The following is a 72089-nucleotide window of genomic DNA, read 5'->3' as shown; positions in this document are numbered from 1 at the left end:
AACCCTAAATTAAGCATAACTTCTACTGTTATATCTCCGCCTAATGAACGTCGCGTCCCCCTTGGACCCCCCTGCAGTGTAAATATTATGAACATCATTGCCGCCACATTATGAACATGGGTCCAATGCGGTGATACCTCTGAATAAAGAAGATAATCAGGCTCCACAAACAACAAATGATTTTGCAAGTAGCATGGATGTTAGGTTGAGTACTTTATAATACATTTTTTATATTAGTTTAGGTGTGATTTCATAGGCATCCAATAAGCATTTCGTTATAAAAATTGCACGAGCTCAAGTAGAGTATGTAGAATAAACAACAACAGCTTGTTAGGAAATTTTGATATTTAAAATATTAAGTCATATACAATAAGACAAGGACATAGTATAGTTTATTCTAACAATAACTCAAAAATAGTTTTGTTGAAGAACTATTTTCTTCATAAAAGAAAACTAAGAACATTTCCAAAATGGCATCCACTTTTACCCACATTTCCATCATTTTACCCTCATTCCGTATCTCTATAACCCCATAACCTTACATTAATAATATTTTTCATGATAATATGTGTTTATCATTATTATTTTCTAAGTAATTTATTTTAAGTATTTTAAGATAATTTATGTTTAAATATTAGGAAATTAACACGTTTTCATATATATCTAAAAGTGGAATGTGTTTTGTGATATTGTAGGCCTACGTGGAAATTCTAGAAGGGTCTTATTTGGCCACCCAACCACAAATTCGAATTTCACATTCCAACTCATGAAGACTTATGGAATATTTATGGAAGATATGGATCATAAACTAAGCACATTCAAAGGAGAAGAATCATGGATGTTTTCATATGTGTCTCTTATCAATACTAAGAGATAATTTTCAAAGGATTTGTATCTTATATTTTTAGGTGATCTGTTTAACCACAAGAGATAAAAGTGGATTTAGGAGAGATTTAGGATCTATATTTATTGCATAGTTATCTTTAATTTTTTTATAAATAGGAGTGCATCCTTCATACAAAAGGTTTCTAGTTGATAGTTAGAAGTTGGAGGTTAGAGGTTCCATGTTCCAAGTTTGAGGTTCTAGATTTCGGAGTTCCATCCAAGATGTAATTTGTAAAGTGAGTATAGAGAATTCTTGTAATATATTGTAACATAATTTTATGAAATACATGTTGTCGCTTTGATCTCCAAGATGTGATAGTTATTCAATGTAATTTCTAAGGAATGGAGGCCCCCCATCAACCATAATTTGCAAATCTCTTTTTCATTTGTTGTAGATATCGGTAACATTTAGTAATTATGTTAATACATTTATTTTCATTTTATGCAAGGGTGATTTTCCTTTCAGCAAGTGTGATTTTCAATTCAACAAGTGTGAAGTGTGATTTTCATTTCAGTAAGTGTGATTTCCTTTATGCAAGGGTGATTTCAATTTCATTATGATTGGATTTGAATTGGATTGGATTGATTTAATTTTCTTTGTAATTAGTTTTAATTTCATTGCATTAATCTATTCTGATAAATAAACACCTAGTACATATAGTACATGTATACCTTATTAGTTAATGAACATCAGGTTGACAATTAATGACAGGGATTTAACTCACAATTAAATCACCCAACAATTTATATGATATGTCACTTCATTAGAGATATCATGAATTAAGGAAAAATCCACTTAGAATCATGTAAATAGAATGGAAAATTAGATGGCATATTTAAAAATCCATTTAAAAGTGATGTATTTGAGTTTCCTAGATAAAATTTAACTATAGTAATCCTAGTCAAGACTTAACGAACAATAAATAGTTGTTGTAATTAAGAATGAGTGTAAGAATATGTAATTATTCATCATTATCATACAATTTTTAGTATTTTCTACAAAAGCCTAATTTTAAGAACAAATAGTCATCAATTTGTAAGATAAAATTAACATAGCCATAATTAGCAATCTAAATATCTTTCTAGAAGATTCCTGATGATATTTTTAGAGAATTCCTCATAACATTTTTGGATATATTTAATTATGTATTATCAAGCAATTCAATGAATTCAAAATAAAAAATTGTGGCTCAATTATGTTTTATAGTATTATAATGTGTGGTAATATTATGAGTTATTTTATGAGAGTTTAAGTATTTTTCCTCCTCTATCCATCGTCTTTCATATAAGATTAAAAAGTCATTATTTAAAATTCATAATTGTTGACTTTGGTGCAGATTATTAACGATATGGCCTTTCATCTGCTATTTCAATACTACTATCCCATATTCCATTAACATTTATTGACATTAATTTTTACTAGAAAAATTGAGGTAGTGGCCAAAAAAGAAAAAGAACCAATTTTTGTCAATATTATTTTTTCTTATGAAAACCCAAGTAGTATTCGGAAGAAAAAATCAAAAAGTGCCTATTCAACCAAATTTCATTTTCTTTAGTAGAAGCATGGCATGTGACAATAAGGTCCTATCATTATATATCATGAAACAAAAACGAAAACATAAGTAAGGTATGTTATAGCTCACATATTCTCAAAGATTCAAAACTTTCTTCTATGGAATGGTAAACAAGGAAGAAAGCTAAGCAAATTTTGAAGCTTCATGAAAGCATATATATTTACAAATACATTTGACATAAAATTTTCATCTATGAGATGGTAAACGAGAACTAAACATAAGGAATATTGGTAAGCTTCATGTCAACAAATGGCTTGTTAAATACATTTAAGCATAAAAATATTTATCATTTAAAAGCCTAATCCAATGAAATCTTAATGTAACCATACTATTTATTTAACATCCCCCAATAACCTCACAAAAAAATGCATGGATTTAGGATCTTTTTACAACATTTACCAATGTGCAAAATGCTAAATTATTTGGTATGTTCCCTCAATGATCATTAGATAAACCATCATAATTACATAGAGAAATATTTAGTAAATGAACGGTGAGTTACATGACCATTAATTTCCATTGTTATAGCATATTAGATTAAACTTCTTGTTGTAAACTTGCATCAATTCCATGATTATTTTAACTTAGTTAGTAAATCACATACTTGATAATATAAATATAACATCATGCAAGGAATCAACATCATAAAAATGGCACAAAAAGAAATCACATCATTAGACACCAATATACCCTAGAAACCCCATAGAGTGAAAACTGACAAGTGTTTAATTTTATTATTAAATGTTAATGAGGCTTTTCACCCCTCACTCAATGAATTGTAAGGGAGTCCATACCTTAACCATTGTCATAAAATATTACAAATAATTATCATATTAAATGCAACATATCTAGACATAAGTTAGTACAATCATTATGATATCATTTACCCACAAATCCATGAACATGAAGTCCTTTCAGCTTGGTTCTTCCTATCAGTAGATTATCATGTAGCTTAAATTCCTTCAACCTTCATACACCACCAGTTTATTTCCTACCACAATGTTAAATACAATTTTGTATATCTTGCAGTCTTTTCTGCAACCGCTACTGTATGAAAACTTTGATATCATGATTAGATCAAATAATAATCAAGCCAATAATAATTCTTTATCAGTGATGCTTCAACATGTAATCATGTGCCTACATAAACAATAAATTAAGGTCATTCCATACCTTGTTTAGCATCGCTATACATGCATTAATAAAAAGAATATAACTATCAAACGCCACATTAATTTTTATTCCCGACAACCATAATTCCACATTATTTTCCAAATAACTACAACTATCCTTATTCTATTAAAGGAAACTAGAACATTAGCTATGGTTTTTCATGTGAATACATAAATGTTTTATAATAGTTTTTATTCCTACATCAAGATACTTTTCTCGAAAGGAGGCTAACATCATTTTGCATCCAAATGCACATTATTTCCAAAAGAACGATAGCATAATCTTATATTACTTAACTAATATTTCGAGAGGATGGCTAACATAATATTGCATGAGAACTCATAATACTTCCAAAGGAAATCTAACATAATTGATATTGTTATTGTGCATGCAAATATATATTTTTCTAGCTCAATAGTTATGATATTTATGCATGTAATTACATAAACTTTATCAAAAGAACTAGTCCCCTTAGCTATTACTTTTGGTGCATGAAAATACGTAAAAGAAAGCTAACACAACGAAGAATTTTCATATCCACGCAAATGCATGTCCTTACCAACAACATATTTTCCAAACGAGAGCTATTCACATTAACTATTGTAAATGAAAATACATGCCCTATTCCAAGTAAAGCTAACAAGATAATTATTATTTATTGTATGCAAATACATGTACTTATCCAAAGGAAAGCTAAAATATTTATTTCATGCATTTACATATGTATTTTCCAAAAGTATAACACAATTATTATATTCTCCTATCATAATGACATTATTTTCATGTAAGATTGGTATAAATAAGTATGCACAAAACAAATCCTTATTTTCCAAGAATGATAACACATTAGATATCTAGATATCTACATAAACAACCATTTTTATTGCATTGAAAAATAAATGGAAATACTTTGTTTTACTTTGTTTTTCTTCTTTTAGACATCAAATTTGGATGAGGTTTATGAACATATGGAAATGAATTTTTGAAAACTAAAAGAGATTTTTGTTGGGAAAGGGTTAATTTAAAAAAATCCTCTGTCAAGTTTTACATAGGTGTCATGGTTTGGAAGATTCAAATGAATCTTTGTAGCCCATTTTTCAAATTTAAATATTACATAATTTTACATTTTAGCCATCAACTTTGGGCATGGTTTTTGAGAGGTTGAAAATGAGTTTTCCAAATCTTAAAGAGGCTTTCGTCGAGAATGAGCCAATTTAGATAAACCTCTTTCATGTTTTACATAGCTATTGCATTTTTGGAGATGCAAAGGCTTATTTGGACCCTTGTTGTCAATAACTCATGCAAACCACTTCCAAGACTAGTCTCATTCAATTATTTTCATTTTTCAATAATTTGTGCAATATTTTCCAATAAATTGAACTTATATATGGATGGAAGATATTTTTTTTCATGCACACATATACTTATGTGCATGATAGCTTTTTGTCTTACATGTGACGATACACTTCTTTGCACAATGGGTATTTTCTTGCATCCAAAAAATTACTTCTTTTCTAAAAGAAATCTAGCATAATATATATTAATCTCATGCATATGAAATTTATTTTCTAAGAGAAATATAATATAATAGATATTGATCTCACACATATGCAAATTATTTTAATAAATTGATGCATAGATTGTTGGAATCCCTCAGCCGAACCAAACTCCTGTTGGATTTTTCTATGTCAAATCAATAATTTCTACCACACTACTATAGCCAACATTGGCCTGGTAAGATATGAAGCAATATTGCGCTGAATTCCCCACATGATCATCTTTCAATCAACATATTTTATACATATAAGTATTCAAAAACATGCATTCCTCTCTATTGGTCTATGCATTTGACCAATAGTTCTGATTGTCCATAGGCTTACAATAAGTAGAATTAAGAAATGAAATATTTTTTCTAAATCCTAAAAGCATTCCATAAATTAGATTTTTCCTAAATCGTAAAATGACTCCATAAATCATGTTTTTCTAAATTATAAAATCACTCAATAAATCAGCCATAAATCACATTTTTCTAAATTCTAAAATCATTCAATAAATCATCCATAAGTCACTCCATAAACAATATTTTTCTTAGATAAACCATCCATAAGTATTTCATGTTTTTTCAAAGTAGATTTGATTTTTATTTATGTACAAAATATCACCTATCCATAGTTTTTATAAAACTACGACTCATTAGTTTTAAAGCTCCTAAAATATACCAAATTGGAAAATACAATGGAAAATACAATTTATTTACATAGAAGAATATAAATTATTGTCAATATAAAAATTAAGAATTAGTTCTTGTAGTATCAATATAAGAAATAATCGTATTTAATTATTCAACAACATTAATTTTATGAGATTTTTTATGGTAGCTTATGCCAAGGTTATTACATACTCCCCCCTTTAAAAAAAACATCGTCCTAGATCTTCTTCTGTCATTAGAACTTTAGCTTTTACTCATAATACAACAATATAAATAACAAAAAAAGAATCTTTTCCCTTCAAAATGAATATGTTTTATGTTCAATAAGTAAAATCAATAACGTTTACCAACAATCATAATCACTTACAACTACCAAAATAAGCAATTTCTTCTTTCCTTCACTTAGCCATTATTCATTTTTTTGAGATAAAAGGAAAATATATTACCGACATACCATTAGTTGCCAATTACTCTTGGAATTCATGGTCACTTCATGAAATTTTTTTAACTATAGGTGCTTCCACAGCCTCCATGGCAAGCACCTTGTAATTTCTAATCAACAAATTCAATCACATTAATCAAAACATTTTCAATTAAATGAAATACGTTTAATTATCAATCACTTATGAATTTTCAAGTGATATTTTAATCGAAATAATTATATAAGAACTTAGAGAGGACCTAACTCTGTAATCATAAAAGTGATAAATCATTGTACCAAGTGCACACTATCTTAGCCTCTGCTAAAGACATCCACACAATACCTCTTACAAGTACTCAGAGAGCATCTAGCTCTTTAATCATAAAAATGATCAATAACTACATCAAGTGCATACTACCTTAGCCCCTACTAAAAACATTCACAATATTGCTAATACAATAGAGGAACTTATATTTCTAGTAATTCCTTTCTGATAACTAGGCTCCTTTCTTGTCAAGATATACATAAAAGCATTGTATAAATATATAGAAAATTCATCTTTAACACATCATTCATATGATTAACTAACATTTTCTACTATGAGAACCAAATCAAGAAAAATACTGAGCAATTGAGCACATTCCCACCAATCAAAAGCTTCCTCTACAAGTTCCTCCCAAGTTAAGTTTTACTTGCCACTAGAATCAACATCCTCATTGATTATGACCAACCCATTTTCCTATGCCTTTCATTTTTTTATTTTTCTCGAAAAAGGTTCCTTCCTTTTACTTTAAAGTTTGTATTTTTCACCCGCGATGCTTTATTTCACCCCGACTCAGTATCTTTCTCCAACTAATTGATTTAATATGATCTTTCTCTCCCATAATTTTAAATACATTTATTTCTAATTATTTTCTCCTAAGGATTTTTTGGATATGTTTAGGAAAGATTCATCTTAGAATAACCCACCAACAAGTGTTTCCAAAATAACAAGAAATCTTCTAACTCTAGTGCTCTTTCCTGAGTATTTTTCCAAAATTTTTATTTATTAATAATAATTAATCGATTACATTACAATAATTAAATAGATTAATATATCACAAAAGTTTAGACATGGCTTCCATATCCATCTAGTCCAGTCTATGTCTAAAATAGTCAATATTAACACAGAAAACAAGTGATACCTATTAATTCCTTGCTCACCTTCCATGTATATATGTACATACATGTGCTATTCGTTTCAAATTTTCACATAGTTATCAACATGCAGTTTTAAGAAAAACAATACCAATCCTGCTTATTGTAATGTTAAACATTATAACTTCTCATATGCATTTGCAATTCACATTGCAACATTTTACCTTTCACAGGTTCTTATGATGCCATTAGGCCACCTCTGCTTAATAACAACAACAATATTAGTCACAGTAGTTTTTAATAAAACCTTACCTTCTACCAAAATACTATTACGAACAAAAACTTTGTCAAATACCTTAAAGATGCATTTCACTTTCACATATATCTATGGTTTCAATCCTTTAACATGTAGAAAGGTATTGATCCTATTACGTTCACTAAAGAACATTCTACAATATAAATCTATAACAATTTTTTGTAACATTCTTCCATACATTGAAAGAAATATAACAAGTAAGGATACATCCTCCAAATGTTAAAACAAAGTTTCCATCACCTTTTTTTCCAACCAACAGTTAAGGGAACAATACTTTAATCATTTTCATTCCCATAGTTTCTAACTCATACAACATGTCATTTCATTTCTGCATATGAATCTAACCAACAATCATTAAGTAGTACAACTATATTAAAGTCGTACACATAGACTTCTCTTGGTTAATCAAACAAGTAATGCCAATAGATTCAAACACCATATTTTTTTTTTTTTTTTTTTTTTTTGCGATAAGAACTGAAAACACCATGTTTCCACAAAATGATGGAATTTTATAACTAGATTTACTTTTTTTCTAACTGTAGTATTCACACAGACTAGATGTATTTCTAAACTATGTAATTAACATATTTGTTAAATATAAGATGTAACCCAACTACCATCATCATATAATCATCAATTTGTAAAGTTGTGAGGTTTAAACAAACAAGGAAATCAACATCATTTGATTACTACTAATTCTAACATTAAGCTAGTGCAACTACCAGATCATTCACTTTAATAACACTATTATATCATGATTTGTTGGGTGTGTTTTATATTCTTTCCACAATTAGCTACACACAATGTATGTTGCACTTGATGTAATGTGGGGGTCACAGGGAGGGGGGTTTTCACCCCTGTCACGAGGTTTTCAGGCGTGGTACCACCCCCCTACAAAGGGTCTAGGGCAGTGTCCAGGGAATTTTTATTTTATTTTATTTATTTTTTTTTTTTTTTATGTGAATCCAATAATAGTTAGGCAGACCCAACAATGGCGGGAAGACCCATAGGTGGTGGGAAAACCTACCCATGGTTTTGTGCATGGGTTTTTCACATTGTTTTGGGCATGATGGTTTTCTTCCCATGGTATTTTTGTATATCCTATCAAGGAAACTAAAATTATGTTCTAATTGAGGGTTATGGACTAAGGTTTATGAATGCTTTGACATGTATATAACTTTATTGTAACATTGATAGGATTATAATGGAAAATCAATTTGGCAGTCTTGATTTTGGGATCCAGGGAAAAATACATGTGTGTATTCTTTTAATGTTCATGCCGTTGTTTATTTTTCTGTTATAAGAATTCATTTGTTGGTAATTTTTATACTGGGTTATTGCATGATTCAAGTTCTTTCTCACCTTCAAGAACTTGCAATCATAGGTAGGCATGGTTAAACCAATATTAACTTATGCAATCATTGTAGTTTTCTTACATGTTCGTAAAGGCTTATACATAACTTTAATCATTCAAAGAAAATGATTTATCATCAATGTGTAAGTGCAATAACAATCATGGTAACAATCTAAGAATTCTCGATTCCGCATCATATTGTTAATAGACGACAAACAATATAATGTAAAATGCCATAGTCACTTGTTTACAAGTTGCAATAGGCTTTAATGAAAACCGATTCATGCAATATTTACTAATCAATGATACCAACCATCTTAAATTTAGTCATGACCAGACTCAATCGTCAATTATCAATTATAGTCAACTTTTTCCACATGACTCATTGATAATTTTTAATATCTAAAGGGGTTATTTCAATTTCCTTTAACATTCGATTGTCCTCTTCAAGAAAAACCCCACCTTCTATATTCTTTAGTTGTCATAAAAAATGATACATACATTCATTCTCCGTAAGAAGTGCAATGTAGATTTAGTCATGTGTTTTTAGATGCACCATAATCATTATTGTAATAGTATGCATGCAAAGGTTCGTAACTAATACTCACTATAAATAATGAGAGCTTGGTTTGTTCATAAATTAAATAAATATTTTACTATATTTTATCTGCATAAATATTCAAATATCAGGAGCACAATTTTAAGGTAGACATTATCACTTAATATTCTTTAATGATGTCATTAATCGCGCATCTCATGTCAAATTTAGTCTATTGAAATTTAACTACAACCATACCTAAGATGATTTTCACTAGCATCATATCTCTATTTTTATTTCCACTTAACTATTCCTAAAAAGTGCCAATGCTACAACTTCTTGCTTTTATAGCACTTGTAACATCCCCCGGAAACCTCACAGGAAAATGCATGGAGTTAGGAGATTCTCAAAACATTAACCAATGTGTAACATTATAAATTGATTTTTATATTCCTTTAAATACCATTAGATAAACCATTTGATGAGTTCCAATATTGCAACAAGAATGCTACAACTCCCAAGGCTACCAACTTAAATTATCAACCCGTGGTTTATAGAAACTTAAGAGGTTTTGACACTATATGTGCAACATAAAATGTTTCCTAATTTGGTTGATATGATTTAATGGAGTGAATTTCATGAAATCAAATCCTAAACTAACTGTAGAAATGGAAATGTTACTTTATTTGCAAGAAATAGAGATGTTACTTGCTCAAATGTAAACACTAGTCCTAATTGCAAGAGGGTAAAGGTTATGCCATTTGTAGGATTGAAAAGTACTTTTATATTTCAATAATGTAAACCTTATGATAATTTATACAATGTGAATCATTATTCTAGTTGTAGAATGTGAAAAATTTCTTTGAAAAGAAACTAATTCTATGCAAGAACAACAATTTGTAATTGAAATCCTAACAATATGAATTCAAAGAAATAGGCCTAATATAGGTTGTAAAAGTGAAAATCCTAACTGGTGTTTATTCTTACCCAATCATGGATTTATATCGTAGGGGAAATTATTCAATCCTAAGATACAAAAACCAAGATTTTGGAGTCAATATGGTCCATGTTTACATGTGCTACATGAGTGCTATAGGAGGTTCTACACGAGGCCCTGCTTTGCTAGAGGAAAAAGAAAAAATTGTTGAATGCCCAAGAATTAAAATTAAAATGGGATGATAATTTTTTTTATTAATTATGATATCTTAGCACTCCATTCCAAGTGGAATCAGTTGAAAATTCCCTTGCTAACACGTGCTAAAAAGTAGCAGAAAATTACTACTCTTAAAACTGCAAATTCAAGAACTAATGAGTTAGTTATCCTACCAAATTACTAACATAATCAAGTGAAAATGCTATGGGGTAATTTTGTTATTAGCTTGAATGCTTTTATGGCCCAATAGATGTCGAACCAACTAAAATTGAGCTCATTAACATGATCTAACAAATAGCAGAAAATTACTATTATTTTGCTACAAGAGATTTCAAGAAATTCTAGTTTTGTGAACTAATAGACCAATCCAAGTAGCTCAATGATGAATATGAATTTTCAAATATTTTATAAGGATGCATCATTCTTTCTAATTTGTAAATAACTTTAAAAACAAATCGCTTAAATCATTTAACCAATATGACCTACAACAAAAGAAACATGAATAGTAAACGCAAAAATAAGAGATGAAAGTGAAAAAAATAATTCAAAGCAAATAAAGGAATTGAATAATAGGGATATGAGGCTCCTGGGATGGCCAATACCAAGGAAAATCAGAGTCCAATGGAGAAAAACAAGCTTTAGAGGCTAAAAATGATACCAAACTTCATTATTTGAATCAATCCACATACATCCCTACTAGAATTAAAGTGAAGCTACTACGTAACATGTTTTCTCCACAAGAAGACTAAGAAATACATGCCTCTAGGGGAAAATTTGAATTGGTACTTATTAAAAGTTATTAGGAAGAATTATCATTGAAAGGAGGAAGTTTTCCCCTCCAAAATCCCTCAAATAGTGGATCTGGTTCTCAACACTAAGAATATGCGTTAAATGACAGGTATTAAATGACAGAGAGCACATTCCTAAATTTTCTTAATCATTGGAGCTCCAAAATTTGTGCAATAATTTCATAATATATTGTTAATTTATTATCCAGTCTTTTTCCTGTACAATAGGGTGAAATCCCCTATATTATCTCATTAAGAATTCATACCATATTCTCTCAATATTCTGCAAAAATAAATAATATTAGGCACATAATATGCAATTATCTCTCAACCCCCCTAAGGACATATTAAGGCTAAAGAAACATTATTAAATGTAGAAAGAGATATTTAATATAGACTTTATGTGCCTAGGAAAGGTTATATGGGCCTTAATTTATTTCTAATTTGGAGGCTCATAATACGCCCTACTGAAACTAGTGCTCATCCTCTGAGAAACCTATCCAACTTCTTGCCATGTTGTTCTTCTCTTATGCTTCATATGCCTTTTCACACAATTCTCTTCCTGAACTCAATGGAATATGATTTGGATGGTTTCCTGCATTAGATCACCTTCATGGAAAAACTTGCCATGGTGGAATGTTGTCCCTCCTTTTCCTATAGTTTCTCTCTAAGCCTTTGCAGTTGCTCCTTCATGATTAATTCTTTTAGACCCAAGTCAGATAATTCCTTACCCATTTGTTGCATTTTTTCCTTCATGGGGCCAACATCCTCTACCTTATTTGGTTTTGTAATTTGTACTGATATGTGATTTTTTCCTCTTTCCCTTTCTAACTCAAAGAAGAGTGGTATTGCAAATTTGGTGCGTATAATTCTCCCACCCTTGAATAATTTGTAGTAGAATCCAAGGTCAAGTTGTGGATCAAGATACTGGAATTATTTGAGGTATTTTTATTCCGATTTTGATGTGGCTTCGCCTTACTATAACATTCCTTGTTTCTCCTGTAGCAGTCCCTATTGCTCATGTAACAATTCTTTTTCTTCCTATAGAAGTTTTGTTCCTCCCAATACCACACAGCCTAAATCGTGTAGCAACTAATATTTGCATGCCAAGAGGTGGTGGGTCCACCTTTCATATTTATTTTATATATATATATATATATATTCTCTTTTTTTCATTGCATGAAAAATAAACACCGAGTGTTTTTTGTTAACTGAGTTGGCCCTCACTTACCCCTTTGCACTCTTTGTCTTCCATCATGAATAAATTATTAAAACACGCCTTCTCAAGTCCTCTTCATTTTTGTCTTTTCCCTCTCCCACATGTGCATGTGTCTTGGTGGAAAAGTGAAGCTAACTGCTAGATAAAGTCGAGGTTGCCCTGCTACTAATTTTTGCTACAAAAGATATTTTCCTTCAGATACTTGCAATATTTTTCAAGCTAAAATAATTTTGTAGGAAATTTATAGGGGATCACATACCTAAGCCTTAGCCTTGATGTGTTTTTGTAGGTGATATTGAGGCTACTGATATGAACGTTGAAGTTTCCTTTGGTGGTTCTGAAGATGCTAGTAATGATCCTTTAATGGTTACATGGACGATTTGGACATGGGTGAGTTTGTTTTTTAGTGTATTCTAAGAGGCCATTACTTTGTCTTCCTTGCCTTTTGCAGTTTCTTGAGAAGAATATAAACATTTTATGTTATTTGTCGGTTGAAACTTGATGATGCATGCCATTTGTATGTTGTGAAGGTGCTTTGGGAATCAAATGGTGTTGCTTCCTAGGTGATCAAGAATCCTGTAATAGCAGATCAAGAATTTTAAAGGATTAAAATTCCAATCCTCAAGTCCTCATGGTGACTAAATTCTAAATTGTATTCTCTGGTTGTGGTTTGATAAGGGATATGCAAAATTCTATAGGACTATGTGCCTTCCTCTAGCATTCACATAGACCCTCCTAGGATCATTATTTACTTCATGTGATAGCTTTAAAAAATACTGATAATTCATAAGTAATATATTGACAAGCATCAAAGGCCTTTTTTGTGGTGGAAGGGATGGAGGAAGGGGTGAAAATGTTCTTTTGATGGACAAATATGAAAATGAGAGTCGAGAAGAGGTCAAGTGGTCTGTAAAATGAATGATGAGGATATGATGGATCCATCCCCTTGTTCCTACATGAAAAACTTAAGATTTGAACCATTTTTTGATGCCAATCACGCTCATGTAGAAATTCTAGAATGCTCCTACAATATCATTTATTTATCCATATATCTCACATAGTAGATTGGATTGATTTGAAATTTGATGAGCGAATTTCCACCATCCTTATGAATATCACCATAAAAAATGTTGGCAAACACATGTATGAATCGTGAGAAAATTTAACCATCGTCGTAGGTGATGGAGGCCAATTTCTTGAAAAGTGTGCATTAGAATTTGCTGAAATTCCTTGAGCATGTTACCATCATCCATATTCATTTCCCCGTGACCCCATGAAACAAATCGAAAAATGGATGCATGGTTTTCGAGATGGTAAAAATAATTTTTTTCCTATGTACTTTGTCCTCCTGTAACAAAACAAAACCTTCCTGTATAATTTTAGGACAACAAGGGAAATGAATGGGAAAGGCTTGGGAATTATGGGTGGATGTTGGAAATGGATGAAGGTGACGGATTAACATTTCCTTGGTCGTTCTTGAGGAGTTTTCATAGATGGTAAGAAGCCCAAGGTTGATATTTTTTTTACTTTTTGTTTGCCTTATTTCTCATTTCTTTCTTTTTCCTCCTTTTGTGTTGTTATCATATTTATTTTCCTTATGCAGGTGGAAGAGTATCTGAATGCAAACACATATATCCCACTGGAAAAATAAATATATATATTTTTTAATTTTTTTCTATTTTTGCTCTTTTCTTTCATTTCTTTCTTTAAGCATACTAACTTCCTCAATCAGGATTTCAACGAGTCGGTCTGCCTAGATGTCTCAGAGGAGGTTTTCACCTAGGATATTTTCCATTTTTTCTTTTTCCCTTCCAACCAATTGACCGCCTCGAGGAGGTATTCAATTAGTGAGTCAATATGAGGTGCCTCAGAGCAGGCTTTCACATGACATTTTATTTTTCTTTATTTTTCTCTTTTTTTTTTTTTTTCTATCCTACTCTACGAGAAAGAAAAAATCTTTGAAGTGTAGGAATACTTCCTATAGATCTACATTCATAACAAGATGATAGATAAACTCATGTGTAGGCTTGAAACATATGCTTTGACATGTACCTAAATATGAGATACCAAATGCTTTAATTGGGATGATATCAAGAAATGTTGAAGAAGAGTGTGTTGCTACAACTTAATGATTGTCTGGAAACATAGTTTAATATAATTATGATGCCCGTAGACCACTTGCACATTTGGATATATTTTTTGGTCCTCTTCTACCTTAACATTTAAATCTTTCTTTTTTTATTGATTTTTCTCTTGAACACATAAGGATATAATTGTAAACATGAGGGAACTTCCTCAATCCCTTATTCTGATGTCTGTGTTTCATCAAGTGGAGCCCATGATTCTTTGGTATCCTCATTTTAATCTTCTTCTTCTAAATATCTTCCTTCAATTAAATCAAGAGAATCTCTTTTTTCCAATACTCTTCCTGAGCTAAGATGAATACCATTTAGGTCAAGAGGAGTAGTTTGAAATTATTGTACCTCAACATTGTAAGTGGACTGAGCTACTTCCTTGTGTGGGTTTAGAAATGGTGGTACAAGTAGTTAAGTGGGATTGGATCTTTGATATGTATGTGGCTCAGGTTATGGTTGTGGTGGAGGTGGATGGTAGGGATAGCATGGAGTTGGAGGGTATTGAGGATATTGTGGATTTATCCCATAAGGCTCATTCCAAGATTAGTTTTTGGGTTGAGACGACCAAAGTTGCCAAGGAAAGGGTGTGTTCCAATTATTTTTAGATGTATGTGAATAGCCTTGAAATTGTGAATTACCTTCTTACATCATATCAGGTTGACTAGGATGCCATAGTGTTATTTGAGCTACATAACCGAGTTTCTTTGGTGATTGACATGCTTCATTGTCCTCTTGGTAAACTTCCTTGAACCTCGGTAATGATGGGAAATATTTAGTACCATATGATTATGCATGGATACTGAAAATATCAACATATTCTTTTTTCTCATTTTGCATTCTTAACATTTCTACTTGTTCACTTAGATTGATAAGAATTTATGTTTTAAGGTTATTATGAAAATTTCCAAGTTTATCTTGACTTATCGATCTTGATGCTAATTTACTTACTCTTTCCCTTCCTCTTGATATGTCCTTGCATGTTTCACAAATTTATTCAAATTATAATTGGTATAAATCACCTCTACTCATGAGATCAAGGAGATAAATCCACTAGTTTATAATTCTTCTAAGAAAGAGGTTTTTTAGTGTGTCGAATCCTAAATTATATTTTTTCCCTCTTAACATTATACATGAACCTCTTTATTAGATCCTCAAGGATATATATTATTTTTGAGTCATTCTAAAGACTTCCTATTTAATATCACAATCTTTATATTTTTCTAGAAATATCTTTTTCATATCATTTCATGATCTTATTGAATTAGTCCCTAAAATTATGAACCATTAAATAGCTCTACCATTCAATGTTGCCAGAAACAATCTCATTTTTTGATATTTTATTAAGTAACCCTAACATCTACTAAGGATTTAAAATTCAAAGAGAAAGGTTTCCAAATCCTTTGACCTCATATGATGGAAGTTGTGGAGGAAATATGGATGGATTTTCTTCATATGAACACTAATATTAGTATCTTGAATGAGAAATCTAAGAGGATCTTATTCATTGTCATCATCTCCATCCATTTCTTTTACCTTCTCTTCCAACCCTTCATATTCTACTTGAAAAAGTGGATGGTGATGTGGTTCTTACTACACCACATGATGAAATGGGGGGGGGGGGGGTGGTTTTGGTGTCGGAGAGGTTTTTTTTTATGTTTTACACAAAAAATTGAATAAGAATGCTAACTTAACGAAATTTTCTAAAATAAAATATGCTTAATGCATATTTTTTGCAGAAATGGATCAACTAGGGAAGAAAACAATTCATACTTTGACACCTCCCTGGAAACGACATCAAAAAGTGACGAGCCCCAATATTGCAATAAAAATGTTGGAACTAATAATGTTACCAACTAAAATTATCAACCTCGGGTTCATACAAACTTAAGAGGTGTCAGCACATATGTGCAACATACAATGTGACCTTCTATCGTTGATCTGATGTAATGGATTGAATATCTTGAAATCAAAGCCCAAACTAATTGTATAAATAAAAATATTTCTCTATTTGCAAGAAATGGAGATACTACTTGCTCAAAATATAAACAATAATGCTAATTTCAAGAAGGTAAAGGTTATTCCATTTTCATGAATGAGAAGTACTTATCTATATGAATAATTTAAACCTTGTGCTACTTGTAACAATGCTGATCTTTAGTCTAATTGTAGAATGTGAATATTTTTCTTGAAAAGAAGCTAATCCTATGCAAGAACAACAATTTGTAATTGAAATATTAAGAGCACAAATTCAAACAAATAGGCCTAATATACTTTGTAAAAAGGAAAGTCCTAAGTGGTGTTCATTCTTCCCTAATCATTGGTTTGGAACCTAGTGGTGATTATTCTAGCCCAAGAGACAAAAACCAAAATTTTGGAGAAAATATGGTCAAGTTTACTTGTGATGCATGATGCGCTACGAGAGGCCTTGTTTTGCTAGAGGAGCGAGATAACTTGTTGAATGCCTAAGTAAATAAAATGAAAATGGGATGGGATTTTTTTATTATTAAGAAGGATGTATCAGGACTCTGTTCCAACTATAATCACTCAAAAATATCCCTATTAACACATGCGAAAAAATAACATAAAAATACTACTCTAAAAATTGAAAATTCAAGAACTAGTGAGCTTGTTAACCACTGAAATTCATAGCCTAATAAAGAGCAAATGATATGGGGTAATTTGTTTTATTAAATTTAATTTTTTGTATGATTGAATACAAGTGGAATCAACTCAAATTAATCTCATGAACGTGTTCTAAAATTTAGCGTAATATTACTACTATTTTGCTACAAAGGATTTCCAAAAATTCTAGATTTGTCAACTAGTAGACCAATCCAAGTAGATCAATGATGAATACGAATTTTAGAAGCTATTATAAGGATGAATAATTCTTGTGAATTTGTAATTAACCCATAATGAAACTCACTTCAATCATTTAACCAATATGACCTACAATGAAATAAACATGAATAGTAAATGCAGAAATAAGAGATGCAAGTGAAAAAAACATTCAAAGGAAATAAATAAATTTTACAAGAGGGATATGAGGCTCCTAGGATGGCCAAGCCTAAGTAAAATTAGATTCATATAAAGGAAATGAAGCTTTGTAGACTAAAGATGACAGCAAACTTCATTATTTGAAACAATCCAAGTACATTCCTACTTGAAATGAAAGTGGAGCTACTACATAATAATTTTTCTCCACAAGAAGATGAAGAAATGTTGGCATTATGGCTAATGAATTGTCCTTCATGGAAACCTACTTGATGAAAATGTAAACATGATGGTTATACATATTCTACAAGTGATATGAAAAAATGAATATCAGTTCATAGACAAATGTATGGGAAAGGTAAAGTATGAGAAAGCATATGTGTGTCCTATGAAGCAAGATCATGTACATATGCACCTATAGTGATGAGAAGTCACATATAAAATATGCACCATGGTATTATGAATACTAGTGGTATTTACCATGTTATTGGCCCATATTATTTTGATGCATTAAGGGTTTCTTGATCCCGTCAAAGAATTCTAATGAAAATACTAAGGGATTGGCCCAATGTATTGGCTAAGGCTCAAACTATATAAGGAGATGGAGATAAAAGTGTTAAGTGTGAAAGTTAAGGGTTATTAATGTGTAATATAATCTGGAACAGGTGTGCACCAAGGAGCATGGAAGAGGCTTATATTTGATAGATATGAAATAATAGTATAAATATACTTTCTTGACCTACTTGTGGTTACAGCTAACAATGATATATATTTGTGTGATAATGATACTCAGATATGAATATGTGACAATAAATTTTGGAAAGTATGTTTTTTGGTTACAACGAAGGTATGATTGGCTGATTTCAAATATGTATGTTAGTTTTCCTCTAAACAATTGCGTACAAATGTGGATAATCCTATAGGTAGTCACATATATATTTTAGAACTTTTTTCAATACTTACATATCTGTACATGGATATTGTGAATGGAAAGTGCATACATACATTGATACACTTTATGAAAGTCACATATACATACTAAGGTTTTGTAGTATGACTTGTTGATGACATTTGATCAGTTATGTTTTGCTTGTTGTTATCTATCAATGATGTCTCTAATGTGATGATCTGTATCTGACAATATTGAATGGGTTAAATGGTGTATTTATTGCTAATGTTGCCACAATATGAAGATCTATGTTTGGTTCAATATTCTATGTTTATATGTGTCTGATGGAGTGATCTAAGTATGGTTCAGTGACTGATGATTTAGTGTTTAATGTTTTATGATCTGTACACAAGTATAGTACAGAGGAAAATCATACATACATGGGTGTTCTTCATAGAAGTAGAATATACATTTTGACATTTGTGTTGTTAGGGTTTACAGTGACAATAATTTATTTCTATAATGAACAAGGTGTGGATTGATATATTGATAACAACTTATGCATTGATATGGTATGTTATGGATTTTTTTGATCTACTTGCTTTCGTTGATTGAGATTTGGTGATTGATTTGCCAAGGTTGATTGGATGAGTTGTTTTAGTATTTGGTTTAGCGGTCATTTGAACATTACATTGATTTATATGCAGAAGTCAGCGATTTGAGATCCATACACAGATTTTCCTTGGGGGAAGTGTGTACATAGATGGGTATGATTTAGAACAATAACATATACATTCTTTTGTATGGCTGATCATGGTTTTTTGTGACATCAATGTGTTTATGTGATGAACAGAGTATGACTTGGTATATTGGTATGATATGGTTATTATTGGTTTGATATAAGTGGTTGTGAATTGATATAATCTGATATGAATTGATTTGATCTAGTTTCAATAGATGTTTGAGATTCAGTGATTAGTTTGTTGATGGTACAATGTTTTAGTTGGTTCAATGATTGGATGAGTTATTCAGTGTTTGGTTTCAAAATTGTTACTTGATTTGAGCTTAATAATGGAAGTGGGTCAAGTCTAAAAATATGATGAAAGGTGGCCTACAAGTGTTGATGTTTTGAGTCAAGTGGATCCAATATGAAACATTATAAAACGTGGTCAACAAGAGGTATATAGGTTTGGAGCCTTTAGTAAGGAATTTGAAGCTTCCTTCGAGTACTAGTAGGTGAGTTTGTGCAAGGGGTGGGAGCTCCCTTCTGGTAGGAGGTAGTAAATGAGATGAGAGGATCAAATCTCCCTTCGAGTAGGTATAGGAGAATTACAGAAGGTTTTATCCCTATGTAGGTGGGTTTTTGTGTACTGGTATGATTCTATGACAATACAAGATTGTATTATTTTCGTTATATAATAAGAAAGAAGACAGAGATAATGAAAGCATTGGTTTTCTCCCACATTGGGTTTCCACCAAAAATATTGGTGTTCATGTGTGCTGGTATGTTTATTTTTTGTTGATTATTTATCTACTACTTACTGTTAACAATTATTGTTTAATTAATGAATAATGAAGTAATGGTGCACTGGTTAGAAGATGAAATAATGATTAAATATAAGAAAAATACCTCATTGGGTATACACTGGTTGTATTCATCACAGTCACGTACATATGTTAGTTTCCTTAATGATATTAGTGTACATAAATTAGAATAGTAAATTGAAAATTTTAAGTGAGTTAAAAATACTGATTCACACCCCCCCGCTCTCAGTAATTTTTCCAACAATTGGTATAATGGAAGGTAACTTTAGTTGAAGCTTAACCACTGAAGTGGATCGGGAACAATGGGAAAGAAGCAAAATAAGAAGGAAACTCAAAGTAATAAGTCAATTCAAGATAAGAGTGATATTCACACATATGATGCAATAACAATAACTACATTTATGGGTCAATAAAAATCTGCAACAAAAGAACAAGGCAAGTCAGAATCCATGGATAATAAAGGTATGTTTATGCTAAGTGATGATAACTATCATGAATGGAAAGAAAAGATGAAGTCTCAATTAATAAATCTAGTATTTGATGTTTGGAATTTAGTATGTAATGGTTGTACTAACACTCCTCCATTAAGTGAAGAGTTACAAAAGAATAATGTTGCATTAAATGAAATCATGGGTAGCATACTTGATTCAAAATTAGGAGGAGTTATCCGCTATGAAGCTACAAAGGAAGTATGGGATAATTTGCAGGTCATTCATGAAAGAAATCAAAGAAATATTGTCCATCAAAAAAACCATCAAGTGATCTTATTTCTAAAGATGTGTCAAAGGATGAGTATGATGATAAAACAACCTTTGGGAAGTGAGATGGAGTTACTGATTCAAAAGATGACAAGTTAAAGGAAGTTGTTAATCTTAGAAGAAAACTTGATTTTACTTTTAAAAGGATTATCAATTTTAAGGATAAGTTGTAGGGATCATGTTGCATTAGAATATAAACAATTTGTGAAGGACTTGGAGAAGAGATCATCTCTCTAAGAGAATAACTTGAAAAGTCAAACAAAATAAATGAAGATCCTATTCAAGTATTTGAAGAAAAAGAGAATGAGTTGAAGGAAGAGATTATCAAATTAAAACAACAATTGGAATAGGAAATAAAGGTTGAAGAATGAATTAGGAAACAATATTGGGGAGAGGAAGAAGAATACCAAAGAAGGGAGTTTGAGGTAAAAATTCTAAAAGGTGAAATAGAAGAAAAGGATGAGCATTTTATATTTTAGGATAGTTCTAAGATTTTCGATAACATTATTAGTAATAAAATGCCTCCTTCTATTAAATCAAGTCTTGGTTTACATGAAATTTTAAAAGGAGAATCTAGTACAAGGATATTGAAAAATAATAATATGAAATCTGAAATTCCTGTAAAAGAGATAAGAAGTCAACAAAATCAACATCCAAGGTAGATGAATTTTCAAAAGAAATAATTTGCTCCCAATAATAGAGACATTGATTGATTCTCTCCTCCAATGAATAATGTTGAATACTTTATACATCATAATTATGAACATGTTGTGGCCAATTATAGAAGTATATTGTTTCAATCTCAAGAAAATAGCCACTTCAGAAGAAGATCATCAACTCCCATGTACTTAAGTTTCTTTAAGGGATATTGTTTTTCTTGCAAGACATTTAGCCATAATGGCATTGATTGTAATAGAAGGAATATGAAACAAACATATAATGATTCATCAACTCCATTTTCTGGTCATATATGATGTTATGCTTGTAATATGTTTGGGCATGTAGAAAAAGAATGTAGGAAAAAGTCAATGAACCTCCACAGACAACATGGAAAACAATCTAATAAGAATATTGTTACCAAAATACATGAGAAAGATGGATCCACCAACACTTCTCATAATAATCAGAAAGAAGAAGAACAAGCAAGGTGTTCCCTTGCTCTTTGCTCATTTGAAGATGAAAAAGAATGATACATAGATAGCAGATGCTCTTGTCACATGACTAGAGATAAGGATAAGTTTGAGTTTCTCAAGAGAAACAAAGATGGTAAGGTGATTCTTTGAAATAGTTCTCCAAAAAAAGTTTTGGGAAAAGGTAGAATCAAACTTGAGAAGTATGCAAAAAAAGTTGATGCATTATTAGTTCAAGGGCTAAAGAATAATATTCCAAGTGTAGATAAAATGGATGACAAAGGATGTATAATTATGTTGACATAAACTAAATGTAAAATTATAGATGAAGAAACTGGAAAAGTTGTAGCAAGAAGATACATAAATCCAGAAAAATTATATGTGGTAATGGAGAAGAATCCAGGTAGAAATAAGAGGTATAGTTCATCTTCTTCAGACTCAGAATAAAAGAACATAATTCCCACTACAGTCTATTTTTTTTAAAGTATACTTCTAAAAGTTACTATAGAAGTAATGTGAGGTACATGAACTCATGAAGAGAAGGTGATTATTATCAAGTCCACAGGATCAATAGTGTATGATATCAGGGAGAATTATGCATAACTATATTTGTGATAGTTATCTATTTTGGTTTGATATTTGGAGATGATTATAATACTAAACATTACATTGATGACCTAACAGTGAACATGAATATGTATGGTATATTCAGGGGGAGATGCAGTTCAACATTTTACTTTATGTACACAGATTATATGAAAGACAAATCATGTATACACACGAGTTTTTATCTAAACAATCACATATGTTTCTCTCACATGAAGAAACCATGGGAAAGACTCACAAGCATTTTTTGATATGATTTAATTATCTTTCTAGTTCTAAAATTTATTTGTTGCAGTCTATTGATGATTCTCAGATGTCACTTAGATATGATGATGGTACATAAATGTGTCATTACTTATTTGGTCCTTTTGATGGATGTACTAATTGATGAGTTGGATGTAATCATATTTGATAATGGTAAGATGGAATAGGTTCAAGGGGAGCATCTCCTCTGCTTCTATTAGTGCATTGTTGCCATTATGATGTCTAGAACATTTCTTATTCATTTATGATGAGTATATATCATTGGTGATGTATATTTGATACTTCTAGTGAATTACTAGATGATGACTAAATATTTCTTAAATTGCACTTAGTGAAGATGATCATATGTGATGAAAACCATGCGAACGCACTGGTTGATGACTCACTCACTACTTGTTGACATTTATATTTTGTTGTGATTATTTCTTCTATGATGCATATGGTGAAGCTATGGATGCTTCCTATATATTTCTTGAGCTACATGTGAAAATTTGTTTTGATGTTGTTGCACAATTCTATGTGATATTCTTGGTTCTCACATACGTTTTTGATGCTTTGAAAGATATGTTGTTATGTTTCCCTTAATATTCATGGATTGTGGATCTTCCTACAAATACCATGTTGACTTTGATGATATGAGATCAAGTAGATGAGTTACTAATAGAGCTTTATTGCACAATCGTATGCTACGATTTTTTGATGATGATGAGTCCTTGATTTACTCATTATTATTGGCATCTCTCATTGATGAGAACATATATACAAATTGTTATCACTAGGTTATGGATTACTACTTGAGTTTCTTTTTGGTAAATATGTTTATGATTTGATAATTCTACTTCATACGCTTAATGAAGTATATGTTATGATCATCACTAATGCTGAAGGTTCTACTTGTCTTTGATGGATTCTTGAAGAAACGAATTGATATTGTTGCCTATGGATTATAACTCTTCTTATATGTTGAAAAATCATGTTACATGAAGTGAAGTGGATGTTTATTGATATGTTGTTTCTTTATCTAATTGGCAATGCTTGGAGACACTGCATTATTGGTCAGAAGTTAATGATATTGGAGCTACATTATCGTATATTACATATTGATGATGAGGATGTTCATGTTGTTATCAATGTTGTGACGATCATATGCTCATGTTGCGGGTTCCTATATGGTGTATGATGGGTACTGATGACTAACATGGTCTTGCTACCTCATTATAAAGTTTCTTGATTTTGGTTAAAAATGTCATATTGTCAAACATTTTAAAATTCAGTCCAAGTATGGACTATTGGGGTCAAGTCATTTATGTATGTAATCCCATTATCTTGGGCATTTAAAATAATGTTGAGTCAAATAAGTAACCCCACTATGTTGGGTGATTTATTTAAGCATGAGTCCTTGGTGATAGGAAATTTCATATTTAGTTAAGTCATAGATTCGAGTACTTCACTGATTATCTTCCAGAAGATTCAACATATGCTCAGGGGGAGCATGGTCAATATACAATCTTCATCTTGAACATATCATCCCTATAGTGATCCTCTGTACACAGGGGAAGAGATGTCTTTTTTCAACATTGCTTAACCCTTTTCCCTTGATTTAAAAGGGGGAGAGAAGCTTGGTGTTTGGAGAGATGTCTTGAGAGAGAATCTTGGTGTTTATCTTGATATGTGCATTAATGTTTTTGCAGGTATTTACAGGTGGTAGTGTCCTAACACAAAAGTTGTTGCCATCATGTCCAAAGGGGGAGATTGTTGGAATTATGGCTAATGTGTGGTCCTTGGTGGAAGAATACTTGATATAAATGTCAACATGATCGTTATACAAGTGCTACTACTGATATGAACAAAATAATATAAGTTTAGAGATAGATGGATGGCAAAGATAAAGTATGAGAAACTATACACGGGTCCTATGAAGCAATATCACATACATCGAAGATATGGTGATGATAAGTCGCATACATAATCTGCACTATGGTATTTCCCCATAATATTTAGATGCCTCAATGGTTATTTGATATCGTCAAAGAATACCAATGGCATTACTAAGCGATTGGCCTATGGTATTGAGTAAGGCTAAATATATATAAAGAGATGGAGATCAATGTGTTAAGTGTTCAAGTTATGGGTTATTAATTTGTAATTTGATTTGAAATATGTGTGCACCAAGGATCATGGAAGAGGGTCATATTTGATAGATTTGAAATAATCATATTGAATATTCTTGCTCAATCTATTTTTGATTACATCTAGCAATGATAGATCTGTGGTGATAATGATACTTCGATATGAATGTGTGACGATAAAGTTTAAAAAGTATGTTATGTGGTTGCAACAAAGGTATGATTCCATTATTTCAAATATGTACGATGGTTTTCCTGTGAAAGGTCGTGTACATATGCAAATAACCCTCTAGGTAGTCACATATATATTTTGGAAAGTGTTTTTTAGTATTTACATATATGTACGCGGGTATTGTGAATGGAAAGAATGTACATACATTTATGTGCTTTGTGAAAGTCACACATACATAATAGGGTTTTGCAGTATGACTTGTTGATGAAATTTGATTAGTTATGTTCTGATTGCTACTATTTGTCAATGATATCTCTCATGTCATGATCTGTATCTAACAATATTGAATGTGTTAAATAGTGTATTTATTGCTATTGTTGCTACAATATGATGATCTATGTTTGGTTCAGTGATTGGTGCTAATATGTGACTGATGGCATGATCTAAGTATGGTTCAGTGATTGATGATTTATTTTTCAGTCCTTTTTTATTTTTCATGCAAGTTTAGTACAAATGAAATGCATATATACAATGATGTTCTTGATAGAAGTAGTGTATACATTTTTACATGTGTTGGATAAGGGTTTATAGTGACATCAATTGGTTTATATAATGAATAGAGTATAGATTGATATACTGATGACTGATTATGCATTGATATGATCTATTATGGATTGGTTTGATCTAGTTTCTTTGGTTCATTTAAATTTAGTGATTGATCTGCCGATGTTGATTGGATGATTTGTTTTAGTATTTGATTTAGTGGTTGTTTCAGTATTACAGTGATTGAGATGCATAAGTCAATTATTTGAGATGTGTATGAATATCTTCCTCAAGGGAAGCACATATATATGTAGGTATGATTTGGAACAATATCATGTACATTTTGATGGATCGTTGATCATGGTTTACAGTGAGAACATTGTGTTTCTATGATGATCAGAGTATGACTAGGTATATTGGTATTATCTAGTTATGATTGATTTGATATATTTGGTTGTGCATTGATATTATATGATATGAACTGGTTTGATTTGTTTGCAATAAATGTTTTAGATTCGGTGATTGGTTTGCTGATGGTATAATGTTTCAGTTGGTTCAATGATTGGATGAGTTATTTAGTGAATGGTTTCATAATTGTTACTTGAATTGAGCTTAATGATGGAAGTGGGTCCATTATAAAAATATGATGAAAGGTTTTGTACAAGTGTTGATGTTTTGAGTCTGATGGATCTAGTATGAAACATTATGCAATGTGGTCCACAAGAGGTGCTAAGGGTTGGAGCATTTAGTAAGGAAGTCAAAACTTCCTTCGAGTAGTAGCAAGTGAATCTGTGGAGGGGGTAGGAGCTCGCTCTCGGTAGGATCGATCAAACTAGAACAAGGGGTTGGAGCTCCCTTCCAATAGGTGCTGAAGAACAGGAGAAGTTTGTAGCCTTCTGCAAGTGGGTGACTCTGTACTGGTATGAATCTTCTCCAGTACAATATTGTAATATTATATTTATATAATAAGAAAGAATACACAAACAATGACAACAATTTTTTTCTCCCATATTGGGTTTCCACCTAAAATTATGGTTTTCATGTGTGTTGATATGTTTCTTGTGTGTTTATGATCTATCTTCTTCTTGTTTCTCATGGTTATTATTTAATTAATGAATAACGAAGTAATGATGCACTGGTTAGAAGATGAACTGATGATGAAATATAAGAAAATTAACTAACTGCATACAACACAGTCGTGTACATATGTCAGTTTCTTAAATGATAGTAGCAAGCATAAATTAGAATAATAAATTTAGAAGTTGAAGTTAGTTAGAATAATGATTCACCCCCTCCCCCCCGGTATTTTTCCTAACAAGAAATAAATGCCCCTAGAGGTTAATTGGAATTAGTACTTATACAAAGTGATGAGGAAGGATTCTCCTTGAATGGAGGAAGTTTTCCCCTCCTAGTCCCTCAAATAGTGTATCTGGTTCTCAACACTATGAATCTGTATTAAATGACAAGGAGCATATTCCTAGATTTTCTCAATCACTAGAGCTCCAAAATTTGTGAAATAATTTACTAATATCTTGTTCATTTATTATCCAATCTTGATCCTTCTATAGTGGGGAAAAATTCCTTGTATTATCTCATTCAAAATTTACTCCATATTCACTCAATATTCTACAAAAATAAATATTATTAGGCATATAATATGTAATTATCCCTAAACCTTCCTCGGAGCATATTAAAGCTAAAAAACATTATTAGGTGTAGAAGGAGAGATTTAAAATATGGTTTATGTGCCTAGGAAAGGTTATATGGGCATTAATTTATGTCTAATTTGGAGGCCCATCACCATCATCATTACATATAGAAATATTTAGTAAAATAATAGTGAGTTAGACAACCATTAACTATCATTGTTGTAATGTATTAACTTAAACTTAATAATGTAACCTTGCATCAATTTCATGATTCTTTTAACTTAGCTAGTAGATTAGATACTTGATAATATAAAAATTATGTCATGAAAAGAATCAACATCATAAAAATGGAACAACTAGCAATCATATCATTAGACACCGATATACCTTGGAATCCTCGTAGGGTGAAAACTCGTAAACATTCAATTTTATTATTAATCACTAGTGAAGGTGTTCACCCCTGACTCAATGGCTTGTAAGGGAGTCCACCCTTAACCATTGTCATAAAATATTCCAAGCAATTATCATATTAAATCCAACATAACTAGCTATAAGCTATTACAATCATCATGATATCATTTACCCAGAAATCCATGAACATTAAGTGTTTGCAACTTGCTTCTTCCTATCAGTGGATTATCCTGCAGCTAACATTCCTTCAAATTACATATACCACTAGTTTCTTACCCGCCAAAATGTTAAATACAATTCGTATTTCACATATGTTAGAGTATTTTCTACAACTGCTACAAACTGTAGAATTTGATATCAGTATTAGATCAAATAATAATCAAGCCAATAATAATTCTTTATCATTGATGCTTCAACATCTAATCATGTGCATACATAAAATATAAACATAATATCATGCCATGCCTTCTCTAACATCACTATACATGCATTAATAAAAAGCATATAACTATCAAACACCACATTAGTTTTTATTCCCCACACCCATAAGTACACATTCTTTTCTAAATGACTACAACTATCCTTATCCCCTTAAAGGAAATTAGAACATTAGCTATGGTTTTTCATGTGAATAGATAAACGTTTCACAATAGTTTTTATTCTTTCATGCATATACATAATATTTTCTAAAAATGAGGCTAACACCCTCTTTCATGCAAATGCACAATCTTTCCAAAAGAATGATGGCATAATCTTATATGTACTTGCCTAATATTTGGAGAGGATAGCTAACGTAATATTGTATGTAAATTCACAATCTTTCCTAAGAAAATCTAACATAATATATATTGTTATTGTGCATACAAATAAACTTCCAATAGTTAATATAATCTTTCAATAGTTAATATGATATTTATGCATGCAATTACATAAAATTTAACAATTGAACTAGCCCCCTTAGCTATTACTTTTCACGTATGTTATTACGTAAAAGGAAGCTAACATAATGGACAATGTTCCTATGCATGAAAATGTATGTTCTTTCCAACAACATATTTTCCAAATGAGAGCTATTCACAATAACTATTGTAAATGAAAATGCATACACTATTCCATGCAAAGATACCAAGATAATTATTATTTTGTGTGTGAAAATACATGTACTTATCCAAAGGAAAGCTAACATATTTATTGCATGCATTTACATACTTATTTTCAAAAATTACAGCAAAATAATTATATTCTCCTCTGCATGCATATATATATATATATATATATATATATATATATATATATATATATATATATATATATATATATAGATAGATAGATAGATAGATAGATAGATAGATAGATACACACACGAAAACTATCATAATGACTTACTATTTTCATGCAAGATCAATATAAATAACTGAGCACAAAAAAATCCCTTCTTTTCTAAAACACTAACATATTAGCTATCTTTATATCTACATAAACAACTATTTTTATCGCATTGACAAATCAATGACAACACTCTATCTTACTCTGTTTTTCTTGTTGTATCCATTAAATTTGGCCGTGGTTTATGAACATTTGGAAATACATTTTTGAAAACAAAAAGAGGTTTTTGTTGGTAACACATTCATTCAACAAAAACCTCTCTAGTTTTTACGTAGGTGTCATGGTTTCGAAGATTCAAATGAATCTTTGTAGCCCATTTTTCCAAATTTGAAAATTAAATAATTTTATTCTTTAGTCATCAAATTTTGGCATGTTTTTCAATAATTTTAAAATGAATTTTCCAAATATTAAAGATGTTTTTTTAGAATGGGCTCATTTAGAAAAACATCTTTCAGGTTTTACACAACTATCACGATTTGGGAGATATGAAGGAATATTTGGACCCTATTGTTCAATAACTCATGAAAATATTTTCCAAGATCACTCTCATAAAATTACCTTCATTTTTCAATAATTCATGGAATATTTTCCAAGAAATCAAACTTCTAGATGCGTGGAAATTATTGTTTTTCATATACACATATACGTCTTTACACAATAATTAATTTTCTGCATGCAAACATTGTCTTATTTTCTAAATGAAAATCTCATGCATACGCAATTTATTTTCTAAGATAAATCTAATATAATAGATATTGATCTCACACATATGAAAATTCTCTTAAAAAAATAATGCACAGATAACTTATCTTTTAAATTCTTGGAATCCCTCAGCCCAACAAGACTCCTGATGTGGTATTCAATATGGAATCAGTAATTTATACCATACTACCATAGCAAACATTGCCTTGGTAAGAGATGAAGCAATACTGCATTGAGTTTCCCACATGATCATCATTTAACCAACTAGATATGATTTTTAAAACACACTCATTGTTCTCTATTGGACTGTTTCTACATGCATTTAGCCATTAGTTCTCATTGTCCATAGGCTTACAATAAGTGGAATTAAGAAATTCAATAGCTTTTCTAAATCTTAAAAGCATTCCATAAATCCCCGTAAACCACTCCATAAATCATCCATAAATCACTTCATAAGTCATATTTTTCTAAATTCTCACATCACTCAATAAATCATCCTTAAATCATAATTTTCCAAATTCTATAATCACTCAATAAATCATCCACAAATCTCTCAGGTTTTTTCAAACTTGATTTTCTTTTTCTTTATGTACAAAATATCACCCATCCATAGTTTTTCTCAAACTATGACTCATTAGTTCTAAGACTCATAAAATATACCAATTTGGAAAATAAAATGGAAAATGCAATTTATTTACATTGAAGAATATAAATCATTCTCAATTTAAGAATTAAGAATTAATTCTTGCAATATTCCTCTAATCTAGAATTAGAAGAATATTCTTCTTGTAATATCAATATAAGAAATAATAGTATTTAATTATTCAATGACACTCACTTTATGACAGTTTTTACATTGGTTTACACCAAGGACATTACAATTTATTCATTAAGAATTCCAACAAATATTCATCTTATCTTTTGATTTATGATGCGTTGAGAGGGATCAATTCTCTCATGGTGAAAATTGCCTTTTTGAGTATAAATCTTGAGAAAAGTTTTTCAACTTGAAGGATTTGATTGATCTTATTATATGATAGATACAAAGTTAAAGTGGGTCTATGTTATTTCCAATTGTTAGAAACATCATGATACTTTTAGATGATTGTTATTATGTATATGTTAGAGATGAACATAATCCTTTGAAATTTACAACATTGTGAATCCAAATAATAACAAATTAACAATATTTAATGATGAATATGTTGAAGCATAAAAAATTAAATGATTAAGATGTTGAGAATTTCTCATTCTACTAAAATAGTATCAATGTCAATCTATCTTCTTTATATTTTCATATAGTGACACAACTTGTAAATGATAAAAAATATGGTTATCTATACATCAATTGAATATGATCGTTTTAAATTTAACTAGTTTCCTTAGTTTACTGAAAATATAAAGAGTATTATTTAGAAGTATGTTACAAGAATTAAGAGAGTAATGAGTTGAATAGAAATAAAATAACAATGTTGAATAATGGAAAATGTACATTGAAATAAATGCATGCACACATAAATCATTGCATTGACTATACATCTCAATTACAAAATGTGTTGGTTTTAATTAGATAGCAATATACAATACATTGATTTTAGTGTACCTGCCAACTTCCTTTTCCAATTCAACAAATGGATACATAATTGTGTATTTATGTATACATGTCAATACCAATTTCTATTCAATTTATTTTTATATTTTAATTTTTATGTCAACTTCATTATATATATATATATATATATATATATATATATATATATATCTATATATATATATATATATATATATATATATATATATATATATATATATATATATATATATATGATTGATCCCAATATATATGTCAATTTAAATATGATTTGATATAGAAATGAGGAAAAACATATACTAAGACCAACGCACTAATTTTAGTATACATGTCAATTTCGAATTCTGTTTGAACCTCAATTTCTATTCAATGTCGATATTTATTTCTATTTCAATTTGTGTTCAACTTGTAATACATTGATTTTAGTGTACATGTCAAATTTTAGATGGGTCGATCTAAAATTGAAAAGAAATGCAGACTAAAATAAAGATTTCCTAGAATTATAAAGATTTCCAACTTGTATGTCCATGTTTACTTTTGATTGTGAAAGAGACAAATAATATTTTTAAATGTTAATAGACTAATTTGTATTCAAGTCATTTGATAGGATAGTTCTTGCAAATAACGTTCATCTTCCTTTTCACTCTCTCTATGTGTAGTTGTGTTGTTCATTTCTATAGCCATATGAATCACATTGACACATTATTTTTTTCAATGCTATAATTTTATTATGAGGATAAACTTACATTATTATATGCATGAATATTCCTTTGGAAATATTTTTTCGTGAAGCGAGAACTAACCAAAAAAAATTAGCTTTTTTCAATATAATCTAATATAATACTCATGGTAGATCTATAATATTATATCAAATAACATTTAGAAAACTATAGTGATGACATTTCTTGTTACACACTTGTGAATTAAATCTAGCGCACATGAAAAAATCCAAGTTGTGGAGCCTACCTCAAAGCCTCCCTGTTGTAGGGAAAAGTATCCGATTCGGATGACCCTATCCCACTCTAAGGGTGATAGTACCTCAGCAACAACTGTAAAGAAAACTACTTAAGGTTTACTTCTTTATGAAAGCAAGAGAGAATGAAGAAATGCACTAACCGTTGCCTTGCGCTTAATGTCGAATCCAAACTCTTCTCTTTGCTGCTTGCTCCCAGCTCCTTGCTCTTTTGCTGGCCCAGCTACAATGAGATCCTGCAAAATAACAAAGAAGGAAACTACAAAAAACATGCAATCATAACTGATTCAAGGATTAGCATAAATCAAATATACAATTATCACAATACATCATTGAAACAAGTGCATATAGAAGAACCTCAATAGCTTTTATTAATGGAAGAAATAAAGTTCTGAGAGTGTTACAACCATTGAAGGCCCCAATCCAGCAACACCTCCCAGCAGAAAGAATTTCTCCTCTTCACCTCCTTCAAGCAATCACCCAATAGTTCTATAGTGAAACCAACAGCATATCATTACTTTGCACAAAATTCCAGCCTCCTGAGCTCATAGGAGAGAGCTCAATATATAGATGAATTGAGAAAGGATGAGTCATCTTGCAACTGATGTGTAGCTGCCTTGTGTCCTCTCTCTCTTCAGTTGATCTTCAGTTCTTGAGTCCACTTGGAGAACCTTGCTTCCACTTGGAGAAACAGAGCCTCTGGCTCATCACAAGGCGAAATCCTTGATCCAAGTGTCATTTTTGGAAGATTCCAGAGTAATGACTCAGTGTGCCACTTGTCCCATCTCGCTCAGCGCAGGTGGCCTTTGTTCTGCCTGCTTTGCAACGTAGGTACACCATGGAGGAGTTGAGTTTCAGCGCAGAAGCCTAGTGGAGCACCTGCTTTGATTTCAGGATAGCTTGTTTTTTAGTGTTTTCAGGTGGAGAACTGATCTGAGAGCTGTTGGTTTGCTGACCTTGTTCCTCTAGGGGTAGGAACATCATGTTTAGGGACTTTGGATCCCTTGGATTATTGACAATTCATGCCTAATGCTGCAAGGCACAAAATTGTCTATAACAGATGCCCCCTAAAGTATGAGGTCGTTTATCGAGTGAAATGCTTTATTAGGAGGATCCAAAGTTCATTCAATCTGCCGAGAAGTGTCCTGTAATAAGATACAATACAATACATTATTTTTCATACTTTTTCATGATCTAGCTGAGGCGGGCATTCCCATGCTCAGCTTTATAAATTCATTTTGGTACATAGAACAGATGATTGTCTGATGGTAGACTGATAATTCTCTGCTGAAATTATCATCCTTTGAGAAGGATGATCATCTGCTGCAATGATGTACACATCAAATGTCTTTATATCCTGAATACATATCGCAGCCCGGATGGATGAAACTAGATCCGGGGTCTTCAATCTCTTCCGATCTTCACTCGATGTACAAGTCGATCCATGTGAGAATTTCTTGAAGTCGAACATGGAAAGACATCGCTTGATTACCGGTCAATGATGTAAACCGTTAACAAGCGCGAGAGGAATCACCGATAAGGATGATGACCCTCAAGGTACGGCAGTACAATTCACATGGTGGGAATAAAGGACTTGGCGTCGACCACCATGCAAAATCTTCTGGTCGAAGGTCATTGATGTATACCTGTCGCCGGAAGTGAGAAACTTGCCATTGAGGCATGCAAGTTTCAAAGTACTGAAGGGGTTGTTCCTAGATCAACTCCTTGGATAATGAGCTGATGTCGACAAGGAGCGATCCGTCAAAGGAGGGCCTTAATGAATCCCACATCAGTGACACGGAACGGAGCTAGTGATTGTGATGAGGTGAAAACAAACTGTGATGTATGATTCAGGGTGGTGGTCATGAAATGGATGAAGGACAATGTATGGCAGTGGATGGGACAGGGTTGACTCTTTGCAGAACAACATCTCTTGAACGTATAACGACACTGATGTGATGGATCGGTAGCATTACCCCAAATGTGGATGGTGTGGTGAGGACCATGGTGATGAGACCGGTGAATGAAACAACCCAACCCAATGTGATACGGAGGACAAAGTGTCATGTTCAAGAGCGACTTGCTACCATTAAAGCTGTGAGGTTCTCCCAATTTTTTCCCCAGTCATTGCTGAACAGTACCTCTTTATTTTTGTCAAGCTTGAGGAGGATAACATATGCTTGTTCTATAACCTGCACTTCGGGCAAGCCCATTGCTATGTTTTAACGAGCCTAGCGATAGGGAAACTCGTTCTCGTCTAAAGACAAGTTTGTCGCTATTTAATGAATTTAACGAGTCTAACGACAAGGATAACTTGGTCCTTTTCATTTTTAGAGAGTCTGAAAAGGTACATAAAGTCAACTCCAGAATTCCTTTTTCGTCATCTAATCCCTTAAGTCCGAAAAAGTATAAAACAATACAGAAGGGATGAATTTTCGATTGCTTTAACGAGCCGAACAAAACAAGCGCTCGATCTTTTTGTGCAATAATCCCTCAGGTCCAAAAAGATTAAAATCTAGAGGAGGGATAGCTCTTCCGATCGTTTAACGAGCTGGAAGGCCAAAACTCGGCAAACTTTTCATATTTTACGAGTCAGAAGAAAAGAGCTCAAAGAAGACTCGTCTTTTGAGGAACGAGTGATAAACAGGGATAGCAGCAGATTCTAGGTATAGGTTGGAATATTCCAATCACGGCAGTGTCACAAGGATGGCTAAGTGAAATCACTCTTCGCAGTTGTTCCTCAAAATGGGTAAACAAACATATGGAGATGAACGATTGGCCAAATGAACGAATGGAGGTGAGACTGCAAGAACACGACCAAGGGCTTTAATATGGCTGTCAAAGGTTACATTTACCAAGGTTATTTACCGGTTCATTTTTTCTGGGTGAGCTTGAACTCTGGGGGAAGATTGCTCACAACTTATGTTTATTTTTTAACGAGCATGAACTATGTGCTAAAACTGCTCGGATCTTGCGTTTATTTTTTAACGAGCATGAAATGTGTGCTAAAACTGCTCGATTATACCAGTCTTAATACAAGGAACGCCTCAGGTGAGGTAGTCATATTTAAGGAGCTATACCTCACTATTTACTCCAATTTGGCAAGTTTTAACTTTTGCCCCACATCCTTTCTTTATGCAAGCTGGAAACGGCTAATCCTACGAGTTTAAAGGGTTAGACCTACAGGTTTAAAGGGAGGACCTAAAGATTTAAAAAAATAAATAGTCGTCCCGTGCTTGCACTCCAAAAGGTTTGCATGCCCCCAGGTATAAAGTACAATTTCAAGGTTACCCCTACTTCTTTCCGCCAAAACTTTCGTTATACCGAGAGAGGCCTACCTCTTTCTTATTATCCGAAAAATGGTTCTGTTCGCTGCCGCAAACTAAACTCTCTTTTCGGCGATGTCTATCATTAGGTTTCTAAGGATGGTGACTACTTGTTGCAGCAATTTCATCTCTTTCTTTGGAGGCTGCCCCTACTTATCCTTCAAAACATATATTTTAATGGGTGAGGCTTGCCTTCAAAGATGGTGGCTACTTGCCGCCACAAATGGATCTCCTCCCTTAGGAGAGCCTACTTTTTAGACAAAGGGAGCGAGAAGCTGATTATCTCACTCACATAACTTTGACAAAAGAACTTTATCCTAGAACAACCCTCTCTTCCTTCTTTCGGACGGGGTACGGACTAGTCCCATTCTTCTGCGGAAATTAACTTTATACCCAAGGTTTCCTCTGCCCAAGGCAGGCCAGGGTGCATGCCCCCTGGGTCCCAGTTACATCTTTTCGAATCACTCGCATTCATCGGGAAGTAGAACCGGGGGTGGAGGCATTCCTTGAGTGAATAAACCGTTAAGGGATGGTATTTGACTATTTGTGATGCGTGATCCTGGAAATGAAAGTTGGTCTACGAGCTTGACCATTCTTCCTTCGTGCGGAAAACACATAACTCTAAAGAGTGAGGACACTATCGCCTCCATGCAATATATATAGTCTCGTCCAAGGAGTAAGTTATACACCAAGGGTCCCTGGATGACCATGACGTTCATATGAACTGTCTTCCCCTTCAATGTAACGGGAACATTGGGGAGAATCCCTAACGGACGACTGGTTCCTTTATCAAAACCTGATAGATTTCTCATCTCAGGTAAAAGCGCCGGGGAACCCAGTGCTTTCCAAGAAATAGAGGAAAGGATACTCACAGATGCCCCTTCATCAATGATAGTTCCAGCCATCACCATTCTATAGATTTGGACAATGATTCTGAATGGTATATTGGCTGGTAACCGGGGTCTGCCTAGTTGGTTCCAATCAAAGGACACAACCAGGTTGCTTGGTGGTGGGACCGAATACACGGACGGATACGACCCTGACGATGTTCCTTCCTGCGATAAAGGAATGGGCGCATTGCCCTGATGCTCATCAGAGTCTGTGTTGATGAAAAGAATCTGGATGGTGTCATCCTTGTTCTCTTCAGTGAGGGTGTCATTTGAAGATGAATCTTCAACGACGGTGTCATTTGAGGATGAAACCTCTGAAGGAAGAACCGGGTCAACTGCCGTTTCGACCTTTAGACTTTCGTCTGGTCTGGATTCAGTAGGTTCATTCTCAATGACCGACACTTCAGCTGACCACTTGATCGGGCCAGCTGGATTTTCAACTATCGAGGGACTTGGCACGAGTTTTTGGTATCTAGGAGGAAGTCGTAACGGTGAAACCGGACGATCTTCCAAAAATCTCTTCGCCTCATCTAAGAATGGACAACGGTGGATGGCGTGATCGCCTTCACACAGTCTGTAGGGTGATCTTGGTCTCCCTCTTTGTCCTTCACTCTCGCTAGTTGACGGAATGCAATCAACATGTCTATCAGAGGTTGATGCTACCGGATTGTGCAACCTGGGGGACCAGTCCCTTAGTATCCGGGGAACACAAGGACAGTCACGGTGGAAGTGGGTCCCTTTGCAAATGACACATGGCGATTTAGGCCCGGTCGGTGTAGTGTGTGGATTTTTTTCAGATGTCTTTTGCTTGCCCCCAGTCGACTTCGCCATAGGCCCCTTCTACTTCTTTTCTCTCTTCTTCTTTTCCTTCTTCTCCATGGGAGGCTGACTTTTGCCGGCTCTACCTTGCGAAGATGAAGGATCAGAGGAAGAATTGTAAGAAGTGGAAGGCTGGTGGGTAGCTCTAGACTGGTCTGACTGTTGATTCGACTGCTCAGGATTAGTGGTGATCTGAACTACATTAGTTGAAAAGAGCCATACAGGTAGGCCAATTGTCAATCCTGGAAGTGACAATGTGGCCATATGAGGCGCACCAACATCTCCCCAAGAGGAGAAGGGATTGGGACTTCCACCAAGGTGACTTCCTTGGTTGGTGGGCTCCATACTTTTCAACTGAAAGATCAACGTGGGAATAACAGGTGATTATGTTCTGATTAAAATAAATTTTATTAACGACGCTTTAGACACAACTTTGCTTTTTCATGTTTTAAGAGTCGAGAAAAAGATAAAGATGACTCTAGTCTCCTTCGATGTTTTAACAAGCCCGAAGTGACAAATGCTCGGCTGGACTTTTTCAGTTATAGAGTTTGAAAAAGGCCAAATGAAACTACTCTGGAGTTCTAGGCAGAGGGTGTGCCAAACTTTTCGCGAAACCACAGAATACGTTTTACGGTACGGGTGTTCGATCTTCGTGAATGTTGTGTTCACTGCATCGCGATCAGTAGGGCGGCCGACACAGCTTCCTATGGATAAAGGCTTTGTTCCTATAGGGGTCTCCCAATATATACGCGACGGTATGTGGGAGCACAAGTCCGTATTAGTGCCACCGACTCTCAGGAGGAATCACCCACCTTCGTAGAGATCGACAGTCACTACGTTTAACGACGCCGGAACACGTCTATACCTAGACCTCTATGTGTTTGCGTTATGTTTCAAAGTGTTGTTAAGTAAATTGGATTTATTTTAATGTTGATCTTGCTTAGCAGTTTGCCTTTAAGGATCACCACGAGATGTATGTAACAAATTCCTGAATGCAGTCTAAGATGAGAAGCAAACTTTTCAATCTTTCAACTTTGAAAATCTTAACTACTGAGGAGAAGAAAGGCAAATCTTTTCACACAGATCATAGAGCACACACTAATGCAAAATTTCCTAAATCAGCATGCAAACAGTCAAATGCAAAATGCACAATGCATGTATTTTCTTTTCCCTTTCTTAATGTTGATGTATTACAAAAAGAAAGTTGTTATATAACTTTGATTTCGATTTAAAGCGAAAACAAACAAGCTTGTCCAAAATCAAAAGACACCTTAAGATTTACTTGTTTAATCACTGGAAATACATGAAATCAAACCATAATGACGAAAGTAAAAAGACTAATCAGCTATGGACAGCAAACAAGCTAACTCTTTAGACCAGCAAAATGCCTAACACAGGTTCAGATCTAAGAGGCCAAAGCAAGACTATTTCACTTTCGTTATGGGAAATTGTAAATGATGTAAGAAATACAAAAGAAAAAGTACAATTTCGTTATATAACAGAGGCGGAATGATGGCAAGTAAGGTTGGTTTCCGAACAGGTACAAGACTGGTAACTGGCTGCAAAATCTATAGTGAAAACAGGCAAGAAAAAGGGAAGAAACCCCAAATGCACAAGGCAAAATTGGGCCAACGCAGGTGCTGCACAGCCAGTCTGGCTCTCAGCGCAGGTAGCCCCTTCAGGACCTGTGTTGCAAAGCAGGTAGCCTGTGTACTATCTGCTTTGGAAAATGAAAGTTGCGTTTTCTCAATTTCCGGGTCACAATTTTCTCAAAAATTCACAGTTTTTGCTCAAATCAGAAGCTATCAGTCAAGTACACACTAAGGGATGACAAGGAAGATGAAAATCTATCACTAAGATCTTACAAGGATCCTTGTAGATCAGCTCTTCAAATCATGAACCTGCTCAGAAATGAGCTAGAGTAGCTGCCCTCTACTTCACTTTTGATATAGTCAAAAGCTTTTCGATTTGGTACTCTTTTGTTCAGGAAATGAATAGCAAAATGCTACAAACAATCAAACATATACGATCCCCAGTGGAGTCGCCAGTTTGTTGTAGGGAAAAGTATCCGATTCGGATGACCCTATCCCACTCTAAGGGTGATAGTACCTCAGCAACAACTGTAAAGAAAACTACTTAAGGTTTACTTCTTTATGAAAGCAAGAGAGAATGAAGAAATGCACTAACCGTTGCCTTGCGCTTAATGTCGAATCCAAACTCTTCTCTTTGCTGCTTGCTCCCAGCTCCTTGCTCTTTTGCTGGCCCAGCTACAATGAGATCCTGCAAAATAACAAAGAAGGAAACTACAAAAAGCATGCAATCATAACTGATTCAAGGATTAGCATAAATCAAATATACAATTATCACAATACATCATTGAGACAAGTGCATATAGAAGAACCTCAATAGCTTTTATTAATGGAAGAAATAAAGTTCTGAGAGTGTTACAACCATTGAAGGCCCCAATCCAGCAACACCTCCCAGCAGAAAGAATTTCTCCTCTTCACCTCCTTCAAGCAATCACCCAATAGTTCTATAGTGAAACCAACAGCATATCATTACTTTGCACAAAATTCCAGCCTCCTGAGCTCATAGGAGAGAGCTCAATATATAGATGAATTGAGAAAGGATGAGTCAGCTTGCAATAGATGTGTAGCTGCCTTGTGTCCTCTCTCTCTTCAGTTGATCTTCAGTTCTTGAGTCCACTTGGAGAACCTTGCTTCCACTTGGAGAAACAGAGCCTCTGACTCATCACAAGGCGAAATCCTTGATCCAAGTGTCATTTTTGGAAGATTCCAGAGTAATGACTCAGTGTGCCACTTGTCCCATCTCGCTCAGCGCAGGTGGTCTTTGTTCTACCTGCTTTGCAATGCAGGTACACCATGGAGGAGTTGAGTTTCAGCGCAGAAGCCTAGTGGATCACCTGCTTTGATTTCAGGATTGCTTGTTTTTTAGTGTTTTCAGGTGGAGAACTGATCTGAGAGCTGTTGGTTTGCTGACCTTGTTCCTCTAGGGGTAGGAACATCATGTTTAGGGACTTTGGATCCCTTGGATTATTGACAATTCATGCCTGATGCTGCAAGGCACAAAATTGTCTATAACACTCCCATAATGAAATCATCTATTATTTCATTTTTTTCCTTCCAGATGTCGTTAAAGGAAATGTTAGAGATTTCAAACTAAAACACAAATAACTACTCTATACGAAGTTGGAGATTGTAGTTTTGTGCCATGTATATCCACTTGATAGAATTTCTTACTAATAGAGAGTATCAATAGATGTGGGTGTGAAATAGAGACAGGTTGTTTTCCAACACAAGAAGGAGAGAAAGCTATAGATCCATTGATTTTTCATAATCCACTATAGCATGCACAACTCCACCATTGAAGTAGATTGAGTGGAAATCAAAGAGATGAAGAATTCTTGCTACCCCCACTAGTACAAAATGACTAATTAGGTAGTAAAAAAATGACTAAAATTTTCATATAAATGACTTTTTTTGGTCGGTGACCAATAGTAGCTAATTTATAGTATCTTATAACACTACCAAATGTTAGTCATTTTTAGCTTAGTCATTATCTGGTTGTCTCAATTTTATTATCTAGTAGTATATCTAGTCATAAATTTGTTCATTAATTTAGTCATTGATATAGTCATTAATTCCCACAATTAATGACCAAATATACAACAAAATATATTACTAAATGATCGCCCAATAAAACAAATTAACGACCAAATAAATATGACCAAAATGTTGGTCGTGTTATAAGATACTGTAAATTAGCTATTAATAGTCATATATACGCATATTTTAGTCATCGTTCGAAACCAATAAATGGCAAAAGAAGTATGACTAAATTTTGGTCGTGATATAAGATACTGTAGATTAGCTAGTAATAGTCATATATATGAAACATTTAGTCATCATTTGTAATCACAAATTTATCATCTACTGTTGGGTCCCTATAATACTAGTGATTACCCCATTACTATTGTAGTTATACCCCTTATTAGTGTTTTTGTGCCCCAATTGCCCCCATATTGTTATTACTGTGCCCCATAGAATCCCTCTATTGTTTTTTTTGTGGCTTTATATTATTATTGTTAGGTCAGCTGGATTATATTGTGACTCCTTAGACTCATCTATATAGAAAGGAGGTTTTGTGATTTGAATCATCCAAGAATTGTTCATTTATGTAATGTAAAGGAGGTTGCCCCCTCGAAGAGGCTGAATTCTAAGGCATTGATCTATCTTTTCTATCTTTTCTTGAGTTGGTTCCATAACATTTGCTATCAGAGCTTTGGATTCTAGGGTTTCGCTGCTCCAAATAGTTCATCGTGGAATTGTCGCTATAAAATTTTTTCTGCAATGTTTCAGAAGTTGCAAAAAAAACCCATTTGAGAAGACATCGTTTTGAATCTCGGGTCCAAACTTCGGATCTGTTTGCACTATATTTGCGGAGATATGATCTGAGGAAGTTGGTCTTCTTGCAGACTCCTGAATTACATTCCAAACAGGTGACCTGGGGAAAATCGTCATAACTTTCTTTCTGAGCATCAGATTGAAATCTCGTAAGAAGGTGCAGAAAGAGGACAGACTTTAGTTTCTTGTAGATATTTTTTCAGAGCCAAAGGTTGAAACAGTGACTCATGGCATGTCATACACGTTTGCTCTACGGAACTAGTCTATAAGCAGGTCACTGTGGGAGATTTTGTATAACTCTTCCTTGGAGAATCCAATTTGGATCATACTAGTGGCATTGGAAAGAGGACACAGAAGGCTACTACAGGTCGTAATTTCAGAACTGGATGATCCGAAATTACAGAGATACATCAGATTCAATATCAGGCTTCTAAGAAGTGAAAAGAAGGTGTGTAGTTTTTTTAAATTTTTGCGTAAGCTTGGTTTGAAGGAATTAAAAGGGCATAGTAAAGCATTATTATCGGTAACTGATGCCCCGAGAAAAGAAAATGCAAACACCTAGTAAGGAACTTCAAACCTCTAGCATGACTCATGAAGAATAGGAAGAAATGCTACATGATATATCAAAATTACATGAACAAGTGCAACAAATGTCATGCTCACAAAAGCTAACAGAAGCTAATATAAATGGCGTGGAATCTAAGATAAATGGCATGGAATCTAGGATAAAGGGCATGGAAGCTAAGATGGATGATTCGAAGACAGATTTGAAGACAAACATGGCAGATTCGAAGACAAATTTGACAAATTTTCTACAAGAAATACTTACTAATGGTAAAAAGGTTGTAAAGGAAACTCATGATGCAAACAAAAGAAATGTTAATCATGATTCCATAGACTCTAATTTTGGATCGAAGACCCACCCTATTCCAAAAATCGATATGAGGAAGTTTGATGGCAAGGATCTCGCCACATGGATATTACGGATGGAGCAATTCTTCGATCTTAATAATGTGAAAAACACACAAAAGGTACGTATGGTAACTTTATATTTGGAACCAAATCAGTTTGTATGGTATCAATGGCTATGCTCTCATAAACAATTTATCACTTGGGAAATTTTTATGGAAGAATTGATAGCACATTATGAGGATACAAAAAGCAACACTTTTTTTAGCCAATTGATAAGTCTCAAACAAAAGGGTTCAATAATGGAGCACATTGAGGAGTTCCAAAAATTGAACATAAGGGTAAAAGATATTCCAGAGGAGCATAGGATTGATGTGTTCATAGGGTCTTTAAAGGATAATATCCTACATGATGTTCGCCTTTGGGAACCTGATTCATTAGAGAAGGCATTCAGGTTAGCAAGAAAAATGGAAAGCTAAATTATGGCAACCAAGAAGCATACCACTCACAACTATAAAGATGTAAGTGTTGTTGCCCCTGGTCTTCCACAACCTAGAAGGTTAACACCACAACAATTGGAAGAAAAAAGAGCAAAAGGGCTTTGTTACAGTTGTGATAGCAAATACACTAAAGGTCATAAGTGTGCTGAGAAGAAATTATTCTACATAGATTGTGAAGAGGAAGAAGAAAAGGAGAAAGAAAGGTAAAAAGAAGAGGATATACTCCAGGAACAAAGCCTAGATGAAGAAAAAATAAATCCGACCATATCTTGTAATGCATTGGAGGGAATTACCACTCCTCAAACCATCAAGATAGAAGGACAAATCAAGAAGAAAAAGGTAATAGTGTTGATTGATTCAGGAAGCGCCCACAATTTTATTCATTGTAAGGTAGCAAAAGAATTGAATTGCTTCCTATATCTAGCACCAGAGTGTCAAGTGATGATTGCAAATGGAGGAACAATAAATTACTCTAGAAAGTGCCATAATATCAAGCTATCCATGGGACAATATGTATTGACTAGCCCAATGCTTTCCATTCCAATGGGAGGTGTTGATGTTGTACTAGGAGTCCAATGGCTACAATCCTTGGGTACAATAGCTTTTAATTTTCAAGAACTTTTCATCAAATTTTCTATGGAAGGAAAGGAAGTTGAATTAAGGGGTATTGTAGGGAAACCAGGAAAGATAATCAGCTCTAATGGTATGACAAAGCTTCTAAAAAAGGAGCAAAGAGGTGTAATTGCACAATTATGTTCGCTAAATGTTTCCACATCAGAATCATCTATTTCTCCAGATCTCCAAAAAGTCCTGGAAAATCATTCCAAGGTATTTGAGACTCCCAAAGGTCTCCCACCTATGCGTGATCATGATCATGCTATTCATCTGATTCCAGGAAGTGTTCCTCCAAACATCAGGCCGTACAGATATCCCTATGTCCAAAAGAGTGAAATTGAACGTATGGTTGCAGAAATGCTAGAGGCTGGTATAATTCAACCGAGTCAAAGTTATTTCTCTGCTCCTGTAGTATTAGTGCACAAGAATGATCGATCATGGCGCATGTGTCCGGATTATAGGGACCTCAACAAGCTCGCTATTAAAGATAAGTTCCCCATTCATGTCATTGATGAATTACTGGATGAATTGCATGGATCAATTTACTTCACCAAGTTGGATCTTCATTCAAGATATCATCAAATCAGAATGAAGACTGAATACATTCCGAAAACAGCATTTGGAACTCATGAGGGTCATTAAGAATTTTTGGTCATGCCTTTTGGCCTTACCAATGCACCTTCAACATTTCAAGGTTTGATGAATTCAATTTTCAAACCATTCCTTAGAAAATTTGTGTTGGTATTTTTTGATGATTTACTAATCTATAGCAAGTCTTGGAAGGATCATGTTGAACATGTTGACAAGGTTCTACAACTATTGGAGGAGAAACAATTATATGCAAAAAGATCCAAATGTTTCTTTGGAGTCCAGGAGGTGGAATATCTGGGTCATATTGTATCTCATGAAGGAGTTAAGGTAGACCCTAGAAAAATTAAAGCCATTAAGGAATGGAAAATCCCCACATCCATAAAGCATATGTAAGGATTTCTCGGGTTGACAGGGTATTATCGCAAGTTTGTTAAGAATTATGGGAGAATAGCAGCACCTCTAACAACATTATTGAAGAAAGATGCATTTTCATGGACTCTGGAAGCAACAAAGGCCTTTGAACATCTTAAAGAGGCAATGTGCCAAGCACCAGTCTTAGCTACACCGGACTTCACAAAAACCTTTATTGTGGAATGTGATGCTTCAGGAAATGGAATTGGTGCTGTTCTAATGCAGATGAAAGACCCATTGCTTTTGAAAGTCGTCCGATCAAGGGAAGGTTTTTAAGAAAAGCTATTTATGAGAAGGAAATGTTAGCAATACTCCATGCACTTAGGAAATGGAGACCCTACCTAATGGGAAGACACTTCAAGGTAAAAACGGACCATGATAGCCTTAAATACTTTTTAGAACAAAGATTATCCTCTGAAGAGCAACAAAAGTGGGTCACAAAGATGTTGGGTTATGACTTTGAAATCATCTACAAAAAGGGAAGAAAAATGTGGTGGCAGATGCACTCTCAAGAAAGGATGAGGATGTGGAAGCATTGTTGTGCGCCATTTCTATTATCCAACCAGATTGGATAAACGAAGCAAGGGAGGAAGGGAAGAATGATGAAGAAGTGTGGGCACTTATTCGAAAGTTACAACAAGATTCCAGTACATCTGATACATTTAACTGGAAAAATGATTCGTTATGGTACAAAGATCGCTTATACCTCTGTAAGAATCCCCAACTAAAACAAAAGATTCTTATGGAATTGCACACTTCTCCCTTAGGAGGGCACTCAGGATTTTTAAAAACTTACCACAGGGTTAAGAAGGAATTTTTTTGGGATGGCCTTAAATTAGATATTCAAAATTTTGTGGAGGAATGTTTGGTTTGCCAACAAAATAAAGTTAAAACAATTAAGACATCGAGTCTATTACAACCTTTATCCATTCCAAGCCAACGTTGGGATGAGGTTTCAATGAATTTTATCACAGGTTTACCCAAGTCTGAGGGAAAGAGTTTCATCATGGTGGTAGTTGACAGACTTACCAAGTATGCACACTTTTGTGCATTATCACATCCATTTAAAGCCAGTACAGTTTCTACTGCATTTTTGGAAACAATTCAAAAGCTACATGGAAACCCAAATATTATTGTAAGTGAGAGAGATCCCATTTTCACTGGAAATTTTTGGACAGAATTATTTTCTTGTCTTGGTACTCAGTTAGCTCATAGCTCATCTTATCATCCTCAATCTGATGGGAAAACTGAGATAGTAAACAAATGTTTGGAAGGATATCTTCATTTCTTTGTATCTGATAAAAAGACACAATGGGTCAAATGGTTGCCTCTGGTTGAATGGTGGTATAACACTTCCTTCCATACAGCAACAAAAATGACCCCATTTATGGCACTTTATGGATATCAACCACCATCCATCACATAATATTTGAGAGAAAATTCTAAGGTTCAGGCAGCGGAACATCACATCGAACATCAACAACAAGTCCTCCAACTCTTAAAGGATAACCTCGTGTTGGCACAGAATAGAATGAAACAACAGGCAGATCAACATCACAGTGAAAGAAGTTTTGATGTAGGTGATTGGGTATTCCTACGGCTACAACCATATAATCAAATGTCCCTCAAGCAAGCTAAGAAGGATAATAAATTATCACCAAAGTATTATGGTTCGTACAAGGTGTTGCAAAAGATTGGTACTATGGCATACAAATTGGAGCTTCCTGCAGCTTCTCGATTGCACCTAGTTTTCCATGTTTCATGTTTAAAGAAGGTTATAGGCGACAAGCTCCCAGTTCAAACAATATTGCCAGAACTTGATGAGGAAGGAAAAATTATGTTGGAACCGGAAGCAGTCACAGAAGCAAGAACTCGACAGCTATGAAATCGATCAATTTCAGAGTATCTTATCAAGTGGAAGAACTTATCTGCTGAAGATTCCACATGGGAGGATGAGAATTTTATGCAGAAGTATCCAGAACTACTCAAGTGTTGAAGACAACACTTTTTTGAAGGAGAGGGGCATGTTGGGTCCCTATAATACTAGTGATTACCCCATTACTATTGTAGTTATACCCCTTATTAATATTGTTGTGCCCCTATTGCCCCCATATTGTTATTACTGTGCCCCATAGAAACCCTCTATTTTTATTTTTGTGGCTTTATATTATTATTGCTAGGTCGGCTGGATTATATTGTGACTCCTTATACTCCTATATATAGAAAGGAGGTTTTTCCATTTGAATCATCCAAGAATTCTTCATTTATGTAATGTAAAGGAGGTTGCCCCCTCGAAGAGGCTAAATTCTAAGGCATTGATCTATCTTTTCTATGTTTTCTTGAGTTGGTTTCATAACATTTATAGTGGTCATTTATATTTCTTTGGTAGTTTCATATTCATTATATAAATGACTACTTTAGTAGTTTATAGTCGTTTCATATACTTTCATTAACAACCATTACAAGAAAATAATTTTGTTGTATATTCATTTTATTTGTGATCATCATTAATCTACATAAATTAATTAGTATGATTTTGCAACTAAATTAAAAAAAAAAATTATCATATAATGTACATATTCATCTAATATGAAAACGCAGTGGTACAAATATTAATTATAATACTAAATAATATCAAGTAAAACTATAAATAATTTCAACCACGAAAATTATAGTATATAAAATTTCAAGTATTACAATATGATGTTCCAACTTAATATTAGTTGGAGTAAAATTTACACATAAAATATTGTTTCATCACTTCAAAACATTATTATTGTGTTGTCAAGTCATTGCAGGTGAATTCACCAACTATGAGGACTTCATCATATGTCTCTATGTGTGTCTTATGTGGGATATTTGCTCTACAACTACCACCAAACCAACAGTCTTCTCTCTCTCTTTAATTTGCAATGTGTTGCTTCAATGTTATTGTTTTTCTCTTTCTTCAATTCCTACTTCTTACTGTCAATACTGAGTTTCTTTTCTGAAAATAAATAAGATACAATGCAGAGTATAAGACATAAAAGACGATGAACAATGGAATATAAAATAAAGCATACTCTAAAGGATTTATATGATATATACCTTAACATAAAAAATATTGTCAATGCCAATTGTCCCAATAAAAGCAAGAAACTCGAACAAGTTTTCTTTAGTTGGGCAATAGTGGTCATTATGTGGCCAGATGACCTATATAAACAAAGAAAATAAAACATCACCATAGAAAATAAAACCTAAGTAAACTTAGTATTCAACCTTCAAGGAACGCTAGGCATAATCATGCTAACTATGTTACATGCTAAAAAGCTCAAGTTGTAGATTACTGGTGAGCACCAATATTGCAACAATGATGATGCAACTCCTGGGCTTCCTACTTTACTTTTATCAACCCGGTAGTTCGTAACAAACTTTGAAGCAATGGTGTTATATGCACAAGTACTAGTTCTTACTGCAGGCTGTCACTTGGTTAGCTGGCGCAAGATCACTAGGAGCTCAAGCCAGCTTCTATGAATTCCAAAAGAATCTTTGTATGTGATAAAAGAAAGGAAATTTTACTCTACAAAGGCTACTCTACTTGCAGAAAGAGAAAGAAGACTGGAATGTAAAGTAAACCTAGCAAACCCTAATTAACCAACTAATCTTACTTTCGTAGAAAGAGAGATGAAAAAACATAAAATGAATGCCATTACCTACTTAGGAAGTAAAAAACATCTACTCAAGCTATTTGTATAAGGAAATGAGAAAAAAACATCGTTATGGATTTTTATGTATTTTCAGGTGAAATTGTCATGCATGTAATTTATTTGTTTGCTTGTTTGTGAATGTGATAGTGATTAGGTGGCGATGGAGGGCGACTTTGGAGTTTGTAGATGTGTAGGAAGGTGTGGATGGGTCCTAGGAGGTCCCAGGTGGCCTTCTGGAGGCTTTTCCTGCAATCAGACTTCAAAAATATACCTACAGGAAAATCTACAGGAGGCTGTAGGGGATCTACAAGAGGTCTACAGGAGGATGCCGAGAGTAGTTTTGGAGGTTTTGAAGCTAAGAAAGTAGGTGAAAAAGGTAGCTGAAGGCTAGGGTGATGTGTTAAGGTGTCTAGGGTTCATCAAGAAGGATCAGGAAAGGGAAAGAAGGTTGGACTTATTCAGGGAAAGAGAGGAAAGTTCATGAGAAAAGTGCAGAAAACTAAGGCGGATTTGTGAGGGACTTTGGGTGACCTGTGGAACATAGATCAAAGAGAAATGGTGATGGCTATTTGGATAACTTATTGAGAGAAGAGGATTGCTGCAACAGAACTGAAATTCACATCATGGTATTAAGCAAGCAAGGAAATTAGCTACATCAAAAAAATAGAACTTTGCATCAAGTTAGTCTAAATTTTGATCTAGGAAAGTAAATGCTGAAAAATGCTACATGGAAAGAAAGCATGGAAGGAAATTTATTGCAAAGATAGAAATGAGCATGGTGAAATAGATCTACAGCAAAGCATTCACCTTCTAACAAACTGCAACACCAAAAATCCTATGGAAAAGGTAAATTTGTGTTTTCGTGGTAGCAAGAGGGTCTTGGCCTCAATTCATGGTCCCAGAGGGAGGAAAGGAGGCCAAGGCTTTGTTGTTGCCTTTTTGTATCTTTTTCCTATCCCTGTTTAACATGCTATAGCAAACTGAAATGGAAACATCCTTCTAAATCACCAAAAGTAACCTATTCTTAACCAAGAAAGAAATCTATTTAACTGCAACTAATTCATAAACTGAAAAAAAGCATATAAATACAAAACAATAGGAGCTTGGCTACTTGGACTGGGCCCTAACCGAAGAGCTTTAGCCCTTTGAGGTAACTCAGTGCTATCTCGAACAAGATCTCATGTTCATTATCAAAATAATAATATGATTACATGAAACTGTCAACAAAAGTAAGCTCGAAGTTGAGCAGAAAAAGCTGCAACAAAATTTCGAAAATTTGACTAACTTCCAACAACCTAATCAGGCCCTAGGCCTCTCTACTTATATAACTAAGGCTCCCAACAGCTTCCTTAAAATCATGGAGGCTTGGCTCCCAAAACTTGAGATAAACAAAAGTTATCCTCCACTTGCTCAGTTGCCTCTTTGTTGCATTGATGTGGTTGCTTGTGCTCCAAGCTGCATGTTCGAGAATTTGGAGTGGGGAGTCATCAATGAGGGGAATACCATCCTATAAATCATGTCCCTTGTCTACTTCGAATTCTTGCTGCCAATTGTCTATTAAATCTTTGACTTTAACAACAAAAATGACCAAAAATCTGCACTAAACACACATTAGACTCCATGGCATAATGACCAACCCAACTCACTCTATTAGCATAAATATAATAAAATATCATGCAATAAAATAATGAGAATGGTGGATTAAGCTAAGTTAGGAGGGAAAATTAGCCCATATAATTACCCATTTATGGGGCTCATCATGACCCTCCTACTGAAGCTATTGCTCATCCTCTAAGCAACTCAATCCATCTCCTCATCTTTGATGGCCCTAATGGCATCTCTGACATCCCATGCCTCTGATGTGCGGTCCTCTTCTTTGTCATGGAATCCTGCATTTTTGTCCACCTCTTCCCACTGCTCTTGTTCTTCTTCCTCTTTTCTACCTTCCAACAGGCCTAGAAATAGTGGGGGACTCAATTTGAGGCCAATCCAATTGACCTTCAAATTTGGCATAGAGCACTTATACAATGGCACTCTCCTCAATGCTTCTTTCATCCTTGTTGGGGAATGATACTCTCTAATTTTCACACTATGTGGTAGAGTGTTCCACCTCCTCATACAAGCATCAATACAATCTTCCCCAAGTAATCTTTCCATATCCTCAAAATGTGTAATGGCCTGAATCTGATCATTGATATAATTAGGGACACTTTGAGGATTATTTGCAAGTAGATGGTGTGTGTTGATGAGAGCCATGGGGTCTGATGGCTCAGCTCTGATCATTAAGGGTTCATTTTTCTCTTTTGCCATCAACTTTTTGATTTTTGTTGCCCTTTCCTCCTCATGATTCATCCATGAGGCCATGGCCATTAGATATAGGTCCCCAAGCTTAGAATTGGGGTCCCACATGTTCATGTCTGTGAGGGCCATGTTATGTAAATAGAACTCTGCTATTTTTTCCTTGTCTTCTAAAGAGCTTTGGTCACATAGGTCCATGAACTGTCTGTAATCCTAAAAAGTCATTCTGCCTCTCTATGCCAAAGTCTTTATCTGAAACTATAGCCACTGGTCCTTGAGGTATAATCCATATGATTTTGCTAGTGTTATGCATTGTTGTGCCTCCATAGACCGGTTGGACATGCATGTCAGTTGTGTCTCCTTTTCTTGCAGTTGTCTTCTTAGCAACTCATTTTCTGTTTCCAAGTGAGTTCTTATGATTTCCTCTCTATGTCTTACAGAACTTAACTCCCTGCTCATTTCTCTAAGCTTGTTCTCCATGTGGCCAATATCCTCTACCCCCTTGGATTTGGAAATTTTCATCCATCTATGTCTCCTTATCATTTCTTTCTCTAACTCAAAGAAAAGTGGGACTAAAAATTTCTGTGGAATGATTTCCCCCCCCTAAAGAAGATTGTAGTAAGAGCCCAAAGTAGGCTGGGGGTTAGGTTCTTGTGCCTCTGCTATTTCCTCCTTCCCCTTTGGCTATTCTTCTACCCTTTTCTCAAATTTTTCAGTCTCCTATAGATTAGTTAGTGTCTCCTGTAGAACAGTTTGTTCCTCTTGTAGAGTTGTTTTTGAGTCCTGTAGTTGCACTCATTCCTTCCAGGTGGAAGATCTCGGACTTCCTCTTTCATATGTGATGGGGGTTTGAGAGGGATATTCTTCCCCTTTGACAATGGGTGAATCTTCAATTATAATAGGCACTGTTGAAGATGGCTGTGGTTTTCCTGTTTTTATCTTGTGCTTTTCCGAGCCCTAAAACACATTGATGTCTACCTCTTCCTCTTCTATTTTGGTTTCATTGGGGTGCTAAGGGTAGTGAGGGCAACTGCTACCTCTATTTCTAGGGTCTCGGGGGACACTTCTGTCTTTTCTGCCCCTTTTTCCTCTCATTTTGTCTTCTCTGTCTCTGCTGGTTTTGTTTCCTCTTGCTCTGTTTTGGTTTCTTCCTCCTCTAGTTTAGTTTCCTCCTTCTCTGTTTTGGTGTCTTCCTCCTCTGATTGTTCCTTAGTTTCCTCCCCTTCTTCCCCTTCTTTCTCTTCCCCCTCACTATGACAATGATTGTGATCATATGTGAGGGCCTTTATATCATCTTCTTCTATCGTGTTTCTAAAGATTTCCCATGCTATGGGGATGTGAAGGTACAGAGAGCTTCTTCCACTAATAGTTTAATTAAACCATGGTGAGCCAACTGATTTGGACCTCCTGCCTTCAACTTAATGCAAGAATCTATGAGGGAATGCAAGAGAAAATAGGGGATGCTGAGTTTCTGGGGTGTTGGAGTGTCCATGCCATATCTCAACTCATGGAGAAGTCTAAAATGGTAGCCATAAACTATGCTATACCTCCCTTCACAGGAAATATACTTGATAATTTGGTAACTGACCTCATCCCAAGGGTAAGGTATGCTTTTTCTTCTAATGCCATTTTTGTCTTCTACAGGACGCTGATTGGGTTGGAAGAAATTTTTCTTGGCAAATTGTCCAATTCACTTTTCATCTTTGCTCCAAGGTAATCCAAGGGGAAGGCTGGTAACCCTACTGATAAATTCTGGGGTGATTTCCATGGAAATACCCCTCAAAGTAACAGTGGCATGGGTCCTTCAGTGAGGGACTAAAGAAAGCGCAAACTCCTGAGCCACTTCTTCATCAAACCCTCGGAAATTTTGAAAGAATGGCATCCAATTTGCTTTGGTAAAAATGGCTACTACTTCGGATGTTCATGGATCCTAGTTGAATTTGTGTGCTCCTTCCTCATGAATCCCCCTGTCATTTTCCTTATACCCCCTTTGAACACCCAAGATAGAGTTGGAGACAAGAATTTTGAAGGAACAGGAAAACAGAGGAAAAACTGTGTTTTTTAGGAAAACAGGTAGAAAATTCTTATGTAATTTCTCTCCTTCCATGGACTCAATTTCTCCTTAAAATTATATCATTCCTTGCACATATTGATAATCAAGGTGTGTATGCACAAAACCTACCTCCTCAAGCCATAATTCAAGAAAAAATTCTATTTTTTCTCCTTAAAAACTACTTACTGCCGCTCTTATAGAACTGGCTATAGGTGCTCCTATAGAAACTATTATTGCTCCTGTAGAACGCCGATAGAAAAAGGATGGATGAAAATGATAGAGAACGATGGTTTCGAGGCTATGGAGGTGGTATAGAGCCTGTTGTAGCTAAGTGGACAAGGATGAAATGGAAGAAAAGGTGGTGAAGGAGTTTCGAGGAGGAATACTTATTTCTTCTTTTAGATATTTCTGGTGATGGGGTGAGATGGCAGAAATGTAAGTTGCCATATTTGGACCATTGGTCCCCACTTCCTTTTCATCATGACTCCTCATGACTCTTTCCTGTAATCACTCCCCATCATTGCATCGGAGTTTGTATACCCTCCACTACCTGTCCTTTTGGTTTTTTTGTGAGTTGACTAGGCACATGTGTGGTGGCATCTCCGGATGAGCGCAGTCAACTGGATGAGGGTGGCCAGTTAATTGTCCATCTTTTCTTGTCCAAACCTAACCATCTCATTCACTTATGCATATTTTTGAATTACACAGATGCAACAGAGGAGAGGGTTAGACACTTACCTGCAATTCAAATGTTCGTGATGTGGTGCATTTTGGTTCCTTTCCTGCTGCATACTTGTATTTCAATTGTTGCATGTCTATATCTCCTCTGTTGTATGCTTTCTACTCCCTAATGTGTGGCTTCTGTGCTTTGTGCAGGTATCCTCTAGACGGTTCTGGCTTCAGACATCCTCTTCAATTCCCTGGTCGCACTTCTTTTGCTATTGTGGCTTGATTTTAAGGGGACCAGCTACTACAAGAAATCCTATAGGAGCTCATGTAGCTACTTCTCCCTTTAAAATTTTAGCTGATTTTTTTGCTGGGAGTTGGAAGGATGATGTTGGAGATGCTGATGAAGATGGAGAGGTACTTGGTAAGATGCAGGTGAGATTTGGAGGTGTTGCTCCCTTTATTTTTGTTTTTTTCTGAAAAATTGATTTCTGTGTTTTTTTTTACAGGAAGGGAAGAAATCGATGATGATGAGGTGGTGCAGCTGTGGGATGGAAGGCCTACATGCTCTTCATGAAACTTCCCAACCCCTCAAACTATTTTTAAAATCCATTTCTGGCTCTCTCTGATTTCTACAAGAGCCTCCTCTAGAACACACAAGGCCTCCTGTAGGATACACAGTCTTGAAAAAAACAATGTGAGGTGGAATAAAGGTTAAAAATGATGGAGAAGAGTGTGGAGGAGATGAATTAGGCTTTGTGGCATCTTCTCTTGCTCCCTGTGGTCCACCTATAACCTAAAATGCACATTAAAAGTCAATTTTCTTTTCCTTTTTTTTTCTGTTTTTTCTTCTCTTTTTTTTTTTTTTTTTTGAAAGACAACTAGGGCACCTCAAGTAGGTTTTCACCCTAATTTATTGCCCTGGGCACCTCCAAGGGAGGTTTTCACCCAGGGATCTTATTCTTTCTCTTTTTTGTTTTTGTCATCATTGGGCCACCTCAAAATAGGTTTTCAACCTAATGATGGGACTCAAGCACCTCATGGAGATTTTCACTTGAGTCCCTATTATTATTTCATTTTTTTTTCTTCTTCTTTAGTGAGTGGGTGTAGTGGAGGCTAAGACCTGCTCCACTACCAACACTGCCTTATTCAAATCTTCAATTAACTCTCACTTGGAGAGGGGCTTCTTGTAAATTTTCAACCTATGTCCATTGACAAGCATGGGGATGACTTTCTTATCAATGGTTCTGATCATAACTAAACCATTGTCATTACATTTTTCGACAGTGTAGGGTCCCAACCATCTTGTCTTCAGCTTGCCTTGGAGGTCTTTAAACCTTGAGTCATAGAACCATGCTCGATCTCCCTCTTAGAATTTCTTCTCCTTGATATTTTTGTCATGCCATATTTTCCTTTGAAGCTGAACTCCCTTTGTGTGGAGAAGGTCCTGCAATCTTTGTTCTTCCAATCCATTGAGCTGGAGTAGTATTTCCCTCTATGCATGGCTAAGGTCTAGGTCTAGCTGAGCTACCATTCTTAGTGTATTGTATTCAAATTTTATTGACAGCAAAGCCTTCTTCCCATAGACCAATTCATAGGGTTTGAACCCTGTGGTGGTCTTCCATGTTGCGTTGTAGGCTGAGGTGGCCTCAACTAGTCTATCTGCCCAATTATTTCTAGTGATGCTCACTACCTTGGTCAGAATTCCTTCCAAAGCTCTATTAGTGACTTCCACCTGCCCATTGGCTTGTGGATGGTAAGGGGTGGAAGTCCTATGCTTGATTTTATGATGTGTGAGCAAGTCTTCAATCAAATTGGAAGTGAAATGACTGCCTTGATCTGTGACCAGTTCTCTTGGATAACCGAACTTATAGAATATGTTTTGTCTTAAAAACTCAGCTACTTTTTCCTCTGTTGCTACCTTGATTTCTTTTGTCTCTACCAATTTTGTCAGATAATTGGTGCACATAATGATGTATTGCCTTTGTTTTGAAGGAGGTTTGATAGGACCTACAAATTCCATGCGCCACTTCTCAAATGGCTCAAAGGTCACTTCAGGTTGCATAGGCATTTCATCCTTTGGAGTAGGTTTCTCCATTCTTTGACACTGATCACATTGGCTGGTATATCTCCTTAAATCTTGATGAAGAGTGGGCCAATAGTAGCTTGCCTGCAATATTTTGAAAGTAGTCCCCCCTACTGCAAAATTACCTCCACAAGGCCCGTCATGACAGGTCAGGAGAATGTCAAAAACTTCCTCCTCCCTAACACATCTTCTCAAGATCTTATCTAGGCCATGTTTGAATAGACTGGCCCCAATCTAGGTGAAATGGGTGCTTTTCCTCACGATCTTGCTCTTCTTTTTTGAGGAAAAATGTTGTGGGAACTGTGTTGAAACCAAGTAATTTGTTATATCAAAAACCATGGAGAGAGTACTGAGATAGCAAATAGATTTTCATCTGGCATTTGATCGTCCACCATTCCTTCTTCACCCACAGGAAAATTTGCTCAAGACAAAAAGTTAGAAACAACATTTTCTTTACCAGGCTTATCAACAATGGTTAAATCAAACTGCTGCAGTAAAAGAAACCATCTAATAATGCAAGCATTTACATTTGGTTTATTCATTAAATACCTAATTACAACATGATCAATGTGTACAAAGGTTTGATAGCCTGTGATGTAATGTCTGAATTTATTTAAGGAATTCACTACAGCTAGGAGTTCCTTCTCGGTTACTATGTAGTTCAACTCTGCCTTTGACAAAATATTACTTATAAAGTATATGGCATAAGGTACTTTTCATCAATTTGTCCCAAGGCTGCTCCTATCGCTTTGCTTGAGGCATCTGTGTGAATGTGAAAAGGTAGGGCCCAGTTTGGGCCTCTCAAAATTGGGGTAGTCACAAGTTTGATTTTCAAGGTATCTAGGACTTCTTGACAATTTTCAATCCATATGAACTCGACATCTTTTCCCAGAAGACCAAACAATGGAGAGGCTAATTTACTGAAATCTTTAATGATTCTTTTGTAATATTCAGCTAAGGCTAGGAAACTTTGGACATCTCTTACCTTTTAAGGAGGTGGGATCCTTTAGATGATGGTAACTTTATTGGGGTCCACCTGCAATTCTTGTTGAGATATTGCATGACCTAGCATAGTCCCTTAAGTCATCCAAAATTCACATTTTTACGGATTGAGGGATAGGTTCATTTCAATACACTTGTCCAAAACTTTTCCTAGGTTAGATAAAGCTTCCTGAAAGTTAGAACCATAAGGAGTAAAATCATCCATATATATTTCCACTGCATCATGAACTAGTTCAAAAAACCCCAATACTACTCTCTAGAAAGTGGCTGGAGCGTTGTACAAACCAAAAGGAAGGACCTGATATGCAAAGGTACCCCGAGGACAAGTGAAAGTGCTCTTATATTGGTCTTCCAAGCTGATTTGAATCTGATTGTACCTGCTAAACCCATCTAAGAAGGAGAGAAAAATTTCCCCGCCGAACCATCTAACACTTCATCTATGAAAGGCAAAGGGAAATGGTCCTCTTTAGTGGCTTTGTTCAGTTCCTGATAATTGACAATGGTTCTCCACTTACCACTTTTATTTTTCACTAGCGCCAAAGGAGAGACCCATTCACTTCCAGAGATGGGGTAGATGAATCCTACATCAAGTATTTTTTGCAATTCTTCCTTAATAATGTCATTGAGGGCTGGATTCATCCTCCTTTGAGCCTACCTGACTAGTTTGCAATCTTCCTTAATGTATATATGAAGAGTACATACTAAAGGGTGCACTCCCTTCATCTCCTTATAGCTCTAGGCGAAGGCATCTAAATGTTTTCTCAATAAGCTGCACAACTCCTTCTCATGGGAAGTGGATAGGGATGAATTGATTTTAAAGGTTCTTTCTGGGCCGAACTCCATATTCTTAACATGGAGAGAGGTCGGGTTGGCCACATAGAGATTAGTTAAAGGATTGTTTTGGGTTTCTTTCACTAGATCTTCTAATGGTAAAATACTCGGGGTGGATTCTAAATTAAATTTTCAATGATATCATCATCATTTTGCAATTTCCCCCCATGACAGTTTCTACTACACACAATGGTGTAGAATAGACTTCATCCTCATCCTCCTCCTCCAACCAAAGAGGTAGATCATGTTCTAGCAACGGTTTGGTAGGAGGATATAGGATTAACTGCTTGGACATATGCCCATTCTTGATGGTCATGTTCCCAGCTCAACAACTAATGTAAGCATCGGCAGTGTCCAACCAGGATCTTCCCAGGATGAGAGGATACCTAGTGAGCTTTGCCTTCGGCTGGAGAACTAAGAAATTAGCAGGGTACTCCCAAGAATCAATGGAGACAATTACATCCTCCACACTCCTTTTAGGGGTCACAGTGGAGTGGTCTGCTAGCTGCAGTACTATCGTGGTCTTCCTCAAGTAGCCCTGAAGGTTGAGTTTGAGCATGGTGTCCTTTGTCATCACATTAATGGTATCTCCCAGATCAATCAAGGTATGTGGGATCATGGTGCCATTGAAGTGGACATCAATTACTGGGCTTCCAGGGTTTAAATATTTTGGACAGATTACCCGCCCCAACATCAGGTCAGATAGTTGTCCTGTGACATTGATGATTGGTGCATCTCTCTTATGCCTAGCTAGATGCCTAAAGCACTTCTCTTTGATCATATTATTGTATATAGGCACATCCTTTATGGCTTAGAGAAGTGGTATCTTTACACATAACTATTTCAATTCTCCCAGAAGTTCAGTTTCTTCTAGGGGCTGTGTTGTCCCAAATAATCTCTCAGGAAAGGGTGGAATTGCTTTTGGTTCACTTTCCTCTTTATCTTCCTCAACCTCATAAGGGGGAGGCTGGCTATCTGGGAGAAACTTCCCAGATTGTAGGTTAATCTCTTGAATCTCCACAGCATAAGTTGGGCATGATGGTTCCCCACTATATACTTGCTATGCATGTCTGTTGTTTGGGTTCGGGTTTAGCTGGGTAGGCATTTGGGGTTGCCTTCGTGGAGCAGGAGGTAATGGTTGTGGTTGAGAAGGTGGTGGAGGCAAAAGAGTGGGAGGTGATTTGTACTGGGGCCTCCACCCCTGATGAGATGCATTCCACTAAGGTTGTGGCTGAGCATAGGATTGAAATGAATGAGCAGCTAGTTGGGCATGATATTGAGATGGATAGGACCAAGGAGGAGGTGTGGACCAGGAAGGATGGGTAGGAGGGCCCCAAGGAGGTATTGAAGTGGCTTGTTTGGGGTTGTAGTATGCTCAATATGTCCCTTGCATCCCCTACTGGTACGGTCTAGGTCCATGCGATCTCCTTTGGTTCATGAAATAGAGTGGTTCAGTGGCTCCTTTGGCCCCCTCGTATACAACTTTAAGTCCATGCAAGGAAGGGAACTTATCTGTAGAATGATCTTCTTCACAGACTGAACAAACCTCTATAGAGTTCAATGGACATTTGTTCCTAGGATGCCTCCTAGTGCACCTAGGACAAAAAATGGCCAAAGCCCTACCTGCTTCATCTTGTTTCCTTTTGATATGCAAGGTATCCATTTGCATGGCAAGAGTCTGTGGCATCTCACTCTTGAAGTCTTCCAGCATGTTTCCAAGTTCACCTTTGATGGATGAATTGGATTAGGAGGTACTGGCTATGGGTTTACTCCCCCTACCTCTCTTTCTTGCTACTCTAGAATGATTTCTAAAGACAATCTTTATGTCCTCATAAGGTAGTTGGTAGATGTCTCCCCTAACCAGTAGATGAAGGGTGCCTAGAAGCTCTTCCGGAATTCCCCTGATCAGGACCATCTTTAGAGATTCGGGGTCAAGTATGCACCTGACCCTTTTATAATTGAGCTGGAACCTCTTTTCATAATCTTCCAAAGATTCATCACTTCCCATGGTCATTTGGAATATTTCTTCCTTGGTGTCTTTTGACCTATAGTAGTCTCGATATTTGTTATTAAAGGCCCACTGCATCTAAGCCCAAGTTGTGATGCTATTGCCAGGTAACCCCATGAACCAGCACAATGCTGCATCCTTGAAAGTAGAAGAAATAGTTTCAACTTTTTCTCATCTTCTGCATAGTCATAGGTTCGACAGATAATAGCAAACTCAAGAAAAAAGGTGTCAGGATCTTCTATAGTCAATCCATGGAAGTGAGGTAGGGTTGAAGGGCTTATGTTCTTCATTTTATTGTCCCCATTGGTCTCTTGGATGGGAAAGGTACCCTCTACTCTTTATCTATTCCCCCTAGAAGTTCTATTTTCAGCCATTGTATGAGGAGGGATGTTTTGTTCTTCTTCTTCCCCTATAGGTTCTTCAAATATCTCTAGTTGTTCACCTAAAGGTTCTCCCTGATCACTGCCACTGAAGAAGAGAGAAGGGTGGCTATGTGATGTGGTGGGGGTGTTGGCCAAGAATTTTCTTGAATTATCTCTATTCCTATGAGGCATGAAAGAAACATTTTGGTTGATTTTTGCCTTTTTTCTACTTGTACCTGCAAAATTGAAATTGGTTGAGCAAACAAATTGCAACTAACTGAAATGAACTTGCTAAAATGAAATTGTAGAACTGAAAATGAAAGCAAGGAAATGACTAATCTACTTTTGCTGAAATGGAGAATGTAGAATTGAAAGGAAAGCAGCGAAATGACTAATCTACTTTTTCTGAAATGGAAATTATATAAATTGAAAAGGAAATGCATAAACTCAAAGGAACAACTACTCTACTTTTGCTGAAATAAACTACTTAGTAGAATGTTGCAGTAGAAAATAGAAGAAAAGCAATAATCAAAAAATATTTGACGCTTCCCTGGAAATGGTGCCAAAAAGTGGTGAGCACCAGTATTACAACAATAATGCTACAACTCATGGGCTTCCTACTTTACTTTTATCAACCCGGTAGTTCGTAACAAACTTCGAAGCAATGGTGTTGCATGCACAAGTACTAGTTCTTACTGCAAGCCATCACTTGGTCAACTGGTGCAAGATCATTAGGAGCTCAAGCCAACTTCCATAAATTCCAAAAGAATATTTGTATGTGATGAAAGAAAGAAAATTTTACTCTATAGAGGCTACTCTACTTGCAGAAAGAGAAAGAAGACTGAAATGTGAAGTAAACCTAGCAAACCCTAATTAACCAACTAATCTAACTTTTGCAGAAAGAGAGATGAAAAAACATAAAATGAATGCCATTACTTACTTAAGAAGTAAACAACATCTACTTAATCTATTTATAGAAGGAAATGAGAGAAAAAAACATGCTTTTGAAGTTTTATGTATTTTCAGGTGAAATTGTCATGCATGTTGTAGAGCTATAAAAAGGGTCTCTTTCACCTCTAATTACCTCACATTAATATGTCAATCCGAGAGCGTTTTTTTATTTCAAAGAGTGTCTCAGTCTGAGGCTATCATTTGTTAGAGTAATGCTAGTAGTACATCGTTCAAAAATACAAGAGTAAATGGATGCTTGTCTATGTCTAAGTTACTTAAAAGGGATAAATCACACACTCAAAAAGCTAGGCAACTTATCAGTCAAGGGTTCGGCAGCGATAACCCATCCCTTTGGAAACTGATGGAGAGGAAATTAGAGCATGGACCACGGGTCTGGGAGCTAGACAATAAATGCCGAGGTTCACTACAGCCACAGATCGTCTCTCACACCAAAACAACAAATGCGAGTAAATGAAACGGCATGTAGAAAAATGGAATAGCAAATAAGAAATCGAACAACAAATCTGGAATGGAACAACAATGCTAAAATGGAACATCAATTCTGAAATGGAACAGCAATTGAACAACTAAGTCTCGCGAGTAGTAACCAAACTTAATCTACTAACTCAAATGCACTCATTGTAATCACACAACAATCTTTCATTCTCAAGGCAAATCAAGCAGCACACACTAATGGAACAACATTAATTACTAATAAGTTATGGAACAGCGTTTGGAAATCAGACACATGCACAACACGCTTAAAGAGTAATTTGATCTAGCATCAATCTTCATTAATAGGAATACAACTACGTTTCAAAGTGGAACAACATTACTCCTGAATAGTAAAGAACACAAATTTCAGATAAATTCTATAACATGAATGTACAACATAACAACTCTGTAACAAAATAGTAACAATATTTGGTCAAGACTAATAATATTCAATCAACTCTGAACAGATCAGTAATATAATGCAGAGTCAATACAACAGTTCTATCTGCAAAAGCCTTAATGAATGAATCCTAACATAGCATGGTGATGTAAACTTATAAAGCATAGTAGATTACCAAATAATGATGATAAGCAAACCACGCAGAAATCAAATCGTAGTGATACAGAAGCAAGTGTCCTCCGGGGTCGGGCCCTTAGCCTCCAAGGGTACACCGCTTTAGTTTAATCCAGATGCAGAGATAAGATAATCACCAAGTTTATATTAATGCATAAAACAAAGTACAATTAACCAATTTCAACAAGACTCGATGATCAAAGTTCGATCTTTAATAGAAAGTTACGTAAAAGCATCATCCCCCAAAGCTAACAGTGTCGTCCCTTTATATAAGGGTGACGGCAGAGATGTCTAAGTAACAAGATAAATAAAGCAGCGATCCCTCAGGATCAAAGATCTTGAGGGATTCGCCAAACTGTTAATCCTTAATCACTTCTTTTCTCCCCAGCCGAGCTAGTATCTTCTCCTCCTTTTCCTGACCGGTTTGCTTCAATCTTCTTAGCCTTATTTACACTCAATCCTCCATTAAAGGGACAACAGTTACCCTGTTCTTGTATTTTTCTTTGGAACAGCAGCTCCTCGTTTTCACCCCTTCCTGCACAGGAGAATGACAACTATTAGTGGTTAAGTCTTGCATGCTAATCCCACATGTTTTGTTATAATTCTTTATTGTTTTCCACGTTCATGATGCAAAAAGGTTCACAAGTTCCACTGAAAAGCCACTGAAATGATCATCAGAAACATACCTTTTTAGTACTCCACACACCCCCCTACTTACCCTGTTTCATGCCCTCATGAAAATGTTCTAGTTGAAATGCAAGGCAGTGAGAGAATAAGCTGAAGAAGGAATCTCATGCGGAGGCCTACAGCCGTGGTGAGTGACTAGGTAGTCAAAGAACTGGCCTGTTTGACCCTCAGGCATCTCATATAGGGCTTGATATCCGGGTGCAGGGTGCCAGATAATTGGACTACGGAATCTATATCCTAACCAGGATGGCCCTGCCCTCTAAATACTTTCGCCATAGAGGTTGAAACGGTTGGAAGCTAACTCAAACTTCTCATTTTTAAATGGCTCCCTGAGCTGGATTTTTGGATTAGAGATTCGGTACCAAAATTTGGCTAAATCAATGGCGAGGTCTTTGATAGAAAGAAAATATTCTAAACTTTGTCCAATGAGTGCCTCATGCATGGGTCCTAATGTTTCAATGACACCCGGAGTTCTCATGAGGTTTCTATGTGCATTCCACAACTGCACTGGGTCCCTAGGCTCAGCCCTTACCCTCAAGTCTAGGCCATTTTCCTGCCTCTCGAGAGTATAATAGGCTTTGAGCCATTTAATCTGATTAAGCCCGAATGAGATGAATTCTTGCAATTGGATGTCTCCAACAAAAGGGTCAGGGTTCAGCTCAGTCTCCTGATCTAGCACGAGGTTATATAAATAAAATTCACACAGCAATCTCTGGACCTTCACCCCATAATGTTTACAACAGTCTATAAAGTCATTGACAGTGTTAATTTGTATAGGGTTGTCTGCTTTAACGGCTTTTATTTTTAATTGTAAGTACCGTTCCAGTAAAAACAGAGCATAGTTTTTGGCATGGGCCCTACATGCTAAAACGTCATTGTATAAAGAACACAAGGTATCCATCTGCTTGATAACAGTATCTAGCCTACGAGTTACCTTTGCAACTTTTTCTTGTTCCTTCCGCCAACCTTCAAAGGCCTGGCTTTCGGATTGATTGACATTCCTTAGTTGTTGTTGTAGTTCTTCATACTTCTCGCGAGGGACTGCTTGCTCTCTAAGCTTTTCTTCTTCTTGCTGAGCCTGTTTCAATCCTTTCCACAAGGTCACTGTGTTTGGATCTCTTCTCCATGCAGATGTGGAGGCCAGGAGTTTTACTTGAACCTTCTTATTGCGTTGTTTCGAGTTCAGAACCCTTATCACCCCTGAGGGTGGTGCCTCTGTCTGAATTTTATTGTTATCCATTTCTTTTTTTACACGAATATCAGCTTGCTACTGTTCCTTTTCAAATGGAACAATAGTCTGTTCCTCAGCATCATTTGGAACGACATCTGGATTTTCAGCAGGGTTTTGAACAGCACGGCGATGTTTGGTCCTCCAACTTTTTATCTTGCGGAATTTTACTGCAGTGGTCACCTTTTTCTTCCCTGCGGTCTTCCTTACCCTCTGCCTTGCTTTCAGGATCCTGATCTGCTGGTGGAGCTGGGCTATTATGCTCAATAATCTCTGTTGTTCCTTTCGTAATTCCCTAATTTCCAGCGTTTTATTAGAAGGAACAGCAGGCTGTCTGCTATGTTTTGGGCCGTGACTAGTCCTTGGATCTTTCTCATAGGGTGCTTCTTCACTGTTTTGCTCTGGCTGTTCTAGAGTAGGAATCTTAACTGGTTCCGTCACTTCCTGGGCAACTTCTTTTTCTACTCCTACTTCCTCCAGAATTTCCTCTAGTGTCTTGTGAACGGATTATTCCCGTTCAGTATCTCTTATCTCCTCTTCATCATGAACAGGCAGATTTCCTTCTTCTGCCTCCTCTGCATGTGGTTTATCAGATGCAGTTTCCTCTTGGGGTTTGTTGTGGAGGTCTGTTGGACTGGAAGGTTGGCCGTACTCACCCATATTGGCCAAAACTACAGCCAATTCATCTTCTCCCACTGGTCCTGTGGTGGGCTACCTTCTTGCTGTCCCATTTCCTCCTCCTGCTTGGATTGTTGAGCTTCTGCCTCAGAATGCTCAGCTTCTGTTCCAGAATGCTCAGCTTTTGTTTCCGAATGCTCAGCTTCTTCCTCATTTTCCTCTTCAGATTGCTCGGCCTCCTCAGCCTCTCCTTTCTTTTCTCCTTCAGCTTGCTCTACTTCTACTTCTGGCCGTCAGGATTTCTCGTCCTCAATTTCCACTGGCTAGCTGGTGCTTTCCTAGAGCTTTTCCAGCCTTCCTCGTATCCAAGCTAACCAGACTGATTTTCTAAGTTTCTCTGGTTTTTCGGGTGTACCGGTGGCATGCTTACACTTTGCCAATTCCTGGCGTGTTTCTGGATGTTCAGATGTACTAGCAACATGTTTTTGTTTTATGAATTCTCTGCGTTTTTCCAGATGTTCTGGTGTGCTGGTAGTATGTTTACGTTTTGGGGATGGTGTTGTCGCCCTTCCCTAAATTATTGCAATTAGCTCTTCCTAGCTTCTTTGCTGCTGGGTGAGGCTACGACTAACAATTAATCGAATTAATCTGTGGTCACTGACAACTGACTCTACATGCTGTGCCTTTTTTAAGCTTCGTGCAACGTCATGAAGTAATGAATTCAAAAGTGCAGGCAGATTTATAGAGCATTTCGGCTTTAGTATAGCTAAGAGTTTAAGATGTCGTGGTCTTAACACGTCTTTTCTCCCCTCGCAGGTGATGTAGCTTTGCACGGTTCTTGCTAATTTTGCCCTGGGATCTCCTAGCGTTGCTGGCAGAACTCCCTTCCCTTTAATCGTCAAGATCTAGCCTTAGTCCTGGAAGATTTCCATGATCTTCTGTAATCTTTCCTTCTTTAGTGTCCATACAGGTCCGGTGGCTGGTAGTCCCGAGACTTCTGCGATTATATCGTCGGTGACCGCTATCTACTTCCCCCTTACTATGGAGTAATCCTCCTGCAGATTCTGCAGGAATTCAATCGCCACTGTTTCATTAGACTCCTACAAGCAGCTGAGATAAGTCAGCCACACTGCTCTTTCCAGGATCTCCCGGGTAGCAGTGGAGACTGTCAACTCCTAAGGTTCGCTTTGAATTTCCCTTCATCCCATGGTTTCAGTGTGGATTCTCAATGGAACAACAACTGCTTGTGCTATTTGAAACACAGAGAGGGTAATAATCACAAGATTTTGAAAAAACACAGAGTATGCAATAGAAATGGCTTATGAACAACAACTTGTGTAAAAAATAGAAATATCATGTCGTTAAGCCATGCCATACCCTAGTACATTATCTTTCCCTAATAGTGAGCTGACACATAATCCGGGGAATAATGAGGTTAACCTACCCCCCCCCCATAGTGTGATAGGCTGTCCCAGCTGTCAAAGAAAGGAGCAGCACTCAATCTGCAACAGAGTCATAAAGCAACAACGTATGAAAATATGCCATGTTTAGAAAAACAACGAATTACCGAAATCGAGGCATAAAGTTGGATCGCGTATTACGTAAGAGGCTGTTGTGATATGATGCAAGGCTGGGGGATAGGACGTCTGTCGTACTTGCCAAATCTCAAGTGGTCATTGTCACCTCCTTTGCCATGATTGGTGGTAATAAATGTTCATGTGATATATGAGTCGGGAGATAATGTATGATTAGTTCCTAGGATATAAGAAACAAAAAAGTATTAGTACCTTACCTATTGCTGTAACCAATGTGACTTCAATACCATTAACAGTGCTCTGCTACCGACAGGTGTCCATAACCTTGGCAGAGTTGTTTATTTCACCTTTGGAACCATGATCCTTTATGTGCATGTTAAGGAATGTAATGTCAAAGTGTAGGCCATTATGCTGGCCTGGTAACCAGTTAGCCATAATTCCATTCATGAGGAAGGAGCGAAAAGTGGGCAGGGCGGCTCGCTATGAGACCTCCTGTTCCAAGGTTCGTTCATTTGATATACCTTTTGGACCATCTCCCTGGTGTGGTGGCCATAGTGGGAATGCCACTTCACTTCCATCCTCATGATCATGGTAGGCTGGCTCTTGATGAGACCCCCTATACTGCATTTGACAACTTATAATTCATCTTTTTACTTTTTTTGGTTTTCATAAAGCACTTTTCCTTATTTATACAAAAAGGGTGGTTCAACACTCCTTAAGAGTGGGAATGGTGGAAGAAGTCTTATCATCTCAATAGGAAGATATAAACCCTTTGCTCTTATTCCTAAGTAATAATCAAAGAGGATTAAAGGGAATGTCATGATAAAGATAACCAATCAAAGCAAAATTAGTAAGACAATGACAACAAAAGATGATGAATAAGTGTGTCCTTCCTTTTGTCCTCTTACCAATACAAAGCTTTATAAAGATAGCAATTTATAATTTGCGGATTTCAGTATGTTGTGATTTTGTGTTCATTGCATAAGTGCATATCTGTCTCTTAAAGACTTTGAAATAACAGGAGCAAGAAGCATCCTCAATTTAGATCAGCAGCAAGAATAAGTTGTTTCACAAGGAGAGAAAAAGTATGCTAGAAGTGTTTCTTTTGGAAAGAGGAACAACAAAGGAGCATAGATCTCAAAAGTGCAAATGTCGTTCCTTTTGAAAAAGGAACAGCAGAACACACCAATGTCGTTCCTTTGAAAAAGGAACAACAGAAATTAAAAAAAATGCTATTTCCTTAGAAAAAGATAGCAAAACACTCGAAATGACGTTCCTTTTGAAAAAGGAACAACAGCCATGAAAAATGTCAAAGGAACAACAAAAGACACAAAAATGTCGTTCCTTTTGAAAAAGGGACAATAGAAATCAAAAATATGTTGCGTCTTTGGAAAAGGGACATCAATCACTCCGCAGTGCCGTTCCTTTTGAAAAGGAACAGCAAAAATCAAAATGTTGTTCCGTTTAGAAAAGGAACAACAGAACAAGCAAATGTCGTTCCTTTGAAAAAGGAATAGCAAAAAATCAAGAATGTTGTTCTTTTTGAAAAGGAACAACAGAAAATCAAGAATGTTGTTCCTTTTGAAAAGGAAAAGTAGAAAATCAAGAATAATGTTTCTTTTGAAAAGGAACAACAGAAAATCAAGAATGTTGTTCCATTTGAAAAAGGAACAGAAAAAGCACGCAAATTGCATTCTTCTAGAAATGGAACAGCAAAAATCGAAATTTTGAGAAAGAAAAGGAACAACAAAAAAAATGACAGGAAAACATTAGTCCAAGCATATGTACAATAAGGACTTAAAGAAAAGAACTTATGTACAAATTGTAAAAAGAAATGAATTCCTTAATTAATTACAGGCGAGGAAAACTTCTCTTCCTCTCCTAAAATCTCCATATCAGTGTCTCGGCGTAGCTGCTGGCAGAAGGATTCCCGAGTGAGTGGTTTACGATAGAGACGAACTCGGTGGCCATTTACTTTGAAGGCATATCCAGAACCACCAATGGTGATTAAATTAAGGGTCCCATTGTCATGTACCTTCTAGATTTCGTATGGTCCCAACCAACGAGTCTGGAGTTTCCCAGGGAAGTCCTGAAACCGAGAGTCGTACGACAGAGCCCAGTCTCTCTCATGGAAGACTTTGTTTTTGATGAGCGCATCATTCCATTTGGCTCACTGCTATTGAATCAATGTTGTATTTTGTAATGTAGATAGCCTAATTTCATCCAATTCATTGATCTGCTATAGTCGATTAATCTTTGCATCGCTTAGATCTAAGCCAACTTCCTGTGTTGTTCGTAATGTTTGGATTTCAAATTCTATAGGAAAAATAGGTTGTTTTCCAAACACTAATTTATAAGGTGAGTAACCAGTGCTGCTTCTCCATGTTGTTCTATAGGCCCAGAGTCATTCAGGTAGTCTAGCAGCCCAATCACGCCTATGTGACGCAATGGTTTTCATTAGGATTGATTCTATTACCTTATTGCTGCTTTCTACTTGTCCATTCGCCTGTGGGTGGTATGGAGTAGTGATTTTATGCTGGACGTGATAGTTGTTGAGTGTTGCAGCTAATCTATTCCCAGCAAATTATGGTCCTCCGTCTGTAATTATTTCCCTTGGAAGACCATAACGTACAAATAAATGGAACAGGAACTGTATGAAAGAGTCCTCTGTGGCTCTTGGCAATGCTTCTGCTTCAACCCATTTGGTGACATATTCTGTTGCCACCAAGATATATGTTTTCTGATTTGATGATGGGTTGATGGGTCCAACGAAATCAAGAGCCCATCACTCGAATGGTTCAATGACTAACTGTGGTTTCAGAGGCATCTCGTCAGCTTGACCTGGATGTCCTGCTCGCTGGCAGCTATCAGAGGCTTGGACAAATTTCTTTGCATCTCTGAAAATCGTGGGCCAATAATACCCTGTCTACAATACTTTATGTCCAGTTCTATGCTCAGCGAAGTGTCCACCACATGGTCCATCATGACAGGCTTTCAGGATGTCAAAGATTTCATCTTCTCAAACACATCTCCTGATATGCATGTCTGCCCCTGTGTGAAACAAGTAGCCCCCAATCCAGGAGAATCGAGTACTCTTCTAAACAATCTATTTGTGCTCATTAGGGGTTAGGTGTTTTGGTAGTTTACCTACTGCAAGGTAGTTGGAAACATTAGCATATTAGGGTGTTTGAATGGCAACAACAAATAGATGTTCGTCCGGAAACTGATCTTCAACTGTTGCTGCATCGATTGGCTTTGGAATTCTTGAGAGAAAATCGGCTACAGGGTTTTCTTTGCCAGGCCGATCCTTGATTGTGATATTGAATTCCTGCAATAAAATCAACCATCTAGTTATTCTGGCATTTGTGACAGGCTTATTTGCTAAATATTTTATAGCAGAATGATCTGTATACAAGATAACAGGATAGCCTGTAATATAATGTCTAAACTTATTGACAGCATGTATTACAGCTATGAATTCTTTTTCAGTAACAGTGTAATTTAATTCAACAAGGGATAAATTTTTGCTGATGTAATAGATAGCATATGGTTTTTTATCCTCTTCCTACCCAAGGACTGCGCCAATGGCTGTATCTGAAGCATCAGATGATATCTGAAATGGTAAATCCCAATTTGGTCCTCAAAGGACTGGGGCTGTGGATACGAGCTTCTTTAAATCCTTGAAAGCACGCTCACATTTTTCTGTCCAAAGAAAATCAACGTTACCAGTTAGTGCATATAAAGGTGCAGCAATGTGCGAATAATGTTCTATAAATCGTCTATAATAACTAGAAAATCCAAGAAAGTTGCGTACCTTTGTTTGAATAGTAGGGGTGGGAATAAGCAAAAGTATTTAGATTTTGGCTGGGTCTACCTGAATGCTGGCTGCTGAAACATAGTGTCCTAGGATAAGTCCTTCAGTCATCATCATGTAACATTTTTCGTGGCTTAAGCAAAGCCTGGTAGCTATGCAGCGTTGTAGGACTTTCTCTAGGGTGTCTAGTGCTGGATCAAAATCATCTCCATATGGTTTAAAGTCATCCATATATACTTCAAGTCCATCATTTATTAAATCTGCAAAAATGCTAAGAATAGCCCTTTGGAATGTGGCAGGATCATTACATAGGCCAAAAGGTAGAACTCGATAAGCAAATGTTCCCCAAGGACAAGTAAAACTAGTTTTGTCCTGGTCTTCACGGGCAATCTGAATCTGATTGTTCGATTGAAGTCATCTAGGAAAGAAAAGAATTTCTTTCCTGCTAAAGTATCTAGTACTTGGTCTATGAATGGGAGAGGAAAGTGGTCTTTTTGTGTTGCTTTATTAAGTTCCCTGTAATCCACACAAATTCTCCATTTCCCATTCTTTTTTGGTACCACCACAAGCGGAGAGACCCATTTACTATCAGAAATAGGATAGATAAAATTGACAGCTAAAAGTTTCTGAAGTTCAGCTTTTACCACATCCTTTAGATGAGGATTAAGTCTTCTTTGTGGTTGACGAACAGGTATAACATCTTTTTCTCTATAAATGTGGTGTCTACACAATTGGGGATCGATTCCTTTCATATCAGGGTAATCCCATGCGAATGCTTCTTGATATTTTCTTAACAGATGGATGAGCTTCATTTCTTATTCAGGTGTGAGGTTGGCATTGATATTTAAAGTTTTTCCCGGTTCAATTTCCACAATTTTACTATTTGCAACAGAAGTAATGGGTATTGTTTGGTCATGCTTATCTTTCAGAGGATCTTCTTCTATTTCATTGTCAAATGCTGCTTCTATCATGTGACACTGCGTGCAGGATCCTGATTCAGTTTGACTAATGAAGTTGTTAATGACATCATCTTCTGTTTGATCTTTAAAATCAAGTGCCTCTTGTATAGTCAATGGAGATCTAATGTTATCAGTAAGATATGATACAAGGTGTTTGTTAGTTTTAATTATTGTGACACTTGGCTGCGCTGGAGGATATAAAACTAAATTCTTAATATCTAGTCCTTTGGTTATGGTCATATTTCCTTGCTGGCAACCAATGTAAGCATCGGCAGTGGCAAGCCAAGGTCTACCTAGGATTAGCAGGTGTCCATCAGGTCGGGTTTTTGGATTAATTATCAGGAAATCGGTTGGATATTCCCAGGAATCTACAGAGACCATGACATCATGTAGAGTACCCTCTGGTCTAACCACAGATCGGTCAGCCAATTCTAACAAAGTAGAGGTGGGTTCTACAGATGTAATGCCAAGCTTTTGGCAAGTAGTGGTTGTTAATATATTAATTGCAGCTCCTATATCAACTAAGGCATTAGACAGGGTCTGACCATAAATTTGAACAGTTACAATTGGATTCCCTGGATCTTCATATTTAATGGTTGTTTCTTTCCTGGATAGTAAATCGGATAAAGTACCGACTACTTTGACTCTTGGATTAGTTGTTATACTCCTCCTTGGTTTCTTTATGCACAGTTCTTTGATAGTTTTTGCGTATATAGGAATGTCTTGAATGGCTTGGAGGAATGGGATTTTTATGTACAGATTTTGTAATTCTCCCAGAATCTTGAAGTCAGGATACTGTAAAGGTCAAGGTATGACTAATCGTTCTAGGAACGGAGGAGAGGATGTGGTTGCTTGGTTATGAGTCTGCTGCCTATTTACATCCTCTTGTTGCAACTGATGTTCTCTTGGTAACTGATCTTCAATGTGAACTGTTTTATCTCCCTCAGTTTCAATAATACGTCCAGATCATAACTGAAGATCATTACACTCCCTCAGGTCGGATCCTATTTCTGGTGATTCTATAATTTGGAGAGATTGGATTGGTCTATTATTTTGATTGGGGTTGGGTTGGGATGGGAGTTTCGGTCTCATATTAGACTGGGGATTTTG

Source organism: Pinus tabuliformis, chromosome 9 (genome assembly GCF_031772625.1).
Source record: "Pinus tabuliformis cultivar Carrire ecotype Pingquan chromosome 9, CPIR1, whole genome shotgun sequence".
Taxonomy (NCBI): Eukaryota; Viridiplantae; Streptophyta; class Pinopsida; order Pinales; family Pinaceae; genus Pinus; species Pinus tabuliformis.
This window is presented reverse-complemented; position numbering follows the sequence as displayed.